The sequence below is a fragment of the Pinus tabuliformis genome, chromosome 8, assembly GCF_031772625.1.
Source record: "Pinus tabuliformis cultivar Carrire ecotype Pingquan chromosome 8, CPIR1, whole genome shotgun sequence".
In the NCBI taxonomy this organism is placed as follows: domain Eukaryota; kingdom Viridiplantae; phylum Streptophyta; class Pinopsida; order Pinales; family Pinaceae; genus Pinus; species Pinus tabuliformis.
In genome coordinates this window covers 1450488082-1450560170 of record NC_142294.1, presented here as the reverse complement: position 1 = coordinate 1450560170, position 72089 = coordinate 1450488082, and the positions used below count along the sequence as shown (strand labels likewise).

The 72089-nt window shown below is 37.4% G+C and overlaps 2 protein-coding genes across 2 annotated transcripts; both read left to right on the top strand.

Moving 5' to 3' along the window:
• Positions 1–3276: 3276 nt before the first annotated feature.
• On the top strand, positions 3277–4123 carry LOC149241200 (17.8 kDa class I heat shock protein-like). Its single transcript, XM_089373909.1, has one exon. It carries the CDS (start codon positions 3468–3470, stop codon positions 3942–3944), a length of 477 nt encoding a protein of 158 aa, XP_089230035.1. The 5' UTR covers positions 3277–3467; the 3' UTR covers positions 3945–4123.
• Positions 4124–26209: 22086 nt separating this feature from the next.
• On the top strand, positions 26210–57417 carry LOC149241199 (17.8 kDa class I heat shock protein-like). The gene is made up of 2 exons (XM_089367458.1): positions 26210–26398; positions 56988–57417. Exons 1-2 carry the CDS (start codon positions 26210–26212, stop codon positions 57273–57275), a joined length of 477 nt encoding a protein of 158 aa, XP_089223584.1. The 3' UTR covers positions 57276–57417.
• Positions 57418–72089: the final 14672 nt, after the last annotated feature.

The window sequence follows — 72089 nt, the reverse complement described above, 5'->3', positions numbered from 1 at the left end:
TCATTATTTCCTCGATGCTATCAGTAAATACCATGGCAAATCCATTAATGATCACATGAGAATCATCATGGGTACAATTATTGATAAGTGTGATGAAAGTGATGTGATTTTCCGACCCATCATATCTTTATAATTGGTTGTCCAGAAACAGAAGCAGGTTACTTCTACAATTGCTTCTAACTTGGTACAGAATGTTGTCAAACAACATGAAAGGAAGCTAAACCCTTACTTGATGAGGAGTTGGTAAGGTTCAAGCCAGAGGAGATGGATGAACCTTGTGCGGAAAGTCAATCTTATATGGCAGCCACAACCTATGAGGACAATTGTATCACTTCACTGATCTCTTCTACAGGACTTTCCAATGGCAGTCGCCAAGAACATACTCAAAAAGAGATTGAACATCTTAAATAAGGCCTTCTAGAAATGGAGAGAACAAGATGCTCAAGGGCATCATATCACAGTAGGGAAATGGGCTTAAGTCCCTTGGAGTTAGATGTGCTAGGCCAGCTGCAAATCTTACCCATGTTGGGAAATAGTGAAGAGTTTCTAATGAGGCAACAAAAGAAGCCTACTCAGAAGCTACAAAGCATCCCTCTTCAGTAGTACACAAACAAGGCTTGCAGTACCATGAATCCAGATTTGCATAGTCGGGAGGTGAGTTGGTACGAGGAAGGATCCAACTACGTCTGGTTTCTTTTACAGGAAAATCGGATCATGAGATAGAGCTTCAATCTATTAGCATTCCATTTGAAATCAAAGTAGCGCAGCATCAGTATGGTGGAAATTTTCCTTTTGTTGGAATTTATACACAAGGTTTTTGTCAGGGGTTGTTGATAACTAAAGATGATGGAAGGCACATTCCATGGGGGGTTATGGATAATTGCTATTTCAGAACTTAGAAGTCCATTTCAGTTGGGATGGAGGGAGATTATGAGTCGGTATCCCACTAAGTTGATGTTTCCTAGGAGACACTTCTAGCCAAAGGCATAGTGCAACAAGGACCATCACATATTTGGGATGGGAAACTCCCGAATAAGCAAATGGGAGCCAGGTGGATCACGTCGTCATACAACAGAGCTTGATAGTGAGTCAAGGGTCCATTTGATGTAGATGCAATTTCTCAGATTCAGTCGAAGGAGGATATCATGGGCAGCAGGATCAGATAGATCTTTTGACGGAGTGGTGGGGTGCACCATCCGATTTATGGGGAGCATGGATAACATTATTATCAGTATTTTATCTAGGAGATCAGCAACATGCAGAGAATGGGTATTCTAGTTGAGATGGAACATTCAGAAAACAAGTTTGCCTCTGAGTTGAGAGATGGACACCTACAGGATGAGAAGTATACAGTAGAGGACGACATCACACACTCGGTCCCTGAGTCCACACTCAAGGACAAGACTATGAGAGTGGTCCATGCTTCACTATTGGCACTTCATCCTGACGATTGCCACATTTACAATCAAGTTAGAGAGAGGTTTTATGGAGAGGGCCTCGAGGGTGTTATGCCAAGTAATGAGATGAAGTATATGACTATTCAGCAGAACAAATCGAGGCACGATTGTTCGGCAGGCTTACTATAGGACTTTCCTAATCTAGATCTGGAATTGAGTGTATCTATGGGCATTATAATAGGTCTAGCAGGGGTGCAGGACTATAGTTACATTGATAAAAAATTTGGCTAAGTGAATGAGTTTGCACATCCTTTCATGATCCCATCGGAGTACAGGTCAGCCCAACGGGCAGGATTGTCTGGCAAGGAAGTGTGCAGGCCCCATGAAATGTCTACGTATACTCTCAGCGACCAGGATAGCAGGATACAGTCTGTATGCAACAGATTTCATCAATGGATTTTACAAAAGGAATTAATATGGCATGGAAGGCGAATAAAATTAGAATTTATATTTATACCTCTGGTGGTTGATGGCATTCAAGGTAGGTATGAAGGGATGTGAAGCCTTTCTTATCTTATCTTTTGTTCAATACTCAATGTTGTTTTAGTATTTAACAAAATGGCTTTAAATATAAGCATACCTGGAGTTACTTTGTAAAGACGCAGCTGAAGAAGTTGAAATCCCAAAGTAGTGATTTCAAGATCTGCTATGGCAGCTAGTTTGCTCCACCCAATTCCACTTTCGTTTCCTTTCAATGCCCGTATGCAACAGATTTCATCAATGGATTTTATAAGGGAATTAATATGGGATGGAAGGCAAGTAAAATTATAATTTATATTTATACCTCTGGTGGGCGATGGCATTCAGGGTAGGTATGAAGGGGATGGGAAGCCTTTCTTATCTTATCTCTTGTTCAATACTCAATGATGTTTTAGTATTTAACAAAATGGCTTTAAATATAAACATACCTGGAGTTACTTTGTACAGATGTAGCCGAAGAAGTCGAAATCCCAAAGCAGTGATCTGAAGATTTGCTATGGCAGCTAGTTTTCCCCACCCAATTCCACTTTCGTTTCAATGCCTGCATGCAACAGGTTTCATCAATGGATTTTACAAAGGAATTAATATGGAATGGCAGGCGAGTAAAGTTAGAATTTATAACGAAGCAGGCGAGTAAAGGAAGCAGTTGATAACGTTTCGGTGGAATCAATCCGAACCCAATTCCACTTTCGTTTCAATGCCTGCATGCAACAGGTTTCATCAATGGATTTTACAAAGGAACTAATATGGAATGGCAGGCGAGTAAAGTTAGAATTTATAACGAAGCAGGGGAGTAAAGGAAGCAGTTGATAACGTTTCAGTGGAATCAATCCGACGGCTCAAACCATTTTAATCGTCTAACCATTAAATCAAGGGCTCACAAATGGACACCTAATCTTAGAGGAGAGTTGGTTTCAGAGGGGAACGCCTTACGGCGTAATAAAACATTGCATATATTTCATAGTAGAATTACAATTTAATTAATAATTTTTTTTTTTTTTTTTTTTTTTTTTTAACTTGGAAATAAATTTAGGAGGAGATTGTGATTTTTTATAATCTCGTCCCTGTGTGGCAGGAGCTACACCTCCGCATCATCGAACATCAATTCCGATATCCACATCGTTTCTTATCGAGTATGTAGCTTATACCATATGACCGCCATATGACCGTAGGCCATACTTCTTGAACAATGTGAAACGCTAGATGGTTCTCGAGAAATGATACACAATTACATTAGATGATTCTGGATGGATAAGCTCAAATAACAATAATACGGCAAAGTGAGAATTGACATCTTGCTTTCAGAATGCTCTGGAGCTTACACCTGTATCGTGCGAGCATTTGAGAATCCTCTGGAACCTGCCTTATGGAGTCCACTAGACTGTTCTTCCTTGGCTTATAAAAATAGAAACTAACATCTCTTCTGTATAATCCGAGATCGATCTTGAAATCCAAACACTGAGATCAGAGTGTTGTTTTTCTGTATTCATTCCAATCGCATATATTGCAGTAATTCATTACTAGTTGAAAATGTCGATAATTCCCAGCTTTTTCGGCAGGAGATCATTCGATCCCTTCTCTTTGGAAGTATGGGATCCTTTCCAAGCATTCACAGATCTGGCCACAGGGGGGCCATCCGGGCAATTTGTAAAGGAAACTTCTGCCGTAGCCAATACTCAGATCGATTGGAAGGAAACGCCAGAGGCGCACATTTTCAAAGCTGATCTTCCAGGTTTGAAGAAGGAAGAGGTGAAAATAGAGTTGGAAGAGGACCAAAGAGTTCTGCAGATAAGCGGTGAGCGCAGCAAAGAAGAGGAGCACAAGAATGACAAATGGCACCGCATTGAGCGATCGCGTGGAAAATTCCTTCGGCGTTTCCGGCTGCCGGAGAATGTGAAGGTGGAAGAAATAAAGGCCAGCATGGAAAACGGGGTGCTGACAGTGACAGTGCCGAAACAGCCTGAACCCCAACCTCCGCAACCCAAATCCATCGAGATCTCTGGCTGACCTCTCACGCGGTATGAAGATGTCATACTAGACCTGCTGTGGCCGTAGAGGAAGGTTACATAATGTGTAGATGTGTGTAGGAAACGGTTCTCTGTCATCCCAGTTGTTCCATCGATTACAATGTGCTTGTATGTGTTGTATGTCCTTTAATAAAAGGAGACGCAGGTTCAGGCTTTTAACTGTGATGTCTAAAAAGGTTTTCATTTTTGAAGTCGCATGTTCAGAGCTATCAAACAATATGAACGATAAAACACCCGCAGTTTGATTGCATATTAATAGAGTTTTGTAAATTTGAATGTTTCCACGGGCTTCTCTATTTGGAGCGATAGCTAATGAGAAGAACTCTGTTTCATATGTATTCCTACAAATTGATAGCTCTGATGAGAAGAACTCTATATAATGAATTTGGAAAGAAATTTTACAATACTCGAGTTTTATATTTAAATCATTCTAAAATGTGTTTTGTTTTTCCAGATGTATATGATCTGAAATTTGTGCTCTCTTTAATAAAAACATATTTGATCTGAAATTTGTGCTCTCTTTAATAAAAACATATTTCACTTGAGGTTTATAATCACTGTCTATCATTTATGCTCTCTTCAGCTGAGAATAAAAACATATTTCAATTGAGGTTTATGGTCACTTTTTATTTTTATGATCACTTTTTATCTGGGTAGGTTTAAGAAGCATACATAAACATTTCTAAATGAACTTTTTTTTTTAACATTCCTTAAATGTTTTTGTTTGTTTTTGTTTTAAACATATTTAATGTTTTTTTTTTTTTTTTTTTTCTTTTTTCTTCCCTTTTTCAAATATGAGGGTGAAAATGAGGCTGTGATTTCATTTTGTTTTTTTTTCTATTTTTTTTTTTTTTCATTTTTTTTTCCTTTTCTAGATTTTTCTCGGGATTTCCCGGAAGGCGGATTTTATATGACACTTTGTTGTACTTCTCGGGATTTCCCGGAAGGCGGATTTTATTTGACACTTTGTTGTATCGAGAGAGGTGCTATGACACTTTGTTGTATCGAGAGAGGTGCTAGAAAAGAGAGCAGGGTCAACAAGGTCTCAATCCATGTTTTCCGGATGAAGGTCGCATAAACCCTGGATCGTGTTTTCCGGATGAAGGTCGCATAAACCCTGGATCGTCCTGCCAAGTGTGGTTAAATTTGAAGGGAAATCCGGATCCTACCTGTTCCTCGCGCCACTGCAATATAATGGAGGCATGGTCCGAAATGACTGCCGGGGAAACTTTAACTGCAATATAATGGAGGCATGGTCCGAAATGAGTGCCGGGGAAACTTTAGATCTAATAAGGCGCAGGACCTTGATCAAGTTCTCGTGAATGAGAAATCTATCGAGTCTTTTGGCAATGTTGAAAGGAGATGCTCTTCCATGTTGGGATCAAAGGATCGGCTGTTTTCTGAGAACAGGTCTGCAAAATATGTGCTCGTTTGGGTGCAGCCTGCATCTGAGACTCCAAATTTCATCTGGGATCAGCAAAATATTGTACCGCTCTCCTGGAGCCAGACCCCCGCCAAAACAGGCAAAGAAGAAATGCACCAATCACCGCCAAAGCGTATGTAGAGTGGACCAAGATTTGGTATAGGAGACAAAGATATAAAAATGCACCAATCACCGCCAAAGCGTATGTAGAGTGGACCAAAGTGTAGAGTGGACCAAAAGCGTATGTAGAGTGGACCAAAGTGTAGAGTGGACCAAAATTTGGTATAGGAGACAAAGATATAAATAAACCATAGGATACACAAGTCAAAGATATAAATAAACCATTTGATACACAAGTCAAAGATATAAATAAACCATTTGATGCCACCTGTCAAAGAACCCCAATTCCCTGGAGTAGAATGTCAATATAAAAACAACCGAGTCAACCAAAACAAAGCATGGGCCTTAAGAAGGTCATTAGTTCATCTCTTTGTTATGTTTTTCTTTTGGGTTGTGTTTTTTTGTTCGTTCTGGTTTTGAATTTGTATTATTTTAGATGTATTTTTTAAATGTTTATTTAGTTTAAAAAAGGTTATGAGCCCCTGCGCTGGTCAGCTATTATAGTGTTTTTTTTTTCCTTCTTCTGTTGTAAAATATTATTGTCGAATTTGTTTTTTTATTTTTATTTTTTTACTATTTTAATAAAATTATATTATTTTGATTAATTTTATAATATTTTGTTTTAGTTAATTTAATCTATAAAAAGTTGAACTTTAAATTTTATTATGTGATTACATAATACTCCATTGAATTATTTTTAAAAGTTTTTTTTAATAAAAAATTATATTATATAAATTTATTTTATAAAAGAAATAACCATTAAAATTTTAATTTTCATTAACTAATGACTAAAATAATTTCTTTTAGGTATGATATTTGCTTTTCATAATTAATTATTTAAATTCTTTTTTTTAACAATTTGTTAATTAAAATAAATAATAAAAATTTAATTGCAATGCACTTTAAATAACAATTTAAAATGAATTTGATACGGTAATAACCGTGTGTCCTGCAAACATCTTTTACCTATCGCTCTAGCGTTACCCACCACCTCAAAATCAACATATTCCATGCCACTTCGTGCTCTCACATCCTTGCCTCATCATTTTTTCTGCGCACAAAACATTATAACCAAAAGACAAAAGTGAAAAATGACTTTGCTACGAATGTTTTTTGTGAAAGATATAAATTTACTTATTATTTAAAGAGACATTTGTGGTCAATAGCTCCTCTTCCTTTGCTATGCATGTGATTTTTGGTATTTTTCCATTATGATTTGTTATAGTTTTTAATTTATTGTATTTGTTCACACTTTCTATGCAGATATATAATTATAATTTAGTATTAAATTAAATGGTTTGAAATTTATTTTTGTGTAGTTTTGTTTGTCCGAGAAGAATAATAATTTAATGTTGAATTGAATTGTTTGAATAGAAATTTAATGTTAAATTGAGTGGTTTGAATTTGCAAATTGTTTAAATTTAATAAATATTTGAATTCGATTTTTTATTTTATTTTTTATTTTTTATTTATTTTTATTATTATGTGTCAAAGAGACACTAATTTATAACATATATTTGTTTTTCAAGAAGTTCTTTTTATCTAGTAAAATTATTACCTCTAACTTTTTTAATTTTTGGTAGTAAAACTATTATCCTTAATTTTTTTAATTTTTGGTAGTAAAATTATTACCCCAACTTTTTTAATTTTTGGTTTAGAGTATTTTTAGATTTTTTATGATTTCAATGATGAAAGAACATGGTATATAATATAAGAGTTTGTTATTTAAGATTATGGGTTCTTTCGATTTCACATAAAAACCTCTTTATCATTTCAATTCTCTAATTATCACGATAGGTATAAAAATTAACAAGCACTACTAAATTTTTTATTTTTATTTTTATTTGTAGGGTTGTGTAAATTTTTTTATTAACCATGAATATTGCTATGGAAAATGACTATTATGTGTATTTACTTTTTCTCTCTTCTAATGGTTGCATTGCATGTAATATGTCATCAAATATTACATTAACATCTCCATAATTAGAATGCTCCCTTTCAAGGTTAACCATTGACAATTTGTTGTTCATAGTAGTTTGTAAATTGAATAAATCAAAATAGCCTTTAAACCAACTATTCCTTTTGGTTTTGTTTATTTGATGCACATAAATACCTGACTACGAAAAAAACATATTTTAAAAGGGGTGGAAGAGGGGAGGTATGCTCTAGCATGTCGAGTCTCAAACATAGAAAATTTTAGGGGCGAATGTTCACCCTTTGGCGAAATTAAGGGGTTTTAAATTTTTAGTGGGCGAATATTTTGTATCATGGCACATTTTTACAAATCACCTCAAATAGCCCACCTTATTTTAAGGGAGAGGGTAAAAAAGGTAAATTTAGCCCTTCAAACTAGGAGTTACAACCTTCCATTCGCCCATTTTCAAGAATAGGTTTTATTTAAGTCAATCCATTCGCCCATTTTCAAGAATAGGTTTTATTTAAGTGAATCCTATGGGCCAAATACCATATTTCTAAAAGAGGTATGGTAAATTAATAAAAATATAAATAAATGAGAGGTATGGTAAATAAATAAAACATTTTTTATATTTACTCCATAAGTCACCTTATATACATGCAAGGGTGTAAACAAATAAAAATATAAGTAAAGTGGAGGTATGATAAATAAATAAAAGGTCTTTTTATACTTACTCAAAAGGTATGGTAAATAAATAAAAATATAAATAAACTAGACGTATGGTAAATAAATAAAACCTCTTTTTATATTTAGTCCATAACCCTCGTTCTATTTATGAAGGCTCAAGAAAGAGGTTTTATTTAAGTGAATCCTATGGGCCAAATACCATATTTGTAAAAGAGGTATGGTAAATTAATAAAAATATAAATAAACGAGAGGTATGGTAAACAAATAAAACATTTTTTTATATTTACTCCATAAGTCACGTTAAGGCTCAAGAAAGAGGTTTTATTTAAGTGAATCCTATGGGCCAAATACCATTTTTGTAAAAGAGGTATGGTAAATTAATAAAAATATAAATAAAAGAGAGGTATGGTAAACAAATAAAACATTTTTTTATATTTACTCCATAAGTCACCTTATATTTATGAACATTCAAAAAATGTGTTATATTTAGGTGAAACCTATGGGCAAAATACTATGGGACAAATACCATGGACTAGATTGTTATTAATACCATGCAAAAAAACATTATTAACCCTAATATTAGTATTAATAAAAATAAAAATGACACATGGTATTGACCCATGGTATTCACCAAAATGGCACATGGTACTGACCCTAGCCTATTTAAATGGGGGAATTAAACCAGCATAGATCCATCTTTACTCTGGATCTACTAACCCCCGAGAGGTATCAAATATCGTGATATGCAAACTAGCATAGAGTGAAAAAATATTTGATCCCTCTCACAGTTTCGTGGATCAAGAGTAAAAATAGATGTTGTAATTTAATATATGTTAAACATTTTAGCTTGGTTAAAATAAAAAATAAAATAAAATTCAATTATTAATTTTATTAATTTTTATAAATTAGTAATAGTAATTTTTAAGCTCCAGGTTTATGATAACCCATGGTATTGATGCATGGTAATACCATGGTATTCATGTGAGCATAGACTATTTAAACGGGAAATTCTATCATCTTACATCCATCTTAATTCTGGGTCTACCAAGTGCTCAGAGGGATAAATAGATTTCATCCCCCTAAGAGTGGTAGATGTGGAGTTAAGATGGATATAGGTTGGTTTTTATGATAATGAAGATATTAAATAGACTTAGGAAATTATATTGTAAAAACATCTTAAGGTGAATGGTTAAAGCATAGACATTGGACAAGTATATTTGTATACTTATGTTTTAAACTGAAACAAATCCAGGGCTAAAAGGAATGGATTGATTGCACTAGTCATCCTTCTATAACTTTCCAACATATGCTGGAGTAAACAGATTGTAATTTGGGTAATTTTTCTAATTGCAAACAGGGACATACTTGTGTATTGGCAGGGTGGTTACGAGGTCCCTAGAAGTGATGAATTGGAATTTTTCTTGGTTTTATCTATAGTAGTAGGTTTTTTCTCATGCTTTCTGTGAATGACACGAGTGAATGTTATCCTACACCCACTAGGTTATCGATATGTAATTTCAGTAATTTTGATTTAAAATATCTACACCCACTAGGTTATCGATATGTAATTTCAGTAACTTTGATTTAAAATATCTACACCCACTAGGTTATCGATATGTAATTTCAGTTATTTTGATTTCAAAAGATATTTTAAAGAAATGCAATGATTTCATTTGTGTATTCAATAAACACAATATTATAATGGAATTCTGCATTTGTGATTTACCTATGTAGATTCCATGGAGAAGTGTTAGTGGTGTGACATCAATCCTACACCCACTAGGTTATTGATATGTAATTTCAGTAATTTTGATTTCAAAAGATATTTTAAAGAAATGCAATGATTTTATTTGTGTATTCAATAAACACAATATTCTAATGGAATTTTGCATTTGTGGTTTACCTATATAGATTCCATGGAGAAGTGTTAGTGCTGTGACATCAATTGTCCTCAAACAGAGGCTTTAGTTTTACTCTTTTTGGACGCAAATAATTTCTTCCAACATTTTTGAGTTCCATGAAATTTTTTGAAAGTCCTAATAATATTCAATTATGGGTTCAAGAGAGACATAGTATTCAATTATGGGTTAAAGAGATCCAGACTGAATGATCTATCGGCCTTATCTTCACTTAGTTTAAGACTATTCACTTGGAGAGCTTGCATGTGCCCCCACTTCAAGAGCATATTAAAGTCATGTAGAACTTAGAGAAGCTATCTTTAAGCTTTTAGTGAAGAATGGAAAAATGTCTGGATTCAATAATAACCAGTCGAGCATTAAGCTTCCAATAATGCTATATTTTAACCTGGAGCACTTTTGTGATTTGGAGGAGATACCCCCTCGTATTTGTGACACATCTTCAATTGTGAATTGGGCTATTACTAACTATCATTTCCTTCGAAAGTTACTTGATGACTTGGGGAACCTCAACTCTTTAAGAATGTTAAGGAAGGAAAGAAAGTACATTATGCTAAGTTCTCTTATGCTTTTCAAGTTTTTCTTGGATATCTACAATGCTTCAGGTAGGAAAGTACCTTCTGTTAATGAAAATTTATCTTGATAGAAAGGCCCAATTTCAGATTCTAATGCTTTCAAAAAACATTGTATACCTGTAATGTTTCTAAAAGGAAAGCATATTTTTTCAATTTAAGTATCATGATCCCATATTCCAACTTATTTTTTAGTAACCCATTAGGCTTTGTAGCTTTGAATAAATCCATATCTTTTGATAACATCCTCTTCCAAATTAGAACGCAGTTTCCTTTTGGCAATAACCACATACAATGTCTTGATTTTGTTATTGATAAAATAGAGGTTGTGAAACAAGCTTGTGCCATACAAGGACTTGATTCATTGATTATGTATCAATTATGGCTCTTGATGTAACAATGTCTTGATTTTGTTGCTTAAAAATAGAGGTTACGCTTTACTATTTCACATAATTTCTTACAATCTTTCCATAAGTATTGATTTGTAATCTCAGTCACTGAGGGATAACAGTAATGACAAAGGTAATATTCCATGGTTTGAAGTTACCCTCTTACTAAATATTTAAATATATCACCACAATTTAATTGTTAGTTAAAGGAATTGTATTTGATTTGTAAACAATTCATTGCTTTATTTATAGATTTTGATTTTTTCCCTTATTTATTTTTTTCTCAGATTTGGTATGAGATATCTTCCAATATTTGGGTTCTCTAGTTTCCCCACCATAGCTATGAGGTTTTCTAGTAAGTGTACTTTGAAACATTGTTGTTGCTTTTCCATGGTGTTAATGCAAATAAGCACTACAACTAGTGCCATTATTTAGATTAAGTGCCGAAATCTAGGTGGTCTTGTAATGATGGAGTGATTGTTTTCTAGATACTAAGGCCATATGCATTTTTATCTCTTATGTTGTCCTGAGATATTGAAATTCAGAATACAAATTGAGGTCTCGTTTCCACTGTAGATTGGAGTCAGTGTCTTGAACATAATATATAGTAGATTATATTTTACTAATCAACTGTGGATGTGATCCCTCACAGGAAAGGAAATTCAAAGTGACTTTGATTTCACATTGATTTGTCAAAACATCCACACAAGGTAGGAGATTCAAAGTGACACTGATTTCACACTAATTTGTCAAAATGGAGGCAAGAGAAAAGGAAACTTTGTATTCAACAATGCTCTTAATTTCATATGTACATGCACAGACATATTAGTAGAAAATATTGAAGGGTTGCCTAAGTAATATTTTCCATTCCACTACAATTTTTACAGGTTGTAAATAAATAACTCGGAACAATTCATTACACTACTTGTTATTCTTTAATAATCAGTGGTTAAGATTTTGATACTGAACTGGCTAAGATTTTTCTTCCTTTTGTGAAATTGTGTGTTCTATAATGCTTCTTTTCCATTCACTATGTATAGCATATAAAGTGTGTCTAATGGAGTAGGAAGATTGGAAAGTCTTGTGATCCTTGAACTATGTTACAAGGCAGAAACCCAACGGGACAGGGTAGGTGCATCACCACAAAGGGGTCACAAATACCAAAGTTGGTATTGGCTAGTGCCTTGAGCTAGAAAATTTCCTTTACCCTTGTATTAACAGTGAATCCGGAGAGGATTCTAATATTATTTTTATAAGATTTATATTAGTTAAGATTGATGAATAAAATTCATGAGACATGAGCTAGCATGTCCTTGCAAGGTGGTTGTTGATTATTGGAAGCTATGATGGCCATTATGTTAGGCTAGGTGGTCACACTCCCTTGATCGTGAGCACGATTGTGATCAAGATGGAAGACTTCATAGTCTGGATTGCTTGTTTAGCAGTGATAATTAGTGGGCTCATTCACAAAAGCTTATATTTCACTAATCCTTTTTATAGAGTTGTCAGATTCAATTTCCAAAGGTTTTAATTACACTATAGAGTTGAGTTCTAAGAGAGTTGTGATTCACAGTGTTAAGTATATCAGCTATGACACTTGAATGAAGACAAGCATAGTAGATGTATGAGACTCTGTTATAAGCTTACCTACATATTATAAGGGACTTGGTTGGCTTTTTTATAATTTTATAAACAAGTTCCATTTCATGGAAATGTGAAAAAAACAGTGATATTGCCACCATGTGGCTCTTTTCATATATGGTTTTATACTTTTTCAAAAAATTCTCTAAGAGTTCACAATGCTAAGATTCACTAGGACCTTACAAAGTTTTATTATTTAGTGAAAGACTCACCAAGATCTTACAAGATTTTATAATTGAGTAAAATATTCGCCATGCCTGGTGAGAGATTCGCCAAAAAATTATATATACATATTATATTATTGATAAAATCGCCTTCCATTTTTCCTATATACCATGGAGGTTTTCCCATTTATTATAAATATAAATTTGGGGGGGTTCTTAAAATTTTCCCTGGTCTCAAAAGAAGCAAAAGTAGTATTCGCCTCTAGCTAATATCTCAACTCATAATTTTTCTCATATAAACTTTTCATTAGATGGAGTGATGGTTTTCCCTCTAGTACCCTATCTGGTTCTTCTGGCCCATTGTGGGTCATATTTCTCCCTACCATCTTATTTCACCATCCCTTGCTAAACCTCTACCAAATTGCTCTACAAACATAAGAATTTAACATAACAATATTCAATATTATAAAGTCTTTAAGTTCATTATTTCCATTAAATTACTTCTTGTGTATCTCAATGTCCCATCATTCTAGATATTCAACCAAAATTAACCATGTTTATCATGACTCCATTGTCCCTTAAAATTAAGAAAGAAACTTTATTCTTTAGTCACTTGTCAATGAGATTTTAAAGAAAATTTATAATATCAAAACTCCTCAAGACCAATTCCATGTCTAATAACATCATCTTCAAATTAAAAAAAAAAATAGCTGCAAAGAAAAACAAAACCTTATTTGAACAAAACATAACATACTGAAACTACTAAATAGAAATAATTTCAACAAAACAATTACACAATGCTAAAAGAGTGAAAGACATACATACTTGTAATGCTTTTAATATAGAACTTTTTTCCAAAAATAATCATATGATTGGTAAAATTGAAATTTATCATAAGTCAAATTCCACTTGGAATATAAAGAAAAATATCCCAATCTATGCTCCTTGCCTCCTCAAGTGTCATGCATCTTCAAAAGCCTTTTTAGAGGATGGTTTCATCATCTTTCCCCAGTGTTATGCATCCCCAATAACTTGTTGACGAGATGGGTTGACTACTTGTAGGCCACCAAATTTTGGGTCCTAACTCTATCTTTGTCGATAGGGCAATAATATTTAACAATAATGTTGCAAAACACATGTGAATATGATAGAATACACGTTCTTCTCCTAAACATCCAAAAGAGATCTATATTTTCATGCCAAATGTAGTAACCTCGGGCATCTCCAACATCACTACTACATGGAGGGGTATTTTAAGACAATTAAATTAAATTTTAATTGTCTCAATAAAAAATTTAGGTGAAAGATATTTGCACAAAATTTAAGACAAATTGAAAGGAAAATTTTAATTGTCTTAATCAAAAATTTAAGACAAAAAGAGGTTTGGGAAATATTAAAGACAAATGGAAAGGAATTTTGTCAAAATTTAAGAAACAAGTAACTCTCTGTCGCAGACAGCCAGCTGGGCCACTTGTTATTTATAGAACGTTAATGGAAATAGGTATCGCTCCACTTAGGCCTCATACTTTGTTGTTGGTTTAGTCATTTCCTACAGAAGCAAGGTGAATTGAAACCATGGCGCATGGAGTTAATTTGGGCAAGGTTTTTGCATCCTAGTGACTCATACAAAGTGTTGATTTACCCTATTGTTGGCTCAACCATATCCTGGAGAAGTGGGGTGAATTCATTTCCTAGAGAAGCGGGTTAAATCGAAACCATAGAGCATGGAGTTTTGCAGGGGCAGGGGTTTTGCATCCCAATGACTCATACCAAGTACTGATTTCCCCTGTCGCTAGTTAATCCATTTCCTGGAGAAGCAGGGTGGATTGAAACCAGGCATATGGAGTTAATTTTTCTTATGTAGGGGAGAGGGTTTTGCATCCCAGTGACTCAGACTAGGTACTGATTTCCCCTATTGCTGGTTCACCCATTTCCTAGAGAAGTGAGGTGAATTAAAACCATGGCGCAATGAGTTAATTTTTCTTTTGCATGTGTGAGGGTTTTGCATCCCAATGACTCAAACCAGGTATTGATTGCCCCTATAGTCAACTATATAATATAGTTATATTTCTTGTAAATTTTCATTGAAATAATGGTGATTTGTCTAACATAATTTGTTTATCTTAATTCATTCAAATATAGGGGTGAAGCATATTTTTGAAGCAACATATTACACAAGCTACATAGATGATTGAGCATATATCATTGATCCTAGGGTGAGAAACAACAAAACAAATAATTTCGAAGTCCATTATTTATATCCCCATAGGAAGCATCGATTACATTAACTTCTACCTGTGCAACGTTTGTGGTTTCCACCATTCCTTACACTATGGGAATGGTCGTCGATGCCATCAACCCAGAAGTTGAGGTCATTTACCCTACAAATGTTCATGTTTATGGTTTAGGATGTATCGAAGTAAGTTATTATCCTAATCTACGGTTTCTTGATAATACTAGCAATAATCATTTTAGTCTTGTTGAGTTGAATAACAATTTGTGTGTATTTATAATTTCTATTGAATTGAATTGCAATTTGGGTATATTTATGATTGTGAAACATATGTATAATGCAAACACAAAAAAAAATTATGTACGTGGGATTAGTGCCTCTGGGATGTGCACTGCATTTCTTGTGGGAGCATAATAACACTAAAGGGTAATGCGTTGAGGAAATAAATAATGTTGATGGCATATAATTACGCTCTTAGGTACGAGTTAGATCACCTCAAAAATAGACTTTGTAATTGGTTATTCATAAACCAAGAATGTAGATATGACTATTTTGCCTCACTTTGGACTGCCAAAAGTAGCTAATGCAAATTGTTTTCATGTAGTGTCACTCTATGCTAGTCTAGTGTGCAAATTGGAAACTTTATTCCCATCTCTACTTCATGTTAGCATAAATAGAAGGCCTCCAACAACAAACCACTTACAATAAGAATGTTACTCCACACTGACTACCTTGTCACTAGATTAAACTAGAATACTTCTTATGCCTTTCCATTTGCGACCATGTATGAAATCAACAATTTTGTTTCTAAAGCATGTTGTTTTCATCCACATGAAACCTCGCATAGGTAGTGGGTGCAAACAACATCCCATAAAACCTATAGGTTAATGCTATAATGATTGAAAAGTCTATGAAACTAGCTAACTGGGAAGTAAATGCAATGTCAATTTTTCGAGCAATGTCCTGCGATCCACTATCTTGCCTTTAGATAGTTCCTTCCTTATTTACTATATTCTATAGGTTTTAGGTATTTTGGGTCGAGGTCTATTAGATATGAACAAATTCCTAATAAAATTTGTTCGGCAGACTATAAAAATTAATAGAAATTTACTACTACTAATGAATTCAAACTGAAATCAAGAGATTACAAATTTCCTCTACTATTCCGTGGAATGGAAATCACAATTTAAAAACACATTCAATGACATGAAACCATCAAAACCACAAGAACATAATGATTTACAAGGGAACCCAACTGGGAGAAACCCCTCTTCTACGTTTCATTAATCATATGTGAATGAGAAACTATTACAATGTCTTGCTTTGAATTTGAAGCACACCTTGCACTGTAAACCTATTCTCTTGCTAGTTGTCTTGCTTTGGCCAAAACTTAGCCAATTGAAGGCCCCAAATTTCTCCTATTATGTTGGGCACTGTTGGAGGAAATTAGCTCCTAAGGGATAGGAATTTTCTCCTATTTTCTTGCGCAATTCCCAAGGAATTATTCACCTACTCAATGCCAAGCTCTGTACACTCAACTAGTATACAATTGACAATTACAATGTGCCTTTTCCTTCACTCCATCTAAGATATTTGAATTCCATGCATGTTTGGGCTATTTTTAGGTTGTTGAATAGTTTAACCGAGAGATCGCTAAGTTAACAACAATTCTACTACTCAACTGACCCAATTGACTCAACTAGGGACTCGAGCTCAGTTAACTGAGTCAAATTGAAAATATATGAACTAGATTGCTAAATTTTAGCAATCATCACATGCACAACTCTAATTCTAGCCTATAACTCGAATTTACTGAGCTAACTAGTAGACAATTTCCATGTCACATAAGTTAACTATCAGCCAAATCATCTTGTTGATGTGGAAAACACTCCCTCTTAGCAAGAAAGGTATTTTTCACCATCCCTATCTTGCACCTATGGAATTCGAATTTGTCACTTGGCAATGCCTTTGTCAAGACACTGCATCTTTCTCCTCAGTTGGAATGTACTGTAGCATCATAATTCTCCTCTACACACAATCCTGCAAGTGATGGTACCTGATATCTATGTGATTAGACATGCCATGAAATACTATATTCTCAAAGAATTTGATACAACTTTTATTATCACAATAAATCACTATCAAATCCATCTCCTGGCTTAAAATCCTCACAAGTATTTTCCTCATCCATATGGCCTCACATGTTGTTGACTTGTAGCCATGTATTCAACCTCTGCTGAGCTGAGTGCTACAAACCTCTGTTTCCTTCTATACCAGGAAATAACTGTAGACCCAACACTGAAGATAACACGTGAAGTACTTTTCCTGTCTCCTTTACTCCCTGCCCAATATGCATCGGTGAAGCCTTGGACATTCACTCCCTCTGTCCTCCTATACCATAACCCATACTTGGTTGCACCTTTGAGGTACCTCAATACATGATTTTCTTCCTTCCAATACAACTTGGTAGATTTCACCATTGCTTGACTCAACTAATTAACTGCATAGCATATGTAGGGTCTTGTATTCACTAGATACATCAAGGATCCCAAAAGCTTTTTGTAGATGGTGGCATCTACTCCCTGTCCTAAAAAAGAAATCTCGTTCCTCCAGTTGTTAGCTAGAGGTGTGTCCATAGGCTTGTAGTTCTCCATGTGAAATATTTGAAGTATTTCAGAGGAATATTTCCCTTGAAACACAAACAACTCACCATCACCTTGCCATACATCCAACCCAAGGACGTAATGCATGAAGCCCATGTTCTTCATCTTGAATTCTCTTGCAAGATCCTCCTTGTAAGAGCAGATCAACTACTCACCCCATGTAAATATGAAGTTATCAACATACGAAACCAAGATAAACAACTTTCCATCTACCATAATGTGATAGAGATTGGCATCTATTGCAATTTTGGTTAAGCTCAATCCTCTAAGATATGTATCAATCTAAGTGTACCATGCTCGGGGTGCCTATTAGAGACCATATAGGGATCTATTGAGTTTACACACATGTGTCTCCCTGTCATGTGCCTCAAATCCTTTTATTTGCTCTATGTAAATTTCTTCCTCAATGACACCATTGAGAAAGGTAGCATTCACATCCATCTGGTGGATATTCCACCCCATTTTCACAACCAATGTTAGAATGGTCCCGATTGAGGAATATCTTGCCACTAGTGCAAATTTTTCCTCATAGCCCACTCCCTCTACCTGAGAGAAGCCTTTGGCCACAAATCTGGCCTTGTACTTCTCGATGATCCCATCAGCTGCATGCTTCACTTTGTAGATCCATTTAGAACCAACCATCGACTCATTCTCTAGCCTCAACACCACCTCCCATACATCGTTCTTCATGATGGAGTCATACTCCTCTCCCATGGCATCAACCCACCCTGGTTGAGATGTTGCTTCCTCAAATGAAGAAGGCTATGTCAAGAGACCCATATATCCAATGTACCTGTTTGGTGACCTCCTCCATTTGCGTTGTGATATAGGAGCTCCCATATGCTCCCATGCATCTGTATCAATCTGTCAGCTTCTTTGGTTCTCTTCCTTACCTCTCTAGAAGATTCTAGTTGAGTGGGTGCCTAAACTCGGCACCTTGTCTACTCCTCCACTTGTGGCTTCTCCACAACATCCTAAAGCTCTGCATGAGGCCCCTCCTTAGGAACTAGAAGCCCCTCCTCCTATTGGATACTCAACTCTCCCTCTAGAGAGTATATCATAGCCTTCTCCTCACCAAATTTGACATTTCTTCTCACTATTGTCACCTTGAGTGAGGGAAAATGCACCCTATAGTTATGAGGAATATTTGTGTATCCTACAAAGATCCCCATCTCAGTTGTAGTCTCAAGTTTTTTACTACTATCCTTAGTGATCTGATTTTGAATATTAGTTTGCAGTGCTAAGATCTTCCTTAGATTATTAGCAAAATGCTTTCATTGTGCTTAAGGATTCATCAATTTTTGCAAGTAAAATGAAGAGTTTTTATGTTAATTTTATGAGAAATTTAACATAAAACAGAAACTGAATAGTAGCATAAACATGTACATAACATTATCAAATACAAATTACAACAAGCACATGATAAAGGAGTTCACCCCTCCTGGGTTATGTCTCCTTGGTCCAACTTCCAATGGTTTGGGCCTCTCTATTATGCTCTAAAATGTAAAAAAAACTATGTTACAATGCTCAAATGCTTCCGAAACCTGCTCCAATGAGTCAAGAATGTTCAAAAATGGATATCTAGCCCCTTTTTTCATCAAATTTGATGGAAAACTGAAGAAGTTATAACTTCCCTTTGTTTTCCCATTATTCGTTCCACAAATTTCTCCATATCCAACAGGAACCCACGATTTTGCTCCAAAAATCCACTAACCAAGTGATAATTTTTCCATGCAGCGGGCCATGATCTATTGACACTGCCTATCCATCACAAATCACAATCGGCAAGGATCGATAGGCTTAATTTTTGTGTACACAACGAGCGATTATGCGATTGCGATGTGGCGGACCCAACGACACTATAAACTGGAGTTGATAAACCTATTGTATCCAGGAACTTAAAGAAAATCGCAGTTTAGTTGTGAATCGATGGGTGATCATAATGTGGGACTTTGCACCGTTGCGATTTGTGATTGCAATATTGCATCTTAACCTAAACCTGCCGGGGCCAATTTTCCATAATGCATTCCCTTTGCCGATGTGCGATTGCAATCTATCGCATCGCACCTCCGACCAATTCTTGAAAGCCTTCCCGCTTGCCTTATTGCATCACAACCCTTCCCTACTTAGGGGATGATTTTTAATGCTGATCTGTTTGCGATTGCGATTTACGACATGAGGGAGATAATGGCGCTTTCCACTTGGCGCCTCCTCATTCGCTAAACGACCTTGCCACATCATTGAATCATGCCATGCGAGTAATTCAAACCTGAACTTTGATTTGTTATAACTTTTGCATAAGAGCTTGGATTTGAGTGTCGTTCAAACCGTTGGAATCAGAATGACAAGCTCTTCAATATGAAGCTAAGTTTAACAAGATTCTGACACTTTGATTTTTGAGCCTAGTTTTGAGCACTTGATCACTCCTCCCCACTAGAAGCCTTTTGGACCCCAAAATGATCACTTTCAATTGTTCAGTAGGTGAGGGTACAGTTCCCTCATCTTTCCAACCTCTATCCATTTGTCTTTTGAAGGAATTCTACCTTTGAGCCCCACTCGAAGATAATTAATACTTCACCTTTTTGATGTCCTTGTTCTTTTATCAAGTATAGTGTCTTGTTGAAGTACATCAAGGAATTGTCTTCAATAGATGGAATTTGAGCATTTTCTCCTTAATATTCAATCAAAGGAGACTCATACAACCTTAAATTCTCAACGTTAACAACAACATAAATTTTCATATATGAAGGCAAATCTAACCTGAAGGCATTGCTGCCAATCTTTTCCAAAATTATGAATGGATTGTATCTAATTGGTTTTAGCTTTTTACCTTCTCCTTGGAGCCTCTCTTTATTATTGTGAAGCCAAAATTCATCACCAACTTGGAACTTGTGATCTTGACGATGCTTGTCGTGCCTTGCTTTGTACTTGCCTTGGCTTTTCTCAAGTTGTTCTTGAACCTTTTGGTGTACTAATTGTATTTGTTCAATGAATTTTCTTGCTTTATCTATGCCGCTATGGCTTTCACTAGAAACATATTTGCCAAAAATAAAATCCAAAGGAGATTTGGGGAAGTATCCCATGCATACCTCAAATGGCAAAGTTTGAGCGGAAGAGTGCTTAGCTCCGTTGTAGGCATGTTGAATATAGTGCAACTGTTCATCCCACACCTTAGGATGCTTGTTGCAATACCCATGTATAAGATGTATCAATGTTCTGTTCACTACCTCTGTTTGACCATCTGTTTGTGGATGAAACACTGTACTTTTTTTCAATTTGGTGTTCGTGAATCCCCACAAGTTTGACCAAAAACTCTCCATAAATCGAGAATCTCGATCACTAACAATGGATGTGGGAAATCCAAAATGCACCCAAACATTCTGAAAGAATAACTGAGCAGTTTGTTCAGTTGTAACTTGCTTTTTACATGGCATCAAAATACACATTTTTCTTAGCCTATCCACAACTACATTCAAATAATCATGACCTCTCTTTGACAATGGACGACCTCCTACAAAATCCATAGAAGCACTCTCCCACAGTCGTGAATGAATCAAAAGTGGTGTGTACAATCCTAACTTCCTATTGCTAGGATTATTGATTGCACATAATGAACATCCTTTAATAAAACGAGACACACTTTCAAGAGTATGAGGCTAATAACAATACCTTTGTAGATGTGTCACTGTCTTACTTACATCGAAATGACCGGAAATAGGAGAAGTATGTGCCTCTCTTATGATTTTAACTCTTTCTCCCGACAAAATACAAAGCTTGCCAATATTGTACAAAAAGTTATCATGCAAATGATAAACCAATTCCTCTACTTGGTTACCTTGACTCAAGCTTGCATAAACATCTTGAAATTCATTATCTAATGCATATTGCTCAATATAACTTTCATGTAAAACAAAATTATGCTTGAGTAAAGTAGTTGCACTAACAATTAGCTTAGAAAGCATATCAACATATTTATTTTAGATACCTTTCTTATACTTGATTACCAAGTGGAATTGTTGAAGGAAACCCATTCATTGGAATTGCCTTGATTGTTGCAACTTTGATTGAGATTGCAAGTATTGCAATGGTTGATGATCAGTGTGAATGACCGTTTCCTTACCCATCACATAGTGTTTCCATTTTTCCACACTTTGCACCAATGCATACAATTCATTGTCATATGTAGGATAGTTAATCATTGCACCATTAAAAGTTTCTGAATGAAAACAGATAGGCTTACCATGTTGCATGAGGACTGCACCCATAGCACAGTCACTAGCATCTGTCTGAATATCAAATGACTGACTCAAGTCTGGAAGTGCGAGTACAGTAGCTGTACTAATATTTTCCTTCAACGCATCAAAGGCCTTTTTCTATTTGCCTCCCCACTGAAAATACTTTTTCACATTGGTCAATGCATGCAAAGAAGCTGCTATAAGAGAAAAATTAGCAATGAATTTCCTTCAATATTGGGTTGCTCCCAAAAAACTTCTTACCTTTGTAGTTCTGTCTTGGGCCTTGGCCAATTTACAATGACATCAACCTTATATGGATCTATTTTCAACTCACCTCCTCCAACAATATGACTCAAGTAAACTAAAGCAGTCTTTCCAAACTCGCACTTTGACATCTTCAAATACAAATGTTCTTTTTTCTAGACTTCAAGTACTTTTCTTACATGCATGAAATGTTCAACACGTGATTTACTGAAAATTAATATGTCCTCTAAGTAGACTATGAAAAATTCATCAATAAATGGTCTCAACACATCATTCATCACACGCATGAATGTAGAAGGAGCATTACATAAACTAAACAACATAATTAGCCATTCAAACAAACCCTGTTTTGTTTTGAATGATGTCTTCCAAATGTATCCTTCAACTATTCTAACTTGATGTTAGCCACTTCTTAAGTCTAGCTTATTAAAATACTTTGCATCTTTCCTTGGGAAATTGAACAAGGAAATAGGAATTCCCTATGAAATAGGAGTTCAATTCCTTCAGATTTGCGCAAGGAAATAGGAGCTTGTGGAGTTAAGAATTTGGCTATTAGTGTTGGCCAGTGTCAGATAAGAAACAGGAGAACAAGTTTGCAAGTGCTAGCGCTGTTTCATACTTGAAGCAAGCAATTGTAATAAGTTCTTAGTCTCATCTAATTAATTGAAAGTGAGATATGGGTTTTTCGCACTTAAGTTCCCTAGGGAAACAATGTTGTTCTTATGGTTTTGATGTATGCATGTGTCAATGTATGTGCTTCTAGACCGTTGATTTCTTTACGCAATAGTGTAAAGGAAGTTTGTAATCTCTTGTTTTCACTTTGAGTACATTAGTAGTAGAAATTTCCATTAAAAATCTACATTCGCTTTATGTAATCAATGCTATATGTAATGTCTAAAATATTTTACATTTTAATTTCTTTATTGTGAAATGAGTTATGGTTTTTTGACATGTGGTATTGATAAGCCATGGTATTGTAACAAAACTATTTACAGGTTAATAATATACATGGTAAAATGAGGGTGGATACCTATGGTTAATAAGCTTGTCATATTGTAAGTTTACTGTAAGCATTAAATTTTTATGTGCTTATTAATTAAATTTAAACATGGTTATGGAATCATTTTTTTTTCCTAAGCAAGTTATATCTAATACAAAAAAGGATTATAGTGAGGCTCGACCACAGAGGATCCTAGCATAATTCATCACACAGTCAGAATAATTGTTTTTGATTGCCCCAATAGAGGGGAAACCAGTCCAAAAAAGTATGAGTCAAAAAATATCCTACACAGGGGTAACCAGTTTTATCACAGCATAATAGAGACATTTGAACCAAATCATAATCCTAACCAGAAGACACATAAGACTGAACAGTAACTGAACCACCAACATGAAAAAATGTCCACCTGGCTAACTCGAAACTTGGCACTCAGTCGTCCGGGGCTGGTTCCTCCACAATCGGACATGCGTACTTGTCTGGATCGTCATCCTCGTTCGACGTGCCACATCCATTTGCTAGTTGGCCTCCCTCAATGCTGCATGCTCCAACACGTGGTCTTGATGTGTCTCCTCGACGACTACCAGAAGCCTACTTGTAACTGAGCTTGCCCTTCTCAACATGCTGACTGCCAGCAACTGCTTGGCCATACAAGGTGCCCCGAACTTCATCAAATTCCCAATCACTAGTGTTGTCCCAGCTCTTGCTACTCGGTCCTGCTCTGGTCGCCTCCTCAGTGTGATCAACTAGAGGAGCTGGCGGCACAATTTCTTGCATGAAGGTAATTGAGACAGTGGCAATGATTACTGGGCGATTCAATGAATTGCGAAAACGAAACTGCGTGATGTGAGGAGCAAGGTGCAGAGGAAGGGGAAAGGTAGCAGTGCAGACTGCTGCATCTCCACGACCTGTGCCATGGAGCTAGGCTTTGCCTCTGCCACTTCGGGTCTCTGGGTATCGCCCTGCGAAACTAATCAGGTTGGGGTTATCGACTGAGGAGGCAGGGGAAACCGAATCAGGGCTAGGCATTGCAAGTGAGCGAGAGCTTCTGCCTCTTGTGCCCCCTCTTCTACTGTGCATATGATGGCGGACCATGATGGGGATGGAAATAGGGGAAGAAGCAGCAAGGATTGTGGATGAATTGACAGAGGAGCGGTGCGGGGAAATTACAGAGGAGTTGTGGTCATGAGCAAGATTGCAGAGGTTGGTGTGGGAATGGTGGAATCCATTACCCAGATCGATACAGATTAACAACCAACATCTACTACCAGTGACAGTGCGCACATTAGGCTCTCCCGCCTACAGAGGACAGGCACAGTGAATCAGGGGGGGAGGAATAACAGAGAAATTCACAGGCTCCATGGTTATGTGGGAATTGGCTCTGCCTCAGCCTGTGCAGTCATTTAATGGCTCCTACAAGGTGCCATGAATGCCATTCAGAGTGGCATGGGGGAAGTTGCAAGGGGCCATGTGGCTAGCCCGTCCGCCGCCTTGCCGTCTTGTCATGTTAATGCCTGGGATGAACACCCACATCCAGGTAACATGGTTATGGAATCATTATTAGTCCTTGTCAAGATCAATTTGTTTGTTGATCAGTATTAGTTTAGCATTGACCAACGCAAATTATAATTCTTGTTTGCAAATTATAATGTTTGACTTTGAAAAATAAATATTTATTTTCAATATAATTAAAGAAATTAATTTACAAACATTTGATTGGACCATAGCTTGAAGGTCTTATTGCACCCTTTGCACAATATAAGGTGGTGTGGATATATGCCTTACATATTTTATGCCATAATTTATGGATATAGTTGCAATATTCATGTATGATATTTAGATATGTATAGTGATTTTTTATTCTTAACCTGGAAAACATCGAAAAATAAAATCCATGGAAATAACTTATACTCAATTAAATAACATATCTACTGTTAATTACTTCCCACCACAATTTAAGCAAGTCCTTATATAAAAAATGAATATGAATAAGATGTAAAAAAATATACTTACATGAGTTACTTCCCACCATTATTTTTGTTTTCTTCAACCCATATGTAGGAGTAAAATTGTAAATTTGTAGACTTACTAGTGATTGCTACCCACCAAAATTTATGCAAGTTTTTCTCTTTGAGTAAGCAATTTACTTATCCACTTCATATCACATCGCATTAGTCACTCCAAAGCAAGACTCTAGGATGATAGGTCACATCTCATTAGTTATTTCCAAAGCAAGACTATAAGATGATTTGTCTATCAACCATATGATTTTTTCTAGAGTTTAATTTTTAACTTGAGATAGAGAGATAAGCGCCCTCGAAAACAAAATTACAATATAAAAAATTGAATTTATGCTATAATCTTCTATTATTTTTAATTAAAAATACTTATAAATGTTAAATATTAAAAATTTAAGCCTACACATTTACCCTTACAATAAGTGGTAAACCCTCACAATTTCTTTTAATAAATTAAATTAAAAAACCCATTTTTATTATTTTTAACATGATCTTTATTTTTACAATAAAAACACTCCATGAAAAATAATTAGGCGTCATATCCCATCACTGTGCGGCAGGAGCTACACCTCCCCATTATCGAACATCAATTCTCACATCCACATCTTTGTAGCATATACCATATGGCAGCCATGTGACTGTAGGCCATACTTCTTCAACAATGTGAAAAGCTAGATGATTCTCGAAAAATGATACACAATTACATTGGATGATTCTGGATGGATAGCCTCAAATACCAATCATACGGCAAAATGAGAATTGACATATTGCTTTCAGAATGGTCTGAAGTTTACAACTGTATCTTGCCAGCATTTCAGAATCATCTCGAACCTGCGTTATAGAGTCGACTAGAAGGTTCCACCGGCTTGTCTTATAAAAATAGAAAGCAACATCTCATCTGATACAATCCAAGATCGATCTTGAAATCGAAACACTGAGAAATCAGAGTGTCGATTTTTTGTATTCATTCCTATTGCATATATTGCAGTGATTCATTACTATTTGAAAATGTCGATAATTCCCAGCTTTTTCGGTAGGAGATCATTTGATCCATTCTCCTTGGAAGTATGGGATCCTTTCCAAGTATTCACAGATCTAGCCAGCAGGGGACCATCGGGGCAATTTGTAAAGGAAACTTCAGCCGTAGCCAATACTCAGATCGACTGGAAGGATATGGTAGAGGCGCACATTTTCAAGGCTGAAACTACTACACCAAGGGCACTTTTGAGACATTTTTTTGAGACAAAAAAAAATCTTTTGTCTCAAAAAATCGTTTTTTTTTTTTTTTATATTTTAGTTATTTTATATTAAAAATTAATATCAATTGATTTATCTTAAATATAAACTTTAAGACAAAAATAGGTTGAGACAAAAATATTTTAAGACAAAATGTTATATTTAAGACAAAAATAGATTAAGACAAATATTTTAAGACAAAAGTAGTTTGAGACAAAAATATTTTAAGAAAAAACTTTATATTTAAGACAAAAATAATTTAAGACGAAAACATTTTGAGACAAAACTTTATATTTAAGACAAAAGTAGTTTGAGACAAAAATTTAAAGACAAAACTTTATATTTAAGACAAAAATAGTTTAAGACAAAAACAGTTTAAGACAAAATTATTTTAAGACAAAAACAATTTAAGACAAAATTATTTTAAGACAAAACTTTATATTTAAAACAAAGCATTTTGAGACAAAAATATTTTAAGACAAAACTTTATAGTTAATACAATGACCACTTTAGATCAAACCTTTGTTTAATATGATATTTCACTTCGAATGAAAATGGAGAGCGGAGCGCTTAGGGTTTGACGTTGCTCTGCAACTGGCAGACCTTCACAGACTGCGTCGTTCTGCCATTAACCTTCAGCCATAAGGCAGCTACAGCACAATAAGGAACAGCTATCAGACAATGGAACCCCCTCAGGGGGAGGACATGATGCCTCCCCCCGCTGATACGAAAAACAGCCCGCGACAGACTGAAAGTGTCAGGATGGACCATCCAGAAGATACAGCAGCAGAGAATGAAAATACGCCAACAAATAACAACACAAATGAAGAACCACGAGTGACGTTAAACACCTGCAAGTTGGTAGCAGTTGACAGACCCAAAATCGAGCTCCCAAGTCAGTGCATCAACACTCAGATCCAGTTTATGAGGGATCATGCTTTGATAGGAAAGTTCATAGGCCTTTGGCCAACAAAGAAAGCTTTGCACTACTGGATCACAGCCAAATGGAAGCTAAAAGGGCACATAACACTGCAGTTAGGGCCTAAGGGATTCTTTACTGCCATTTTCAATTATCTGGAGGACCAAAACATGGTATTTGATGGAGGACCATATTTCTTCAATGCAGCAGGGCTATACCTAAGAGGATGGATCGAGTGCTTTAACCCGGACAAAGAAGATCTGAGCTGGGCCCTGGTGTGGTTCCACCTTTATTCTCTCCCTCTGGAGTATTGGGACGAAGACTCTTTGCGAGAAATTGGGAATGGTTTAGGCAAATTTATAAAAGTGGCAGAGGAGACAAAGCTGAAGTGATATACCTCCTATGCGCGGATCTATGTATACATGCACCTCAACAAAGCTCTCCCGGACGTGGTAAGCCTCTACCATGATGATTATGAATGGTTACAAACAATAGATTACGAGCATGTACCATTCCACTGTTGAAAATGCCATGCCCTGGGCCATTTATTCCGAGACTGTCCCTCCAATATGAAATCCACAACCACCCCTTCAATGGAAAAATCTGACTCGGATGGGTTCAAAACAGTTCCAAATCGCAAAAAGACCCATAAAAAGCCCTTTACCTCAGTAAAAAAACTTGTCACCAGCACCTCCTTGCCTTCAACAAGCAACAACTTTGAAATCCTGTTCTAGCCGAAGGTTCATATTTTAGATAATCAGAAACAACCTGAAGCCATTCCTAAGACTTCCGCCCATTTTGTTCCATCAAGCTCAAAGAAAGCCTTCACTTCTAAGCAACCCGCGGACACCAAAATGCCCTCTCCCAGTAACATGCAAAAAAGGACTGCTCAAGGTATGGAGGTAGATAGCACTCAGATGCAACTCACGATTGTAGATGATACAGAGGCAGAGTAGGAAACAGTACAACACATGGAAGAGGAACCGGAGAGCTTCAACATCGAAGATCTAGATATACTGGGACTTGAACAAGCTTGTAAGAAAAAGGAATATGACAAAATTCCTGAGCGACATCTAGAGAACTTAGAAGTAATTCTCTCAAGAGCACAAAAGCAAAGATCATTAGGTGTCCAAACTGGTAGTCAGTGGGATGGAAGAAATATCTTCAAAGACAACAAGAAACGAGGACGGAAAACTGATCTTCAGAGAACCATCTGCATAGGGGAGATGCTGGTGGAATCTGGAAGATACTCCAAGCTCACCAAATACTATAATCCCCTTCCCAATCGTGAATCATGAAGCTCATCTCATGGAACATTAGAGGGCTCAATAGCCCAGGGAAGGGACGATTAATAAGGAACATGCTACAACAGGAAAAGCCTCAAATTCTCTTCTTGCAAGAGACCAAGTGTAATTCCACAACGTTGGTTCATATCCTTGCCAAAGCATGGACAAGAAGCAAAGAAGTGGCGGTGGAAGCCATGGGAGCCTCAGGAGGGCTAGCCATCGTTTGGGATGATAGAGCTATAACACTTACCAACATACATGCCAGTAAGCACTTTATTCAGGCCAAGTTTCATTTAACAGGGACAAATGTTCATGGACACTTAACTAATGTCTACTTCCCCCAGGAGGCAACAAACAAAGTAGACACATTGAACACCCTAACTCAGATCAACTCAGAAAGATCCCACCCACTTTAGATCACAGGAGGGGACTTCAACATGATTACAAGATTGGAGGAAAAAAGAGGAGGACGGATCAAGCTGGACTGTGAAAGCACGCACTTCAAAAACTACATTCATAACAATAGGTTTATAGATATGGAATTCAACAATGGCGTTTATACTTGGAACAACAAGCGTGCAGATGCCCACCAAATTGCATCTCGGTTAGATAGATTCCTGATCTCTGATAACGCAATACATCTTGGCGGGGATCTCTTCGCCTCTATATTGCCACTCTCTAGCTCAGACCATTGGCCTATTAGGCTTCACTAGCAAATACCGGGAGACAATGTTCGCAGGCCCTTTCACTTTGAAGCCTTTTGGCTGAATCACCCCGATTTTCATAACCTGATAACAAAGACATGGAGAAATTTCACACCACCAAAAGGCGCAAAAATGTACAAGCTCCAACAAAAGCTAAAACATATCAAGGAAAAAATAAAACAATGGAATCGCTTTACCTTCAGCAATATCTTTCAGGCGCAAAACAATCTTGAACAAGAAATGCTTACATCAGAGAATCATAGCTAAAGGCAGATCTGAAACCATAGCAGAACAAGAACATCAACTACAAACGCAGATCTCAGAAAGAGCAAGATAGGCAGAGATTCTTTAGAGACAAAAATCGAGGATCCGATGGCTTAAAGAGGGCGAACGCAATACAAAGTTCTTCCACCATACCACTATCCAATGGAGAATGCACAACAGCATTACTCTCCTCCAAAATCGACAAGGGGAACATCTAGAGAAGCATGAAGATATAGAACAAGAACTCCTCACCCACTTTCGGAGGGTGCATCAGGAAACAGACACTGATCGGTTGCCAGCTATAGAGAAGATCATCAAGATTATTCCTAAGATCGTAACTGGGGAACACAATCAAATACTCCTCATGCCTATTTCTTTACAGGAAGTGGAGACAGCTATGCGACAGCTCAAAGTTGGGAAAGTACCCGGACCAGACAGCTTCACTTCGGACTTCTTTCACAACTTCTGGGATCTAATCAAGGAAGAAGTCTGGCAAGTAGTCGAGGAGTCTAGAGTTAACAGATGGATACTTCCATCCTTGAATGCCAACTTCATCGCCCTCATCCCTAAGGAGGAGAATAGCTAGACTCCAGACAAATTCTGACCTATTGCACTATGCAAGGTATTGTATAAAATTGTCTCTAAAGTGATCGCCACACGCCTCAAGCCCCTGCTTCCTCTTCTTATATCACCGGAGAAATCAAGTTACGTGGAAGGAAGGCATATCACCGATGGCATAATTCTCACTCATGAAATCATTCACTCCCTAAAGCAAACCAAAAAGGCAGGTATGCTCCTAAAATTGACCTCTCAAAAGCTTTCGATACTTTAAGCTGGAAATATATTCAAAAAATACTGCTAGCCTTTGGCTTTACCCCCCCTTGGGTAAGATGGATTATGAGTGTCATCACTTCTACCTTTTTATCAATTCTTTTCAACGGGACCCCCTCCACCCCCTTCCACCCATCCAAAGGTATCCGACAAGGGGACCCTCTCTCACCCTTTCTATTTGTTATTATGGCAGAAGGTCTTGGACATTACATCAAAGATGCCCTTCAAAACCAGCAATTACGTGGCCTTTCTTTCCAGAATACCCCTGCTTTCACCCACCAGCAATTTGTGGATGACAATATGTTATTTGGTCATCCTTCAGTCCAGGAAGCCCGTAAGCTGAAATCAATTTTATCTGACTTTTCAGATGCCTCTGGCGCCTGCATTAACAAATCAAAATCTCAAGTCTTCTTCTTTCACACACCTCCCATCACTCAAGCCTCCATAGCCAGAATTTTGGGCTTCTCGATTGCATCTCTGCCCTCCAAATACCTGGGAGCTCTAATGACAGCCTCTGCCTTAAAGCACTCATCCTAGAAAATTCTCCTAGAAAAACTGGAAGCCCGTATCTCTTCATGGACCTTCAGAGCTCTCAATATGGCGAGTTGCCTAGTTCTAATCAAGGCAGTGCTACAAGCTTTGCCGCTCTACCTCTTCACGGTCTTGGCAGCACCCAAATGGGTTCTTAAAGCAATCAAAAATCTTCAACGGGATTTTTTATGGGGGAATACGAAACAAAAAAGAAAATGGGCTCTGGTAAAGTGGGAAATAGTTTGTCACCTAAAATCCTCTGGAGGCACTGGATTACGGGATCCTCAGCACAACAACGAGTTCATGAGAGCACGCATTTGGTGGAGATGGCTCTCGAACCCACTACTCCTTGGGCAATCCTCTGGATAGCTAAGTATGCTCATAATAGACCAATGGATGCTTTAATTCGGCTCAAAGAAGTTAGCACAGACTCTCTAATTTGGAATGTTGCCAAACAACATAAAGATATAAACTAACATCAGAGTTTTTTGGAAATCAGGAATGGAGATAATGCGAGCTTTTGGGAGGACTCCTGGCAGCAAAGACCGAAATTGAAGGACCTACTCATGCCCCACCAGCTTCAGGATTGGGTAGAGCAACCAACGATCAAAGTAAATCAAATTTGGGAGGAAGTTCACAACCAAGGTTATAGGCAATGGTTATGCTCGAACCTCATTCTTGGGCAAGCCACGCAATCCATCAAAGATAGCCTGGATACGGAACTCTCAAACAGGAAAATTCACCAATCAGATAAGAAAGACATCATCAGATGGGGTTATGAAACGAGAGGTACCTTCACTTCCCGGGAAGCATATCATATAATACTAAGGGACCATACTGTCAAGGATAGCCTCTGGCACAAATTTTGGGAACCACCAATTTGGCCAAAAATCTCCACCTTTCTCTGGTTGCTGTGCCAAAATAGAATCCTTACTTGGGATAATCTAAGGAAACGGAGTTTTCACAGACCTTCCATCTGCCCAAATTGTAAACAGGCAAAAGAAACTAAGGAACATCTCCTAAACTCATGTTTGTTAGCAACCTGACTTTGGGAGAAGGTTAGCTTCAAATGTCAAAGAGATGGACGAAATAAGGAGAATTCAACTAGCACTATTCGTTCTTGGGCACCTCACCATTACAAATGCAAAATCTTAAACACCTTATGGAAGCTAATACCAGGTTTCCTCATGTGCACAATTTGGAAAGAGAGAAATAGTCGCATCTTCAAAGACCATTCCTCTCCCATAGAAGTTCTATGGATAATTATATGTCAAAACATACGAGAAACCTTGATGCTCCAAATGTGGCTTGATGATGATTTCCCATCCACACCATAGGAACAAAATATATGGCTGAACTGGAACCTTCAGTGGAACCATGAGCAGGTACACCTAAGGAAAATCCCTCCCTCTGAAGATACACCTGACAAATGGACTCCACCCCCACCACACATGGTACTGCTCAACTTTGATGGAGCATCAAAGGGAAATCTAGGTAAAGAAGGATTTGGGGGAATATTTAGAAATCACAAGGGCAATGTTCTCCAAACATTCATGGGGTCAATAGGTTGGGATACAAACAACTCAGCCGAATTAGAAGGAATTTGGCAAGGACTTCTCCTGGCTCAAAACAATAGATTCTTCCCACTCATAATTGAAGGGGACTCCTAGATATTAATTAACATGATCAACCAGATCTTACAGGAACTCCAACACATAAAGTGGGTAGCAGTTGGAGATTGGCGTAAAGGCTGGAACAAATTGAACAGTGGCTTCTCATTCATAGAGCAGTTACCATCAGGCATACTCGTCGGAATGGTAACAAAGTGGCAAAACTCCTAGCAAACATTGGCGTTGAAAGTGGTAAGACTCTTCATGTAGGAGCTCTTAGCACTATAGCCAATACTCATCAATTGCAGGATTTCAATGATCTAGTGCAAAAGGGAAGGGAAAATACAGAGGAAACGCACCTGGATGCAGGTGTCAACAACGACATTTAAATGACAAGACGGATCGCTGGTGGGTTGGGAAGCCATCTGGCTAAGTGCTTCGTCCTGAGAGCTCACTGCATATGGATTAAAAACACCTTGCAGGTGACATTTATTGACTCTGAAATCTGTGACGAGCTCACTTCCTTCAACACCATGGCCCCTGCAAACCATTTTGTTACTCCTCCCCTTCTCCATGGCGTTTGTCCTCCGCAAGCGGCTGAACCGTGTTTCAGAATTGCTACAGGCAGTTGCTGCCTAATTCTCCCTTGTCAGGATTTTGGTAATGGTTTTCATTTTTCACATTCCTGTCATTGTCTTCTTGATTGTGGTTCACCCACCCCTGCTCCCGCTCATCGTCGCCTTCATTCCAATTCTTCCGCTGTCAATTCAACCATGGCTCGCCTCAGGCACCACATGCGCAGTAGGCATGGAGGTTCACATGGAGGTTTTAACCACTGGCGAGCTTCTACCAGTTCCACCTCTGACTCCCCAAACTCAACTACTGAATTTCCCAAATCACTCATTAACCCCACTCATAGCTACCCGAATACCAGAAGTGGGAGAGGTTGGAGGGACAATGCTGTCCACACTGTGGATCTCCCACTCCCTCCTCTTTCTGGCCCTCACAACACACAATTTCATTTCTGCAGTTCACTAAACAGGCCTACAATCACTGCTACCATCACAATTTATTTCAAGGAAGAGTCTACGACGCAAGCTACTCTGTCCAGTCGTGGGAACAAGCAGAACAGGGAAGAGACAGGTAGTCATGGGATCAACAACAAGCAGCAAGGTGAAAGCAGTAAGGCTCTGCATGACAAAGATAAAGCTGGGGATGCTGGTAAGCGACAGATGGATGCTGAAGGCACTGTAGATTCTCCAACTGTTCAAGGTTGCGGCGCATCTGAAGAGGATGACGATTGGTATCAGTTTGCCTTCCGGATTGAGGAAGAGCCAGCTCCGGTGGAACCACCAGCCTAACACGTGGCCTCATGCAAAGGTCTCCGGCTCCTAGGTGGATTCGTCTCACTTTTTGTGGTTTTTGGTCTCTCGCAAAGGTGTCCGGCTTCCAAGCAGATATGTTTCTATGATTCATGGTTTTGTGGTCTGGATGTGTTCTGTATTCACGCCAAGTGTCTTGAATTCTCTGGTTGACTCTCTGCTAGGTGGAAATGGCATACTGTTACTTGGTTATGTCCCTATCTTTTTGGTTCAGGATTGCATTCCTCTTTGTTCATTTTGGAAAACCAAGGTCTACTTTGAAATAGTTATTCTGGTTCAATGGCTGGTTTCCCCCATAACAGGGGCAGTCTTCAAAGCTTCTTGGATTGGTTTCCCCTCTGTTGGGGCAGTCCAATACCAACAGTTGCATTTTGTGATGATGACTGATGCTTAACATCTCTGAGATCAGGTTTCTCTGTAACTTTTTTTGTATTACACAAGTGTCCCCTTTATCCTCCCAAAGTCTATAATCGAAGCCGCACTTGCCGTAAGCTGCCACAAAGGTTGTTGCATTAAGTGAAGTATGTGTTATATGTTCTGGATGGTCTATGTTGTATCGATAAGTTTTCAAGTGTGTGATCATAGTGAAGTTTTATCACTATTCACATAAGTTCCACTAATCCCACACTTAGCTAAATTTCAGAGTTTCCTTAGCAACCTAGCCTCATCCAACTTTCTTGAACTACATACTTCACATATGTAACCCTCAAGCTTTTTTGTTGCTTGTTCGAACCGTGCAATACGCAGAAATCCCAACCTCCCTTACCATTCAAAAATGCACAGTGGTTTCCTCCAGTGTCCTTCCCTCAGCCGAAACCCACTATCTCCAAAAACTGTGCAGTTTTGTCCCTTGACTACCCAGTCTGCCTTGCATCCTGAAATTGCATATATGTGTCCTCCCAGGGCCTCGTCCCAAGTAGTGCCTTACATCCTAAAACTGTGTAAATGTGTCCTCCCAAGGCCTCATCCTGCAACAGTCACTGCCCATTGAAACTACACAATTATGTCTCTCACGGGCCACGAAGAAAGATGACATGATAGATGACTCTCAAGGAGTTGAGGAGAAAAATAAACAGACCAAGAAACCTAAGGTATGATAGAATATTAGGACCGCATGAAGACTCCATCTGATGCATAACCCTTTGGAGGCTAGGTATGGAAAACAAAGCACGTCTTTTGAAATACACCTCTTAATGTAGCTTAAAAGTTTGCTTATCTTTGTCGTATCATTCCATCTTCAATGACATTCATGGTTGCAAGAACTAAAAGTCATTCCATGTATTTGATCTACGTGTCTTGCTCCCTTTCACTTGTTTATTACATAGCTTAGAAGATGAAGAGTATTACCACTTCTTTATTTAAGCTATTGAGGTTGTGACCAACATGATCTTATGACTAACCAGGCACGATGCAAGACATTCTAAGTGGGATGAAAGATGTTTTATGATATGTGTGTAGTCAGTACACTCCTCTGCATTAATCCTTGCTTTTTATCTTGCATGTACCCTCACCGCTTGTCAGATTTGGCTACCTACTAATGGATTTTGCGCTTAAAACACAGTTCTGCCACTGACTTTGTCTACACACGACACACCATATATAACAATATTTTTGTTAATCAATGGATCGCCATCGATCGTTATAGTGATCGATGGTCAATCAACAATCTCGTAACACAGGAATTAAGCCATCATCGCATATATATACGGATAACACGAAAATGCATTATTACATATACACACACAAAAATCCACACAATATCAACACTGAACACACTTTATATTATACACGATACGATTACAGATCTAAGGCATTTCAGCCTTGTGAGCAAATTCCCCTTCAACTGCATTTTGATCACTCTATTCTCACAAATTTACTTTGTTCTCACTCTTTCCTATTGAACATGCAGGTTCATCATCTATAAACACATTGGATCGGATCACTGAAAGGATCCGATCAAATCCTCTCCATGAATCACTCAACTGTCCCTAATTCTCTCTACATGCATACATACATATGGCAGATTACATTAAATAAGTCTTCTAGAGACTTTATCCATTCCATCAAACTAGCTCTATTTTAATAGAAATGTCCCATGTTTACTCCGATGGTCCACGTCATCCTCCTTGCTCCACTTTGGATTCCTTGTTTGATTAAGAGTGTCGAATGCTCTTGCATTAGGCTCAAGGATGTCATGTTTGTTCTAGGCCTAAAGAAAAATCTCATCTTTGTTGCAATTTTGGAAGACCATGGTTGTGAAGTGATATTAATCAAAGGAAAAGCATTCCTAAGACACATAGCCACGGGACAGGTGAAGCAGATCGGGGTTCATGTGAAGAACCTGTATAATCTAGATGTGGAAGACTATGTTGCATTAAGCACTAAGGCGGAGAAAGTGCGAGTCGCGATGTTGATGAACTTTGGCACAAAATACTTGGCCATTTGCATCATGACACCTCGAATATTATACAACAAATAACCACTAGCCTCCCTAAAGACGCACTTAAGTAGTAGGATGTATGTGTAGGTTTTAATCCTGTATAAAAATTACCTGCATATGAATTGTAAAACATAGAAAATAAACAATGTGAGAGCATAACACATAAAACACATATACACAGAGATTTTCCCCTGGATCCCGAAACTCGGACTACCAGCTTGATTTTTGCATTATGTTCCTTTCAATGTTATAATACATATTTATACATGCCGAAGCATCCAATACCATGGACCGAAAACCATAACATCTAATACCATGGACCAAAAACCATCACGTCCAAAAACATGTGCGAAAATCATGCACAAAACAATAGGTGGGTCTGCCCATCCTAACATAGGGTCCAAAACCAAAATTTTTCGGGGCATAAAGTGGGGTTACAGGTACGCCTCAAACCCCCTGTGACCCCCCCGCTATACAATCAGTGCAACGAAGGCGGGCTCCTCCCTCCCTCTAACCCCTCGGTTAACTACGTGGGCTAGTCGTGGAAAGAATATAACACAACCCAACAGTATGCAAAGGATGTACGTTGCGGAAGTACATAAAATCAACATTCCATGATCGGGACAAAAAAGCACATGCAGTCCTAGAAGGGATCCACTATCATCTTTATGGACCTTTCTCGACAACCTCCACTGCCATATACAAATATTTTGTCATTTTTATTGATGACTTCTCACGGAAGTGTTGGATCTTCTTCATGTGGAAGAAAGATGACACATTATCCAAGTTCATATAATTCAAGGCACTACCCAGTCTACCTTGCATCCTGAAACTGTGTAGATGTGTCCTCCTAGGGCCTCATCCCATAGCAGTGGCTTGCATCCTAAAACTATGTAAATGTGTCCCCCCAGGGCCTCATCCTGCAACAGTCATTGCCCGCTGAAACTACACAATTATGTCTCTCAGGGGCCATGAAGAATGATGACATGATAGATGACTCTCAAGGAGCTAAGGAGAAAAATAAGAAGACTGAGAAACCGAAGGTATGAGAGAATATCAGTACCGCATGAAGAATCCATCTGATGCATAACCCTTTGGAGGCTAGGTATGGAAAACAAAGCACATCTTTTGAAATACACCTCTTAGTGTAGCTTAAAATATTTCTTATCATTGTTGAATCATTCTGTCTTCAATGACATGCATGGTTGCAAGAACTGAAAGTCATTCCATGTGTTTCCTCTTCATGTCTTGCTCCCTTTCACTTGTTTATTACATAACTTAGAAGATGAAGAGTATTACCATTTGTTTATTTAAGCTATGGAGGTTGTGACCAACATGATCTTATGACTAACCAGGATGGAGGACCATATTTCTTCAACACAGCAAGGCTATACCTAAGAGGATGGATCGAGCGCTTTAACCCAGACAAAGAAGATCTGAGCAGGGCCTCGGTGTGGTTGTGCCTTTATTCTCTCCCTCTAGAGTATTGGAACGAAGACACTTTGCGAGACATTGGGAATGGTTTAGGCGAATTCATCAAAGTGGCCTCAACGGAAAATGAGCTGCTTTAAGTTCCCGGCTAGGTGGTCTCCCTTATAATGTCTAGGCAGAGAATTTTGAGCCTTCAACAGGTACACAAACACAACTCACAACTATTGTGTGTACTCTCCATCTCTCAAGATGACAATGGTCACAAGAGATGTGAAGTTTGATGAGGAGAAGGCAATGAGGTGTTCTCCTGAGAGGGAGCTTCAATTGCAGCCTGATAAGGAGCTTTTGGCTCCAAAGGAAGAACCTTAGGAAGTTGTGGAGTAGCCACAAGCAAAGGAGCAGAGAGTGGAGACATCCAGAGAAGGAAGGAAGCAGACCAGGGAAGCTAACAAATTATTGTAGGATTCTTGAGAGAATGTGGGAGCACCCACATCACAGTGCAAGAAAAGGAGGTCATAGGATCAGTACACTGGGTACATGGCTTTGATGAGTGAGCTAGTTGAGACATAAACATCTTCATTCGAGGAAGCAGTGCAATAACCAATATGGGTTGATGCTATGGTAGAGGAATATGATTCCATTGTCAGAAACAGTGTTTTGGAATTGGTCCAAAGACCAACAAACACATCAGTGGTTGGTTCGAGATGGCTTTATAAGATAAAGCATGCAGAAGACGGGAGCATAGAGAAACACAAGGCCTGATTTGTGGCCAAGGGGTTCTCTCAGGTGGAGGGAATTGACTATGAGGAGGCCTTTGCTCCAGTAGCAAGGTACTCATCCATCAAGTCAATTCTAGCACTGTTAGCATAGATGAGGTGGAAGATCCACCAAATTGATGTGAAGATAACATTCCTCAATGGAGTTATTGAGGAGGAGGTGTATATTGAGCAATCGAAGGGGTTTGAGACCTTCAACAGAGAGTCGCATGTGTGCAGACTCAAGCGAGCATTGTATGGACTCAAACAAGCACCCCGTGCTTGGTATACTAGGATCGATAACTATCTCACTAGTTTGGGCTTCACCAAAATAGAGAGCCATAGAATCCCATGGATTTGAAGAACCTGCAAGGATTCTAATTCCATTATCTCTAATAAGGAAATGAGCTTATTATTTCTCTTTGCTAAATTTCCAACCCATGAGTATACCTTGTTTGTTATTGTCTCAACATACAAATACTCAGGTATCTTTTTCAAAGCATATGATGCTACAAGTGCTTCAATATGTGAAATGCAATGAGTGCCAATCAAATTTGCTAAATCATTCTTTAGCAGTGTGACAAATCCATTTTCACATCCAACCATAGATGAAGCACCATCAATCGAAACCGCTATTAGTTTCTCATTTTCCAACTACCTTGTTTCCTTTAAATTAACGATGGTATCATATATAGTCTTTCCTTTTCCACTAGGAACAATAATCATTTTCATAAATTGTGTGACTGGAGGGCCCAAACCTTTTAAATCTAGATATGTAGAATACACAACAAGGTGTTGTTCCAAACCATTGTCTATACTTTCATCTAACATTATAGAGAAAAAGGGATTTTCTAACACTTTTCTAGTTTTCACCTCTTCAAGATAATTTGATATAGAGTGAATGAATTTAGTAGCTTCTTTTCTATTTATGTAGGAAGAATACTCCACTCGAGAAGGCATATTAGGCGTCTGTAGATGCATTTGAATATGACAAAGATCTTCATAAGTAAAAATTGAAATATCTTTTTTTGCAATAAAATATGCTAACTAAATGGTAGTTCTGACCATTTCCTTATTAGCCTCACTTATAGCCACTATGTGTTCTTTAATGGGATTTTCAAACCTTTCAGTGTCATACAAATTTCTCTGAGTTGATGTTTGATGAATAATGGATTTTGCATGAGTTCTCACAACATCATATTGAATCGTATTAAATCCATCTCCAATACCCCATGGACCTTGAGCCTTGTATTTCTCACAAATTTTACACTTCATATGAGTCTTGTGATATTCAACATTGATACTATACACCCAAGGATGTTTTATCATCCACTCTTCTCGGAATTCACGTTTTGAGAAGGCCTTCCTCCTCGAACTACTAGATCCACCATCGTGTCCTTCCTTTTTATTGCCAAGAATTTCTATATCAACAAAATACTCTTCATTCATATCTTCATTAGCATCATCATTCAAATGAGGTATATATGGAATATCTTTAACATTATAAGTCTTTGATGTTTTAAAATATACATAAAAAAAATTTAGTTGATTGACCCTTCCTTTTTGGAGGCATTTCTATTTAAATAATTTACCTACAAGCAAAACAATTACAATAAATCACAATAATCAAATAAAGAGTGAAGGATTGATAGTCATTACATAAATAAAGATGTCAAGATAATAAGGTGTAATTACTAAAGAATAACACATTCCACCTTGAAGTGTTTATGAATGTGGAATGATTTTTTTTATCTATTTGTAATAGTAGAATTTTATTAGTCACTCAAATTACATTTTGGTAATTTATGATGATAAAATCCCTTCAATAAATATGATATTTATTATGGTTCATTAGATTTCTTTGTTTTGATGAATGCTCCTTAAAAAATTACTAGACACTACCTATAGTACAATGATTACTTACTATAAAATAGATACACTACCTATAGTACAACAAGTAGATCAATAATAAGTCAATTCAAAAAAGCAACTTCAAACGAAACCTTAACCTATGTAAAATAACATAACATTTTAAAATTCTTATGGAATTTAACATTCTTAAACCTATAAAAATCAAATTAAGTTAAATATATGTTTGTTATTAATAAATTTAACATAAAAGCTTTAAATTAAAATATATTAAGTATTAAGAGCCCCAGGTTATGCATGGTTCGACTGCCAAGGAGCCTCCAGTTGGTACCCTGGTTGTCGTATGCCTAGGGTTATGCATGGTTCGACTGCCAAGGAGCCTCTAGTTGGAATCATTCCGCGGGAATATGGATTGGTTCTATGGTGCAGATGCCTCTTCCAAATGCAACGGTCGTGGTGTTAGATCTTGGTACATTGTGTGCCTTGAGGTGATCTCCCAGGGTTGTCGAGTTGGGAGTGTTAGTCTGTCGAGTCCTCAAATGGTTCAATTCTATCTTTCTCTGTTATGGTTCTCTACCCGCTGCTTTACCTCACCACAGTTTGCCTTTGATCAAGTTGCCCACTTCTGGTTGCCTTCGAAATTGGTTCTTTTCAGTGGTATAACACAATGTGCGCTGAGACACAGTCTCTGTTTTCAGAAAGGGTTTCTAGATTGGATAGTCTTTTCAGGTAAGCGCATATTCGTTTTAGGTGTTAAACTTAAATAGTTTCTGAGTTTTATAGATTTTCTCTTGTTTTGTCATCACATACTCATCTTGTTTTCTACTTGAATGTGCAGCCCTGGTTGGCTATGGTGTGGGTATTCAGAGTCATGCCGAATTGTGGTTGGGTCTACCAGTTTCTTGGCGCCCACTACCAGGTATGTGTTTGCTTGTCGAACTAGGCTGGGGATATTAGTTAACATCCTTCATCTGTGAACTGGACGGAATACTATCCCTGTAATGTATTTTTAAAAGGTTTCTCTGGCCTAAGGCTGAGGGTTTTGTTATAATAACTCAAAGGGACTGGGCCGAACTCAGAGGAATAATTCCTCATTTTCAAACTTTTGGTTTTGGTTATGAAATTGCAGTCTTGTTGCCAAGAATGCGCTTGTGTTAAGTTATTGATCTATTAAAGCCACGAGACTAAGGTTTTTGTGATGGGCATTAAGGGCACGAGGCCCAACGGCTGCAGAGTACATACTCATTTATTCGTGGGTGGCGGGAGATAGATATTAAGACCCTCATTCTTATGAAAAGTGGGAGACATATGCGGGAAATAGCAGGAAACAGCGGGCTAGACCATCTTAAAATGGAAACAAGACCGCTGAAACCACAGAAACTTTTTTGGTGTAAAGGCCGAAAATATTTTTGGCGCTAAATTGTTTTAGTTTTTATATGCTGGGGCTTTCACTGTTATTTTGCAAAGGAACTCGAAGATGAGCTAGAAGTTTCAAGGAAGACAGCAAAGGGTTTATTTTCCACAGGTATTTTCCGTTCAATTTGATGTATTTCCCTTGCAAAGATGTTGGCCTTAAGAAGTATTCTCTGCCACGAATTTAAAGAGTTTTTAGCTGCATTATCTCTAACTTCAAATAAAAAGCAGGATCTGTGATAATCTGATTTCTTCATATTGAAGAAATGTTTTGCAAAAGTTGTCTTTCCTACGCCACCTAACCCCACTATCCCCAATATCTGATATTTCCCCCTTTGCTGTTGCTGCAACAGGACTATCTCTTCAAAATCTTGAAGCTTAAAATTCAAGCCTGTTAGATAGTCAGTCACGGGAAACTCTGGCTTTTTCACTATTTCTGACAGACATTTAACCCTTTCGTCTTGAATTTGAGTGTAAATTTAGGGCAATAATGTTTATTAGGGCATAATGTTGTTTCTCTTTGTAAATTTATTAAATAACCTGGTGTTATATGGAATCTCGTTACATATAACATAGTTTTGAGCACTCATTGTTAGGTTGGACATGGAAGCCTGGTTCGATATGCTGAAAACCATCTACGAGGTTGAGATGACACTGAGTACATTGAATTTTAATCATTTAATGATGGCCCATTTTACGCTCAATAGGTATAAAGAGATCATGAGTATTTTCAGGTAAATGTTAGAGAAATTCCACGGCTTTGATCCACCTAATAAGTATGAGGAGGTCATGAAACGTTTCAGGGAAATGTTAGAAAAATGTCACGAGGCTGATCCTCCTACATATGCTACTACAGACCTCCAAAGTAGCACCCCCCAGAATCGTGTGTGTCCTCTCGAAAGGTTTTGATGGAGTTGGTTGTTTTTGGATGTGTTTTGTTCATCTTATCTTATTGTTGAGTCAACAAGTTCTTTCTCATGTTTCCAGCAGTACTCGATTTATTTCCATGGAAGTAACTTATAATTTGCTACAGTTGAATCGTGGATTACGAGACAAATTTGTGATAATCCAATTTACTATCTCAATCTAAATTTTCGGTGGCTTTTCTGCATTATTATTAGCCCCTCGAAGGGTATTGAGGTTTCGTTTTGTTTATCAATGGGAACCTTGTATTCTGGGGACCTTTATACTTACATAACTACTCATTCTCAATCTGTTGTGGGTTTTTCTGTAGTTTGCTCATAAACCGATTTTAAAAATTTAGTTTGCACCAATTTTGTGGCCTCTCGGTCTTCCATGAGTTCAACACAAAATGGGCAGAATTGAAGTTGGTAGTACATGGAAGGTCTATTCCCATCTTTATTGTCATCTCTCAGGATGGTTATGTATAGATGGAAAAAATGGTTTATGAAGTTTTCTGGACAATGGAAAAGAGGAGAGCTTCAAAGATGCAACAATCTGCACGCAGTGGTTTCTGAGAAAAGAATTGTTTTAAATGATGCCATATTTCTCTCTTTCAAACCTCTTCCCACACTTCTCATGCAATATATGCTTGTAAGTTCCTTTATATGTTCAAACTAAACAACATAGCATTTTATATTTAAGTATTATAACCATGATTTGGGTTTTAAATTTTATGTCATCAGCCCCTCTCTAGGCACTTGGGTTTTCTTTGAAGTACATTTCTATAAATTAACATATACATTAGCCAAATCTATTTAAATTTAGGTTGGATATTTAGAGTTACAATAATGCATACATTGACCATTTGTGTGAACTCAAGATAGATATTCATCCTCGAGTTTCCTATGTCTAGGTGCATTCTAGATCTTGATTTACATGAGATTGTGTTAGTTTCCTTATTTAATGTGCCATGAAAGAGATGATGGCTCATCTCATTTCCATGAATGTTGTAGAAGGAACCTAGGCTCTTTTGGTGCAAACATCATACTAGTTAGATGTATCTGAGTTTACAAATTTTTTAACATGGATCTGAAATTTCACTTGGGAATTGGAAAAATGTAAATTTATTTCAACCTGAAGATAGTGTTAATCCCCAAATACAAGGAAGGAATTGGACTGTCTTTTTTATTCTTAGGACTATTGGATTTTGTCTCTTGAAATTGATTTTTGAAACTAGTTCTGATCTCAAAACTTTTTATTAAATTCCTTGGAATATTATGGAGGATATTTATAAAAACATTTGAGTACAATCGGAGCTAAATTTATTAGTGACATTCATACTGGAAGATTACCAACACTAATTCTACTACAAGTTTCCCTATCTCATTTTTCTATCATATGGGTTCACAATATTATCCATACTTTTACCCATGTTATCATCTAGTTTTTTCTTAAAACATTTGGCCTCAAAGTACCTATTTCTCTATCTATCACTGGGTAGTGAATTTAGGTCATCTAGTCTAGATTTGGGGGACATATATTTCAATAGTATGGAAATATTGATTGAGTTAGGTGCTTGTCTTTTCATTGTATCTATTTTCAATGTTTAGAACTTAGTGACATCAACATTATCATTTTGGTACTAGTTGTTTTGTATGCAATAGTCTTGATATATACTCTTTTCCATTCCTAGTAGAGTAGTGCAAAGGTTTCAGCATGTTTACACTAAATATATTTGTCAATTTTAAAAGGTATGGGGCCACATGAAAAACAGGGTTAAAATCTCATCTTTTTTCATTTTTTTGCAAAAGTTGTCTTTCCTATGCCACCTAACCCCACTATCCCCAATATCTGAGATTTCCCCCTTTGTTGTTGCTGCAACAGGACTGTCTCTTCAAAATCTTGAAGCTTAAAATTCAGGCCTGTTGGATAGTCGGCCATGGGCAACTCTGGCTTTTTCACTATTTCCGACAAACATTTAACCACCTTATCTAGCAGCTCTATCTCCAGCTCCTTGCTAGTTATTCAGAAGAAAATAAATATAACAGTGAGAAACAAACGTCTATGTCTATTTATCAAACATAAAATACTATCATTGATAGTGAAGGTTGAGTTTTCACCCAGTATTGCACAGCTCTAGCTCAAAACCACTAATGTCTGTAACACGAAAAAGTGAATTTCTCCAATCTTCAATATTCTTGGAGTCAAATCGTGGCTTCTCTTCATTAGTTTGAGTCACTTTATATCCACCATTCTAGGAGATGCACTGGGATGATCTTTTGCTTGGATATATGATCATGTGTTTGGCACTAGACTCTAATTCGTTAGCATGAAATAGGTTCGAGAGGGGTGTTATGGAAATATGATTGATTCTCCCCTGAACATCTCAAATCTGCATAAATCTGCGCTTAGGTATAATACCAAGCCATGATATTTGTAGCTTTGGTCTTTGAGAAGTATGAGGCATGAAATTGGCATTATTTGGTTTAATCCCACACCAACATTTACTCATGAATTGATGAAACTAGAGCTCATGGGCATTCACTACATTGTCATTCATTTGAATTCACTTATTCCATGTGTGGTTAACTATATTGGAGGGTTAAACATAATTATGGGTTTTTATACCCTCTCTGCCACCAGTGCTCTACATTATTTTATGTCTTTTCATTTTCCAAGCATATTTCAGGGTTCTTTATTGCATATTGGTGCTCTTCTAAGGCAACACACCATATCGCTTCATCTACCATAATAATTCTTTGGACTCTGATTAGTAGTTTCCATGCATGCTTAATATGCTTCATATGCATTGCTTTTCAAATGTTGATTTCACAGTTTAATATAAACTAGTGATAATTTATTTAAATATTTTATATACAAAATGATGCTTGTTTGTTAGGAACAATGTTTATTTTTTTAGCACCATATATGGAACCTCGTTGGTTTCAATCCATAATTGCAGAGAGTCAACCAACCAGACTTTCATTTAATTTTCTAAAATCTCTCACTTTAATCCAACTTCCGAATGTTGTTATATAAATGATCGAACAGACACTAACTGTGGCAACAAACTATCTTAAGGTATTATCTGGGCAGCGAATCATCCCTGAGACATTATCTGAGGCATTGGCCTATCTCTAAGGCATTATCTATAGCAGCACATTAAATCTGAGGCTTCACTGTGGCATCAATATGTCTATGAAGCAATTCTGGGATAGAAAGATACCTTTGAGGCATTGTTGATGACAACAGATCATCCCTAAGGTAGGAATTGTGGCAGCGAACCACCTATAAGGGATTGTTTGTGGCAACGAATCACCCCTAAGGTTTTTATGTGGCAACAAATCATCTTGAGGTATGGTCTGGGGTTTTGAGGCAAGCAAGGTCTGGTTTGGAGTTTATTGTGGCTGCAATGAGATAGTGAAGTAATGTTTATAGGCAGCAAGGAGATATTCTACAGAGATTACTTTGCATTATGCGACAATAATTTAAGACAGTGCATTACCCTTTGTAATATAATCTAGAGAACTCCTCAATGAAATTAGTATTACATGCATAGAAGTTTAAACCAACATATTTTAGATAATTTTATGGTTTTACACGTTGTCATATATTTCAACATTTATTTATGTAATGATCCTAACGAGTGTCCACAAACTTTTCTTCGTAGATTTCTATTACATTATTCTATACAAAATGGCAGACCAGGTATTTATGTTGCTTTTGGTATTTGTATTATTTATGTTGTTGATTTAGTTAGAGGTTGGATTTGTTTTTAGAAATAAATTTAAAATGATACTTCAAAAGTTTGTTTGTGACTAGTTAAATGCTTGTCAAAACACTCTAATAAGCTTGCCTCAAAGTGTTGGACAGATCTTCAATGCTCACTCAACACATATTTGGTGTTACCGATTCTATTTTCTGATCGGTTTTTTGATCAAGGTTTTCTTATTTTTATGTTATTATGTGTTTTTTTAAGAATGTACCCATGGGTGTTACTGATGCTACTATGGGGGGTTCAATAATATTCACTACTTTCATGGAAATGTTAACAAATGCACGAGGGCAAGACACTGCTATGATGATGCATGAGGTAAGCTTGAATATTGTCTTTTATATGTTCAATTATCTTATATTCCTTATTATATTATGCTAATTTATGTTTGTGGAATGCAGGCAATTGCTAAAGTCATTCCAACCCCTATAACACCTTATAAAACATCTAAGGTAATGATAATGGTAAAACTTGTTCAACATTTTTGTGCATTTAGTTAACTTATTTCACTATTTATATTTATTAATATTTGTGTTTTTACTAAGCGTGCATTTTGTTGGCATGCAAGATTCATTTATGCCCCTCAATACAACCAATGTTGGCATGCAGGGATCATTAATGCCCCCATATACATCTAATGTTATGCAAGATGTAAGATTCAACCATTTATTTATGTGAGTTTGATTATGTTATTTGTTGATAAATCTAGGGCATATATTTAATAAAGTTTTTGCACAACGACTCCATGATTTATGAGGTGTTACGAAGAGATACATCATGCCTTCAAATGGATCACCCCATCTGTTTTTTTCTTCTTGTACATAGAATACTATTTTCACAAGTAACCCAAGCAATATGTTATTCCAAAACATGATGTCAAGTTACTTTTTTAGGGTTTTTATGTAATCAAGAGGCCTTTTTAGGGTTTCTTAAATTCAAACATTAGATCATACTCTTTTCCCTTTATGTCATTCTAGAGTTTATCCCATGCCCTAGAAATCAAATCATAGGGAACAAATACCTTAAGATTAAGGTTTCTAAATACTAGGGTATTTCTTAAAATATAAACCCGTAAATTCAACCCTACTACATCTTATGATGGACCCTTTAAAAGAAAATTATTATACATACCTCATGGACACCTATCTGTATTGATTAGTATTTTGGTTGCCATGATTATTTGCAACTTTACACTACATTTCATTGATCATTTGCCACCTTCATGACCTTCTTTTAATGAGTCTTCCGAGATATTGTCATTCTATAATGGGACTTGCTTCTTCATGTGTTCATGAAGCCCATGCCTCATTCATAACAAAAATAATCTTCTTTTTCCTTTTTTTACATAAATTACATAGAATTGTGATTAGATATGTCATTATGAAGACCGAACCTAGTTACATATTTCAACATTATTCATCTGTTATTCCATCTTATTATTTATATTTGTGCCTTGCAGGATGTTTCTAGGGTGACTCCAACAAGTATGCAATTTGCTGGTATAGAGGGTCATGTTATGCCATCTACACCTAGACTAGAACCCCATAACATGCCCTTTACACAATCTATTGGTATAGAGGGTCATGTTATGCCATCTACACCTAGACCAGAACCCCATAACATGCCCTTTACACAATATATTGGTATAGAGGGTCATGTTATGCCATCTACACCTAGACCAAAACCCCATAACATGCCCTCTACATCAAATGTGGGTCTAGTCACCATTCTCCCGCCAGGACCAGAACAAGTTTCTTTGAGGAGTCTTATAGACTCACAAACAAGAATGTTAAGGCTCCTACCAGATATTCCTGCAAATGTTCAAATCAGACAAGAAATAATTGAACAAATTCAGTTATGGGAAATGTCATTGTTGGAGAGTGTAGCTCCTGCAAGAGATCAACATGTAATTTTTTTTTTTTTTTAATAATTTCATTTGTTATGTTTAGGATCATTATTTTAGATATGAAAAATAGTTTCATATTTTGGTTGGGTTCTTAATAGTTCCACAATTTCATTGTAAATGCAGGAAGTAAGTGACACAGTGCCTAATGTATCTATAAGGGAACCTTCCTCAATCCCCAAGACTACAACAATATCATCGGTGACCACAAAAGGAATGCAAGAAGTTACAATCTTGCTCACTTCAGAAGGAAATGTCTTAAAGGATGAAACAGGGCTGAAATTTTATCACTTTATTTTTCGTCGTGCAGAAGAATTATTTGGAAATACCATCCAAATGGATTGGAGGAAACAAGCCAATGCCCAAAAAGAGGAACTATTTAAAGATGTAGTAATAGCATTTGGTAATCCTGGATTTGATAAGGAACTTATTTTACAGATTGCAAGTAAATACATGCACTCAAAGAGGTCCAATTTAAGGAAAAAGTTGACAAAAAACTTGATGTATCCACGTCCAGCTTGGATCACAGACCAAGTGACGTGGGATGAACTTATGAAAGATGCCAAGTTTAAGAGGAAAGTCCTCAGAAATCCAAACTATACGCCATCTGCACAAGGAGGAGCTAAGAGATGCCTACAAGATACAAGAAAAGCAACCCAAGCTAGGGTGTCAAAAAATGGATCTCACAAATTAGGCTCTGGTGGATATAATAGTATTCGTGGTGGTATGGTAAGTGATATTTCCATCTATTATATTTTCTATTTTAGGCAAAGTAACCATGGTCACGTTGAGTTAATTGTATTTTATTAGTTATTTTACCTTATAGATATGATTATCTTTGTTAATGTAGGTTCACCAGTTTCAAAAGGAAGCTTCAGAGGAAGACCTAAAATATGTTGTATTACATGGTTCCCAAGGTCTTCGCCAACACATGATAAATTGAGGGGAAAAATAATTACTGGTTATGGATCCAAGGTTAGTTGTTTATAATATTATATGAATAATGCAATAAATCAATTGGAGGTTTTAATGTTATTATAACAAGTTAAAGTGTGTTGTGTATAGGAATCAGGTGAAACATCTGGGAGTGAGAATGGGGAGGAGATACAAGCACATGATGATTTTCTTGTTGCACAAAATCATCCAATAGTCATTCCTGAACCTTGGCAGGAAACCATTGTTGAATTTCAGCGAATGGGAGATAGAAATAATGAGGAGGGTGTTCAATGTGATGAGCATTCCACACCCACAATTAATGTAGCGCCTCCCAAACAGAGGACAAAAAGGATTGATATGTGTTAAATTTTAATAACTTGAACATGCATCGCTCTAGCTTCTAAGGAGTGCACTAGGTTGTGAGGGTCCAAACATAAACTAATTATGCATGCAACAAAACAAATTTTGAAGATAATTTGTTTTTTTGATGAGTACTTACATATTCAGGGCATCACTAAGACTGTTGCAGGTCCTAACTTGTATTATTTGTTTGATTATGATCAATTTGATATGCTTATATTTGTGTTGTATGTAGATGACCTGGCCCTAAAAGTTAGTTAAAAAAATTCTATCCCATGGTGCAAGAAGAAACTGGCAAGTGAAGTTGACATGAAGGATATACACCTCATGTGTTATTTCTTGGTCTTGGAGGTTTCACTGAGTTGAGGTGAGGTGGTCCTCGAATAGGGGTAAGTAAGCAATTGAGATTCTAAAGAAGTTTCGGATAATGGACAATAAACCATAGGCTACTTTTATGATACATATTTTGAAGTTATCAGTAGATTAAGATTCAAATTTGGTTGATTTGTCAGTATACAAAAAGTATATAGGTTCCCTAACATATTTGGTAGAATTTAGCAGTCAAATTTCCGTGTGCATGAGATCCCTTGTCTCACAAACAAGGGGGGCTCAGACACCAATTTATTGTCCAGCTTGGCTGCTAATATATGGTTGAGCTGAGGTTGCTGCAAATATGCTCCATGGTCTGAGGTATGAGAGGTACTTAAAGGGCACACTGGCACAGTGCTTTGAGCTGCTGCATGCTTTAGTGGATTCTGACAGGGCCAGAGATGCAGGTGGCAGGAAGAGTGATTCATGGTTTTGTTTCAACTTAGGTTCAAATATAATATCTTTGTTAGGATGGGATACCCATGTGTGCAAGTTGAAGAAGTTCCTTTCTGGGCTAAAGTAGCCTCTTGTGCTTGGTACTCATGGATTTATGAGTACTTACAGATTATGGGCATCACTAAGACCATTGAAGGTCCTAAATTTTATTATTTGTTTGATTATGATAAATTTGATATGCTTATATTTGTGTTGTATGTAGATTACCTGGTCCTAACAGTTAGTTTAAAACACTCTATCCCATGGTGCAATAAGAAACTGGAAAGTGAATTTGACATGTATTATTTCTTGGCCTTGGAGGTTTGGCTGAGTTGAGGTGAGCTGGTCCTCGAACACAGGTAAGTAAGCAATTGAGATTCTTAAGAAGTTTTGGATAATGGACAATAAACCCTAGGCTAATTTTATGATACATATTTTGAAGTTTTCAGTAGATTCAGATTCAGATTTGGTTGATTCGTGAATGTACAAAAAGTCGATAGGTTCCCTAACATGTATGGTAGACTTTAGCAGTCAAATTGCTATGTGGATGAGATCCCAATACATTGTCCTAGTCATCCCAGCTGTATAATGCACAGTTGTACCGTTGTAACACTAACATAGGCACCAAAAGCTATGCTACTAGAAAGGATTAAAAGTAAAGTAGGAATCTAAGACCTTAATGTCTTTGCATGTCAAACACTATGCTGATAATTATTTCATTATTTACTTTTTAACCATCATATGCTGACCATTTTCGATGATGCTAAATTGAATGATCTTTTTCCTGTTTCCTAGGGCATATTACCAGAGATCCTAGAAGAGTTACTGGCTGCCAGGAAAAGAGCCAAGGCAGACCTAAAGGTGGTGAAGTAAGTGCTTCCTATGTTCATGTTACATGCTTGTATTTTTTCCACTTAGCATCTCAGTTTTTAACTTCCTATAATCTTGTTTAGGAGGCTAAAGATCCTTTTGAAAAGGCTGTCTTGGATGGCCGACAATTGGATTTGAAGGTAATTATAGCTTTGTCAAGTCTATATTAATTATGGCTTGGACATGGAATAAAAGTAAAACTAGGTATGCTGGTGAAACGCATAAAATAGTTTTGATTGTGTGCACTTGCAGATAAGTGCGAATTCAGTTTATGGGTTTACTGGTGCCACTGTTGGGAAATTTCCCTGTTTGGAGATTTCGTCGAGTGTGACGAGCTATGGTAATTTCACAGTTCTTCCATGGAAAAAAAACATTAAATCGATGGACACCTTGATTCTCCCCTTGCTTTTCCTAGTTGTAATGTTATTGGTGCTTCTTTTACTTACAAGATAGAGATGCTTGCAGTCCTCTCTTATTCTATATATGCATGTATCAGCCATTCACATTGATTATTTTTGGGCATCAATTATATCCATGAAATTCTTTTCTTCCTCCTGGCATAATGTCTTGGGTATGAACTGTAATTGACAATCTTGTACAAATAAGATCGAGTTCTTGAATTGCATTAATTAGTCATGTGTACTTGTACAACTAAGATGATATGCTTAGGCCCTCTTATTATATTTTGATTACAAGTCTAGTTTGATCTTTTGACACATTCTCTGTTCCATCAGACAATATCGATTTTACGTATTGTTTTAAAATTTCATATCATTAATCATCTCATTTTTTTTCCACCTGTCAGGCCATCAAATGATAGAGCATACAAAGAGGCTAGTTGAACAAAGGTTCACAATAGTTGGTGATTACCAGTACAATGCTGAGGTAGGCTATTATTTAGCAACTAAAGGCATTTGTAACCTTTGAACTGGATCAGTAATGACAGGAAGTACACTTGTTGTATTGGTGATAGTCCAAGTTCTTGAAATCATAATGGGTGATCTGATCCTGACCAAGATTTCTACTATAAATCTTGATATTATATTTTTATATTTGAATCTAGGTTGTATATGGAGATATAGATTCAGTTATGATACAGTTTGGTGTACCAAATACAGAAGAGGCCATGACGCTAGGGAGGGAAGCCTCAGATTATATTAGTGGTACATTTACAAAGGTACAGTGTCAAGAATTTTAAATATCCGTGAAGCCTCTAGAGTTGTTAATGATGTTTTCTAGGGATAAATGTTTTAATATCACCTTTCTTTTTAAAACTAATCTTCTTTTGACATTCCACTTCCATGAGATCTTTGTAAATATGCACAAGACAAGATGATGAGTTATGCTTTTCTGTGGCTTATTTGCATTTGTTTGGTGCATCTTTGGAATCTAATCAGTGCGTTATTTAACATATGCTTTTATGCAGCCTATTAAACTAGAATTTGAAAAAATATACTACCCATTCTTGTTGATCAGCAAGAAAAGATATGCTGGGTTGTTGTGGACAAAGCCAGATGCTTATGACAAAATGGATACTAAAGGTGACAAACCTGATCTTTTTGTTTCAAAGACCGGCCTTAGTGTTTGTGAAGGCTCAAAATGCTCTTAGAAAAATAATTTATTTGATACCTTCTTAATTATTAAAAATTTTTGATCTTTTAAATATTCCATATCGACATGCATTGAAACAGTGTGAAGGAACAATTGCCTGCTGGTGAAGAACTTGGTTACAAAGTGCCTTCACAAAATACTCATTGATCGTGACATACCTGGTGCAGTGCAGTATGTCAAGAACACTATTTCTGACTTGTTAATGAACAGAATGGATTTGTCACTTTTGGTGATAACTAAGGTGAGAACAATGAATCCTTCTTCATGTTATTGACCAAATTTGTTTGACCATTTGTTACTTTTGAAATGTATAAAATATGATAGGGGGAAGAGGAGATTCACATTGTGAGCAAGTCACTTATTACATATTCCTGGTTTCAAGTGTTAGAAGTATATACTATATACCTAGTTGGGGCAGGCCATGGAAGTTTCATTTTTAAGTCTGTCATGTTTCTTCTCCCTACATTCTATACTTGGAAGGGATTCAGTCAATATTTACTGCTAGAAATGGGAGGAAGAAATGTCAAGGGAGGCTCTTATACAATTGAAGAGAATCAAAACATGACAATATATAATATATCTACATTTTTAATCTCATGCTGATAAAAATTGATTACTGTTTAGCTGCGGCAGAAACAGATGTTTGCAGGTCATATCCTTTATCAAGGTTATCAACATATTCTTAAGGGCATTGTTGTTTGCCTGTGCTAACAATCTCTTTGTTGAGTCCGGATCTGACAAAGACTGGAGATGACTATGCAATCAAGGCAGCACACGTGGAACTAGCTGAGCGCATGCGGAAGGTAAATACTGGAAATAACTTCTCAGAACAAGTATAATGAATGGTGCAATGCCTTCTGGTTCCATTTCAATCCTATCTCTCTATTTTTATTACTGCAGTGCATCTAAAGACTCTTGTAATATTTTGCTTTTTATTGACAATGAGTCCATTGTTCGATTTTTTAAATTGATGTCGTGTTTTAAAGCCAAGTTGCCCCTGGTTTATAGAGGGATGTTGCAACTGCTCCAACTATGGTTGATCGTGTTCCATATGTCATCATAAAGGTTGCAAAAGGTGCCAAGGTAATAATTAACCCCTTTTGTGCTCAGCATAACTCTCGATATTGCACTAAAAAATGGTTATTTTAATTATTTTGTTGCGTTTTAAAGCCAAGTTGTCCCTGGTTTACAGAGGGATGCTGCAACTGCTCCAACTGTGGGTGATCGTGTTCCATATGTCATCATAAAGGCTGCAAAAGGTGCCAAGGTAATAATTAACCCCTTCTGTGCTCAGCATAAGTCTCGATTCGCACTAAAAAATGATTATTTTAATTATTTTGTTATGTTTTATTTGGAGGCATAATTTACAGAGGGATTATGGATATAATGACTAATGTGTTTACTTGGGCTCAGGCATATGAGAAATCTGAGGATCCAATTTACGTACTGGAGAATAACATACCTATTAATCCACAATATTATCTGGAGAATCAACTGAGCAAGGTGAAAGACCAAAACATCATCACTTGTTGTTTACGCTCCTTTTGAAAATTTCACCTATGTTTCAAATATATCTTGATAGATAGTAATTCTTTCCAGCTAAGTGTTTTTGCTCTGTAATCGTTGTTGAGAATATTTGAGCCCATTTTGAAGAATGCAAGCAAGGAGCTTCTTCATGGTAGTCACACACGAGCAGTTTCCATATCAACTCCTTCAAATAGTGGAATTTATGAAATTTTTCAAGAAACAACTCAGTTGTATTGGTTGTAAAACACCTATCAGGTATTTAGTTAATACAAGTAGAGGGTGTCCTACATGTGGTTTCCTTGCTTATAGTAGTGCACAATTGAGAGTAACTATTATTTCAATTTGGCACTTTAGAAAGCTACTAGGGTTCATCTTTTTGATGTGGAAAAATCTATGAGGTTGCATGATTCCATGCCCGCTCTCCTTGTAAGAAACTGCCTAGCTTTCTTATAATAAGAATGTCTGGTTAGGTTGCTTCATACTGAAATTCATGATGTTACCTGATTTCATGTTGCCATTGCAACAAAGAACATCAGACACTTTGTTCACATTGCAAAGGAAGAGAAGCAGAATTGTATCAGAAAACAGTTGCAAATGGTAAGCTGGTATTCTAATACCATTACTCTTTATTTGGAGAATTTAAAGTAGGCCTTGTGTCTATTGTTCTCACATAGATTTTCTATCATATGATACTAATATTTGATCAATTTCAGTGAGGGAATTAGAAACGCTATTTGGTAAACTATGGACACAATGTCAGCGGTGCCAAGGCTCTCTGCACCAAAATGTTCTTTGCACAAAGTTTTTGAATGCTATATTTCAAGTATTACATTTTGATAACATGATTTAAATTTACGTTATGGATGTATTTTGTAACATTTGTGTGATCATGTCTTTGTTTTTAATTAATAGGATGTTTTTTTTTTTTTTTTTTACAGTTACTATCTCTTTTATACTTACATTGATGTCCTATCCTTATTGCAGTCGTGACTGCCCAATATTTTATCGTAGGAAGAAAGCTCAGAAAGACCTAACTGAAGCAGAGGTGCAACTAGAGCGCTGGCAGTTTTGAGGATGCTGCCTGTGTAGCTTGTAATTTTTTGTATTATCGAATATTGTGCGCTAGCAGTTTTGAGGATGCTGCCTGTGTAGCTTGTAATTTTTTGTATTATCGAATATTTTTGTTTTCCTGAATTTTTTCTGGTGTATGTTTCTCTAATTTAATGGACTAGGGAATTTATTTGGTCCTTGAATCAAGATGAAATTTTTTGTATTATTGAATATTTTGCGCTGGCAGTTTTGAGGATGTTCCCTGTGTAGCTTGTAATTTTTTGTATTATCGAATATTTTTGTTTTCCTGAATTTTCTCTGGTGTATGTTTCTCTGATTTAATGGACCAGGGAATTTATTTGGTCCCTGAATCAGGATGAGCATGGTTTATTTATTGTACAGTAATTGTCAAGTCCTTGTTATTTGATGTTAAACAGTTCGATATATCTTTTCTCCTTGCAAATGAGATGGAGAAAAAGTCAAAATGGATACATACTTCCCAAGGCACACCCTATAAATGCAATGTGCACGCATATCCCAAATTTTAGGAGAGCACACACTATAAACATAGATATGCACGCTTACATATGTATATCCAAACATGCATATAGTTGAATGGATGGATGGATGGATAGGTAGATAGAGATGGATACACAGATAGATTGGCAGGAGCAAATCCGAGACAATAGTTTGAGCAGATTTATTTATTTTTAAATAATTTTTGGCAGGAGCAAATCCGAGACAATAGTTTGAGCAGATTTATTTTTTTTTAAATAATTTTTGGCAGGAGCAAATCCTAGACAATAGTTTGAGCAGATTTATTTTTTTTAAATAATTTTTTTTATTGTCTCTTGAACATTTATTTTTTTTAAAATAATTTTTTATATTGTCTCTAGAGAGACAATAGTTTGAATTATGGACATTTATTTTTTTTTAAATAATTTTTTTTATTGTCTCTAGAGAGACAATAATTTGAATTATGGACATTTATTTTTTTTTAAATAATTTTTTTTATTGTCTCTAGAGAGACAATAGTTTGAATTATGGACATTTATTTATTTTTAAATAATTTTTTATATTGTCTCTAGAGAGACAATAGTTAGTTTGAATTATGGAATTGTCTCTAAAAAGACAAAAATGTAATTGTCTCTAAAGAAACACAAATGAAATTGTCTCTAGAGAGACAAATCAAATTGTCTTTATAGAGACAATAATAATATGTGTTCTATATTGTCTTTATAAAGACAAATTTTTGAGACATTATATTTTGAGACACCAGCTTAGAGACAATATTTAAGACAATATTTGAGTTTCTTTTTGTGTCAAGTTAAAACAGTTCACTGAAATATTGTCTTAAAACCCCCTCCATGTAGTAGTGTGATCTTCCAGGTTTGAAGAAAGAGGAGGTGAAAATAGAGTTGGAAGAGAGACAAAGAGTCCTGAGGATAAGCGGGGAGCGCAGCAAAGAAGAAGAGGAGAAGAACGACAAATGGCATCGCATTGAGCGATCCCGTGGAAAATTCCTTCGGCGTTTCCGGCTGCCGGAGAATGTGAAGATGGAAGAGATAAAGGCGAGCATGGAAAACGGGGTGCTGACAGTGACAGTGCCGAAGCAGCCCGAACCCCAACCTCCTCAACCCAAATCCATTGAGATCTCTGGTTGACCTTCAAGCGGTATGAAGATGTCATAGTGGAGCTGCTGTGGGTGTAGAGGAAGGTTACATAATGTGTAGATAAGCGGTTCTCCATCATCCAATTCATACAATAAACATATCCATTCCCATCCCAGGTATTCCATGGATTACAATGTGCTTGCATGTATGTGTTATGTTTCTCAATATTATAATCAGAGACGCAGGTTCAGGCTTCTGCTGTGCTGTGTAAAAGGTTTTCAATTTTGTTTTTAAACTCGCATCTTCCACTGCTATCAAACAATATGGACCATAAGAGCAGCCCCAGTTTGATTATGTTGTTTTTAACCGGCATGTTCCGGTGCTATGAAACAATGTGGACGATAAAACACTCCCAATCTGATTACATGTTCCGGTACTATGAAACAATATGGACAATAAAACACTCCCAATTTGATTACATGTTAATAGAGTTTGTAAATTTTCATTTTTCCACGGCCTTCCCGAGTTAGAGTGGCTAATGAGAAGAACTCATGTTTCATAATGTATTTCTACATGAATATAAGGAATGTGGTAACATTTTTATAAATACTCGATTTTTATGTTTAAATTGTTTTACCCTATGTATAAATACATATTTCACTTAAGGTTTATGCTCAATTTTTAGCTTGATATGTTTAAGAAGCGTACATGAACATTCTTATATGTGCGTTATCACTTTTTAGCTTGATATGTTTAAGAAGCATACATGAACATTCTCATATGCGTTTTTTTTTCAATACTATATGTTTTTGTTTTTCAGAGTCTTTTTGTTTTGTTTTTCAACTATGAGCATGTGTGTTTTTATTTTGATTTCGCTTCCAATGGGATTATATATGACATTCTTAGAGTTGCTCTCTCACCTAAGCTAGAAGAGATGTTGTACGCTGGAAGAGATATATGACATTTTTAGAGTTGCTCTTTCGCCCGAGCTAGAAGAGATGTCATAAGCTGGAAGAAATATGGTAAGATTATATAATGTTTTTTTCCCATAAAGAAAAATCGTAATTTCATTAAAAAGAGGAAATTACATTTTGTAGATGCTAGTGCATATGCAGTGCATGATCATAACTGTGTATAAACAGTATTGTTTCCTTTGATCCACCCATGGGGCAACAATAATAAACACAAAACTACGAGCCATATGATAAAGACATTGTTATCATGTTTAGTGACAATATATACAAACAAAAAAAGCTTGTGCTTGATCAAAACATAACTAGAATAATATCATGAATTATACATGTAGTTCCATAAAAGGCCGATGATAATATTGGTAAAAAGCTTTCCCATTATGTTCTCTAATCAACCAGATGCCTGGCTCCCCGATCGCAGCCTCTTTGGATAGGCTATTGGTAACTTTGTTTTGCTCCCTGTAAATATGTGAGCAAGTAAATGTGTCAAAAGATGAAATCAATCTCAATGTCTATTCCAAGATGTGCATTAATGCATATGAAGAACATCTAGTTTTCCTGTTTAGCTAGTCACAAATAATTTTAGAGTTCTCAAATAGTTGTATATCTATGCAGTTTTTCTCCTAGGCGAAATGTATGAGATGTTTAGCAACAAGGAGCTCAGTTGAATTGTTTGTGCATCTGCGGAATCCTATGAGCATGCTGTAAGAAAGATGATGGGATAAGTGAAGTATAGCCCCCCTCCATAGCCTTGCTCTTGCACTGCACCGTCAAAAAATGCCCAAGGTTTGTTGTAGTTTATTTGCATAGGAGAGGGAGTGCGTGGATTACGGGGGGGAGGATCAACCAGAATGAGGGAGAAATCAGCCATGACTTTAGTCACCAACACAGCCCAGTTTGGCTCTGTGTACTGAAAAATGATGTGGTTCTTGGTAATCCATATTGTCCAGCAGATTAGAAGGGGCAGGTTACGAAGCTTTTGAGATGAGGAAGTGTAAAACCAAGATTTCCAAGCTGTAAGAATAGAGTTTCCAGCCCAGATTGCAGAGGGTGCTATGGGCTGTAGGATAAGTTTCCACAGGTTACAAATTGTTGTACTTTCTAAAAAAAGGTGAGAAGTGGACTCATTTGCTTGCTTGTAGAAGCTGCACCAATGGGGTCCATAATGTGCTCGTTTGAGGAGTTTTTCCCCCGTAGGGATTTTGTTTCGGAGGATGGTCACATTAAGAGTCTAGTTTTGGGGGGAGCCTTGAGTTTCCAAAGATGTTTCCACTAGTGAACAAGCAACAGAGGCTTCCTTGGCACCGACAATGTCAGATATCCATCTTTTGGTGTGTACCTGCCATTTTTTGAAAGCGCCCATATAATCTCATCATCACCATCAAGTATATGGATGTGGGCTTCAGTGAGGGCTTGTGTGTATTCCTAAGAGTGTTGTGTCTAGTTAGGAGGAATGTTTAACTGATGTGAAAATTTCCAGGCTTGTTGAAGGAAGGAGGAATTCTCCAGGTCTGCAATTTGTGATATATAAGCGTTGTTTTGTTGTTGGAGGTACTGTGTGAGATCCCTGGGTAGGTGGTGCATGTCCCCACATCCCACCCATGGATCAAGGCCAATGCGAACAGTGTGCCCAGATCGAATTCTCCAAGTGAGACCCTCCCTGATCGGGTTCAAAACCTTAGAACAACCTTCCAGATAATTGAGATGCCTGAGGTACTTGGATGGGTTCTTCTAATCCAGCCCATGATGTGCATTGGAGCGATATATTTGGCATATGTGACCCTCGTCCAAAGGTTGTCTGCTGATACTAATTTCCAGCCAAGTTTTGGGGCAAGTGCTAATGAAAAATCTCCCAACTTTTTTAGGCCCCAACCTACCCATTTTTTTTGGTAGGCTCAGGACCTCCCACTTGACCCAAGCAAATATCTTGCCCTGTTTGTTCTCTTGCTAAAGAAACCTGCAGCAGGGGGCTTGAATTCTATTGAGAATGCCTCTAGGTCTCCAAGCCAGGGACATCCAATATACAGGGGTGGCCTCCAAGACACTTTTGATTAGAGTGAGCCGTCTTGCCCGCGAAAGATATTTGAGGTATCAGGTGTTAAGTCTTTTTTTCCATCTTTGAGATGAGCCAAGTCCAGTTAGCAATTTTGTGTCGAAGTGGCTTCAACTTGTACCCCAGATATATTAAACCATCAACGAATTGCAGCTAAGTGAAGTGGAAACGCTGAAGTGAAAAATAGATCTCATGCGGAGTACATTTAGCTGCTGTTAATGTGGACTTGTTGTCATTTATGATCATACCTGTTGCGTCTTGGAAGAGGGTGAAATTTGCTTTGATGATACTAATGTCCCCAACATTTCCATTGATGAAAACCAAGATATCATCTACAAAGAGAAGATGGGTCAGGATACAACCTTTTGTTATCTTTATACCCTTCACTCTGCCCCTTTGATGCTCTTCTTTGATGAGATTGCTAAGACCTTCCATAACAAGCAATAAGAGCAATGGCGAGATGGGACATCCCTGTCTCAGCGCCCTTTCAAAGGTGAAAAAAGGAGATGCACTTCCATTCACTAGAACACTGAAAGGGATATTAGTAATGCAGCTCATGATCCATTTGATGAATAAGTAAGGGAAATTTGAATCCGTTAACAACATTCTAATATAAAACCAATTTACTTTGTCGAATGCTTTTGATAAATCGACCTTCATAATCATACCTTTGCCTTGCCTTGAGTGTAGAGTATGAATTACTTCCTGAGCGGTGCCTACAACTTTATGGATCTGTCTGTCTTGTAGGAAAGCAAATTGCTGCGGGGAGATATGATTAGAGAGTATAGGTTTCATCCTGTTTGCAATGATTTTAGCTATGATCTTATATATGCAGTGGTAAAGAGATATGGGATGAAAGTCCTCAAATGAGTCTGGGTTGTCTTTCTTCCGTATGAGTGCAATGAAGGTTGAGGTGATTGAGGTTTCAAGAAATCATCTGATCCTCGAGTCCTCGACAATTTTGAGTAGGTCTTCCCCAATGATGTTGAAGAAGGCCAAGTAGAATTCAAGTGACCAGCCATCGGGCCCTGGACTCTTATCCTTTTTGAACCACTTTAAGGTGTGTTCCAATTCCTCCAAAGAGACTGCCTTTATTAATTCATCTCCTTCCATAGGGTCCACAAATCTGGGAAAGAGTTGTGCTACCCTGATAATTTCTGCTAAGTTTGTCTCCCTGGGGGCTCGGTATGTACTTTTGAAGTGAGAGGAGGCAAGTTCAGCAAGTTGCGGGAATGAATTAACCATATGCCCCTATTCATTCTGTAGCTGCCATATGGTGTTGATTGCCTTTCTTCCATTGGCAAATTTATGATAGAGTTTAGTGTTTTCATCCCCTTCAAGCATCTAGATGGCTCTGCTTTTTAGGTGCTAGGTTTTTTCCTTATCCTTGAGTATTTTTTCCCTTTCAGCATAATGAGAAACCATCTTTTCCTTATGATCTTCTGAGGTGTATAATCCTCCAAGATCATTTTCAATGCAGCGATTTTAGATTCAATCCTACATAGAGTTTGTTTCTCCTGTATTATTTTGTTATGTGCCCAAAGTTTGGACATACTCTTAAGGTTTGTAATATTTTGCATAAATCTTCTAGTACTGTCTTCTCTTCTCCTAGGGGGATTTGCTTTCCAGAAATCAGTGACCAATCTTTTGTATGAATCATCCTTGAGCCAGACAGAAGAGAACTTGAAAGGTCCTTTAGGTTTTGCTTGCCCCCCTTCGATTTCCAGGTAAATGGGTAGGTGATCAGAGATCCCACCAGAACCTACCCAGTGTCTGATTTGTAGACCCAAGTCCAACACCTTTTCTTTGACAAGGAAGCGGTCAAGTCTGCAAGCTAGACTGTCTTCCCCAGTCTTGTTGTTCCTCCAAGTCGCTTGGGGTTTTGCAGAGGGGATATCAATCAGACAGTGAGCGTCCAATTCATATAAAAAATAATCCAAAAGGGAGTCTCGTTGTGCCCTGTGTCCCCAAGATTCAGAACGTTCGATGGAAAAATTAAGGTCCCCACCCAGGATTAGGTGGTCAGTAAAAAATGAATCAAAACGCAGGAGGTTTTGCCAAAATTTTGGCCTGTTTTGGCATGGGCCGTAGACATTTAATATTCAAAAATTCATCCCCAGGTCTGTAGATTTGATGTCTGCTCCAAGATGTCCCAGACCACCCCAACAATTGAGCATTTTTATGGTATGGGAGTTATTGCCCAAAGCTAAAGCTCCCGATCTCCCATGCGCATCAAGTCCAATAAAGATCCAACCAGGAAGCATGTTTTGGAGGGACTGTGAAATGTCTAAAATAGGTCCCAGGGTTTCTTGAAGAAAGATAATATCAAGCAGAACAATTTTTAACAGACGACGAAGAGCTAGTTTTTTGTCCGACCTAGCCAGCCCTCTACAATTGTAAGAGAAAATCTTCATGGAGGGGGGGCAGGCTGGGATTCTCTGGCTCTAAGCGTCCCTGGGATGGTAGATTGAACCCCCAAAGCAATCTCATCTTCAACTGTGCCTTGGGATTTAGAAAGGTTGGAAGGTCGACCCCTATGGAGTTTTGGGGGGTGGGGGGGGGGAATGAAGTATCTCAAGCCCAATATGATCTTGGGCTTGTCTCTTAGTTTTCGAGCGAGTCAAGTATCTCCCAAGTGGGGGGACCAGGAGGGAAGGAGTAGTGGTCGGGAGGTGAGAGGGAGAAGTCGAGGAGGGTGCAGGTGAGAAAATGGGGGCGGATGAAATTGGGCAGGTGAGTGTAGTAGTGAATGGGGGGGCTGAATCCAAACCTTGACCCAAATGATCAGATGAAGGGTTCATGACATGAAGTTCAGAGAAAGAACAAGATAAAAAACTATCAAAATGAGATGAGCAGCAAGAGGAAACAGGGATGGAGGGAGTAATCATACCCGATGAGGGCAAGCCCTCGGATGGCGACTAAGGTCGAGACGGTGGAGGCGGTTGAGAGAACAGTTGGGAGGCCGCCCTCGTTTCTTCGGCTGTGGAGGAGCCGCTATCTCTTCTGCTGGGTTCTTCTGCTGGCTGGCCGGGATCTCAGAAGTAGCTAGGACCTGTGTGGCCATAGGAGCCTGTCTCCTAGGCTAAGCGTCCTATTGAGAATGCGGATGGGAGGCGATATCCAGAGCCGAGGCCGGATTTTTCTTTTTTCCCGACAGGGGGCAGTCTTTATAGAGATGCCCAACCTTATGGCACCTTCGGCATCGAAATGGGATGCCCTCGTAGTCCAGAATTGTCTTCTGGTGTGGTTCCTCCAACGGATGTCTATGAACTCGAGCAAGCCCTCTGAAAGGTCCAGATGAACCAATATCTTGGCATATGCTAATTTCCCCAAAGTCTGGTATGAATCGTCAAATGTGAGGTAGACACCGAGGGCATTTTCAATGTGCTTGAAGACATTTTCTGTCCAGAAATGCAAGGGTAAGCCAAACAAACGTACCCATATAGGACCTGCATCGACCCTCTCCCGCTCCGGGTCAAAAAGGGGAGTCCATCTTCTAAGAAGAATGGGAGCCAGGTCAAGGTTCTAGACTGTGGACAACACCCAGTTGGTGTGCTCCGAACAGTTGAAATGCAAAGAAAACCATCCTTTGACTAGGGTTTGGACCTTCGGGATATCCTTCAGGTTTTTGCCCCAAACCTCTGAGACCCATTGCTGTAATTTTGCCACACTGTAGTGTCTGCCGCGCACCCGACCGACTAAGACCTTCTCTGCTATGTCCATGGCGTCCAATATTTTAATATCTTCTGCAAAGTTGAGGGGCGTCGCACAGGCTCGAAGCTTTGGACCCCTTTTCTTTCTCGAAAACCCAGAACCCCTAGCAATCGACGCTTCCTGAGTCGAGGAGGGATGTGAAGGTCCCGGTGATGGAGAAACCCTAGGGTTTTTAGTCACCTCTTGCGGAATGGTTGCAAAAATGCCAGAAATTGGTCCAATGCCTGTGAAATGCCCCCGAGAGGGGGCCGAGGAGGTTTGCAGAGCAGAAGGGATTGGACCAAAGACCGCTGAGCCCTGGGGGAAATCAGAGGGAATAGGGCTAGTTACCGCCGGAGGAGGGTTTTGAGTAGAAACAACACTGAGGGTTTGGTAGTCAGGCTTAGGCGGAGGGGCGATAAGAGCCAGGGAGCGCGGCGAGAGAGGTTGTGAGATGAACTCAGGGGGGGAGGTGGCGTCTTCAGGGAGAGAAACCGACAAAATGCAAGGGCGAGATAACGGTTGGAGAGCTTCTAGCTCGTCAGTGAGGTCAGACATGAATGGGAAAACATTGGCAGCATTGGTCCTAGTGGGTGTCCATATGGGCACATCCTCCGAAGGATCCGGAAAGTCACCCAGGTCATCCATGACTGTTGCGAAATGTTATGACAGTTGCCAGAAGAGGACAACAACACTACAGAAAATTGTGGAGGTTAGTTACTGGGAAAAATTGTAAACCTAAGAGGTAGAGGGATACTGCAATCAGTTAGAGACGGTCAAACAGTTAATCGGGGCAAGGTAACGCTAAGGGGAGCTTGGGTTGTTCGCAGGTTACTAGGGCAAGTGCAGGCGGGCAGTAATGGATGAGTGTCACCATTGGTCACGACATCGAACCCCAGGGCCTCCCATCGAGGGTTTCCTTGTTTCGAGAAGGTTTCTCTCTCCCTAGAGGTTACTCATGTTTGTTCCATCTGAACTTCATGTTCTATGGTGTGCTCTCGGTAAGATTATATAATGTTATTTAAACATTTAAACTAAATTAAAAATAATAATAATAATAATAATAAAATTATTAATTAAAATAAAATTATATATATATATATATATATATATATATATATAATTAATAATTATAATTATTAATTAAATAAAAACAATAAAATAAAATAAAATAATTTATTTATTTTAAATTCATTTTAATTTTGGATCTCTAAGAGATCAAATCTTTTATCAATTTTTTTTAAAATACATAATATTTTAGTCTTTCGTAAATCTAGAATTAATATAGATTTGATAAAAAATTTAATATACATAACATCTTTAGCCTTTGGTAAATTTGGAAGTAATATAAATGTGATAAAAATTTTAAAGTACATAACATCTTTATCCTTAGAATTAACATCAATACACTGGCATCTCTTATCAAATTTTTTGTAAGTACATAACATTTTAGCCTTTGGTAAATCTGGAATTAACATAAATCTAAGCCAGTGTATTGATATTAAGGAAATAATCTAAAGATGTGTGTAATGGCTTCTTTCAAAATTATGGGATTAACAAAATTTTTATATTATACTTAGAAAGATCTATCCTATTTATGCATCTGGTTGGCTTTATAAAACGACCCAAGTGCTATATGGTTTGCTCAGTCAAATGCAGGAGAAAGGCAGCTGGGGTTGGACGAGAGATATGAGGGAAACCAAGTTGCCAACAGACAAGAAAGAAGTTACCCATCAATGGATGATAAGGGGGGATTTGATCGGCTTGAAGGATGAGTTATCGGTGGATGGCCTGTCTTCCTGGAAGTCAATATATCATCTTTTGGAAATGTTTTCCGAACATTGATTTATATGAAAATCAAGTTTACATATGAAAAATCTGCGAAGTTCATCAAAATTTAACAATAACCATCACCCATGGCTAGATTGGCAATAAATCATCCCCAGGGATGAATAGAGGATATATCTAGAGACCAGTGCTAGTCTTAAAAGAGATATAACAACAAATATTAAAAGAGATTTTCAATAACAGATTCAAAAAAAGTGCTGAAAGTCCGGCATGCCAAAATGTTCCATCGGACATCAAAGAAAATATATAGCATGCAGACATAAACAGGGATCTGTCCACCATACCATACCATGTACCGCGAAGCAGCCTCACCCCCCTGGAATCTGTCCCGAGGACTGAAGACAACTTGCTCGGAAATATTGGAACCTTATGTGCGCCGAACCCTTGTGTAGGCTTTCTTTTGACAGGCCATCAGCCGAAAGGTCATGTTCTCGAGGAATATGTGAGAAGGAAATCGCTCGAAAGAGGCCTTTTAACTTGTGTATTGGATGCTCCAAAGAGGCCTTTAAACTTGTGTATCCGCTGCATCCAGTGGCCCACGAGCCGAGGAGTGCATTCTGTTCCTTTGTTGATCCAGTCTATAGTGACATGTGAGTCGCCACGTATGTTTGTATATATATATTTCTCGAGGTTTAGCTATCTGGCACGGTTACAGCCCCCAAAAGTTTAAGATCTCTGCCCTGCTGTTCGTACCTGCACCAGCGTACCAGCAAAATTTCCAGTAGTCTCTGTTGATGGTAATCATAAAGCTACACCCCCATAAAGCTACCAGCCCCATCAAAATGACCAGGGAGATAAGATAGTGTGTTATCCATGTTAGCAATAAGTCTATTTGGCTTTGGTTTTGGAATTTTGCTGTAATCCAAGGAGGCATGAACCAACCCGAACATGGTTGAATGGATTGTCCTAAAAAAAGTTGCATTATGACCCTTCAATAAACCCCAACAAAAATGAAAACAGATAGTTTTGTTTTCTATATGCCCATTAAACAAAAATCTGAAACATGTTTCAATTGAATTATATGCTTGATTCTCATGTAACACCGCATATGTAGGACATATATCCAGGTTCCAGGACAATCAATGAAAAGGTCTATAGCACTCTCTTCCATTTCATGGCATAAAGAGCATCTATCGGGACCCTAGAATCCCCATTTGCAGAGATCGTCCCAGGTCAAAATTCTATTTCTCTAGACAAACCATTCGAATAGCAAAATCTTTTGTGGTAAATGTCATTTCCATGCTTTCGAAAACCAGCATTTGTCCTCAGAGCCCCTACAAGATGTGGAAATATGATTGTAAATTCCCTTAATAGAAATATGACCATTTGTAGGGGCGTCATACCAGAAAACCATGTATGCTTCTTTATTAAATGTGATGCCAACCAACGATAAGTGGAACATGTATCTGTCCCAGATTTCAGCCTGACCACCACGGATATCCAGATCGTTTGCTGTAATCCAAAAGGGGAAAAGTTCGAGGGGTCCCAAGCCTTCATGATCGGCAAGAAACATGAGATATATTTCTAGACTTGAAGTGTTCAGTAATACCTCTGGGGAGGTTTTAATCTCCAGCGATTCCATAAACCCTTTTTTCTTTCAATCAGGGTCCTCCTGCCTGATCCAATGAACCAAAAAAGGTTCTCAATTGACCATTTCCTAGTCATTAATAGACTTCACCAAATGTATGATGCTATTTTGCACCCTGTTTGATCCAGTCCATAGGGTCTTTGTTTTTAAGGTATTTTCCCCAATGATATCATTCCAAATGCCACATCCAGAGATAGCCCACCATAAGCTCATGGACAGTAGAGCCCAATCGAAGAATTCAGTGTTTTTGATACTGCATCCTCCAAATATCCTCCTGGATAAAGTATCCATGTTAACTAAAAGTATCTTCCTACCTTCCGTAGCGCCTAACCATATCCATTTTCAGATCGCCATTTTCAACGACTTCAGCCTGCTCACCCAAAAATCGCTAGCAAACAGAACAGGGTCAACACATGTCTCAGTCCATGTTTTCTGGATCAAGGTGGCATAAACCTGGATCATCCTACCAGGTGTGGTTAAATTTGAAGGGAAATCTGGATCCCACCTGTTCCTCGCGCCACTGCAATATAATGGGGGTTGTCAAGCATTAATCACGATCAGCGCCGATCACTGTTCAGTCGGCGCCGATCACTGTTTAGACGGCGCCGATCACTATTCATTCGGCGCAGTTAATGTTTACCCGTAGCTGAAAACTGTGTATAAATTGCCAAGCTCAGTGATGAATCAAACAAGTTGTGTAGCTGAAATTTTGTGTTGTGTTTATTTGTTTGCGTCCATGATATCTCTGTTATGGTATCAGAGCAGAGGGTGTGAGGTCAGTAAGTATTGGTGAGCAGTGAGCAAGGTTGAGGGCTAAGTGTGAGAGCCCACTGTGTGTGTGAGTCAAGCGATCAGAGTGAGTGAAATATCGCTGTGTGAGGTTCGAGAGACCTTGTGTTGCAGAGAAAGATTGATTGTGTAACAGCATTGTGAGCGCTTTTGCATTTCATTGACAGTGTTTGTGTTTGTGAGTGCTGCTGCTATTCATACAGGTGACAGCTGTGGATCGAAGGTTGCGGGATCATACTCAGCTGTGCGGTGAGCATGGAGAAGTTTGCTGCAGCGGAGACCGGATCTTGAGAAACAAGTTCTGCCAGAATCAGAGAGATTCAAAGATATTGCCAATTCACATGCTTCATCGTCCAATATTTCAGGTAGATTTTTCTATCTCCAAGATCGCTGTTGGCAAATTGGTCCAGAAGCATAAACTCTTCAGGCGACTTTGTTTAGAAATTCCAAGCTCCCAGGCTGATATTAAGGCGGAAATTTAGCTATTCAATTCTCAAATTTGATTGTTTATACATCTATCGCAGAGTTTTCACATTGTAAACTATCTTTTTTTTTGGTGCATGTGTGAGTCTTCTGAGATTTATGATTTAGTGGTAGACCAACAAACAAAGAAAAAGGAGAGGAAAAGTGTTATTATTGGTAATATTGAAAAAGAAGAGGGTTGTTATTAAGTAAGGAAATACTGAAGTTGTGAAAACTTTTGCAATTTGGTGATTGGAGAAAGTTTTTATATCATGGAAAATTTGTTGCCTGATACTTATATGAATGAATCCACCAAGCTTGATGGTGAAAATTATGTGAACTGGAAATTTAAGTTAATGACTATTTTAGAAGGAAATAGTTTGTGGTCCATTGTGTGTGGGGATGAGCCCAAACCCACTGTTGCAGGTTCTATTCCAGATTGGGAGAGAAGGGAGACAAAAGCAAAGGTGTTGTTGCGTATGTCCGTAAAGGACAACATTATTCCTCATATCAGAGATTGTAAGACATCAAAAGAAACATGGGATACGTTGAAGGGTTTGTATGAAACAACAAATACAAATCGGATCTTGTTTTTGAAGACTAAGCTTTTATCTCTAAAAATGGAAGCAAATGAAAGTATAAGCAATTTCATATCTCGTGTCAAAGATTTAAGTGATAAGTTAGGAGATATTGGTGAAAAGGTGTCTAATACTGACTTAGTCACCATCATATTAAATGGCTTAGTGCAAGATTATCAAATTTTTGTTTCAAGTCTTGCAGCTAGAGAGAAACCCCCTTCATTTGATGAATTGACAGGAATTCTTCTACAAGAGGAGGAGAGGATGAAGAACTTTAATTTGGGCTCTAGCAGTTCAGATTTGGCATTGGTGGCCAAGGGAAAATATCCATACAGAGGCAAGCCATGGGACAAGAACAAAGGAGGCAAGTTTCAAGCAAAACAAAAAGGTATGATACAGTCTAAATTTCCAAAGAGAAATGATGAGTGTTATTATTGTGGCAAACCTGGGCATCATTCTAAAGATTGTTATAAAAGAAAATATAATGAGTCTAAGCAAAGAAACAGAAGGCATAATGGAAATTTTGTGGACAAAGATATCAATGATGAATTTAAAAATCTTAAATTGTTTGTTTCTTATGCTGCATTGTCTGTGGAAAATGACGATAAGAATGCTTGGTTCATTGATTCTAGGGCATCACTCCATATGTCTTGTAATAAGGAGTGGTTTGATGAATATCATGAAAACATTAATGGAACATATGTTTGCCTAGGAGATAACAGATCACTTAAAGTTCAAGGTTATGGAGTAATAGGTGTGAATTTGCCTAATGGACAAGAGAAACAGATTCATAATGTGATGTATGTCCCTGATATCAAAAAGAATTTAATTTCTGTTTCTACCATTACTGACCAAGATTTGAAGGTGGAATTTGTTAAATCACAGTGTGTAGTGAAAGACATTCAAGATAAGTACAAGGTTATTGCCACAGGAACCAGAGTTGGAGGCTTGTATAAGCTGGATGTGACCAGGAAAAGTCATCAAGCATTGGCATCTACAGCAATATCAACAGTAGATTTATGGCATCAAAGGTATGGACATCTAAATCACAAAGATTTAATGCTACTTCAAAAGAACACTATGGTTGAAGGTCTTCCTGTCTTGAAGAATGATCATATTGAATGTGAAGCATGTGTACTTGGCAAGCAACATAGGGAGGAATTTCCTATACATAAAGAAAAAAGGCAAAGGGAAATACTTGAATTAATTCATACTTATGTATGTGGACCTATGCAAACTAGATCTATTGGTGGAGCATGGTATTTTCTTATTTTTGTGGATGATAGATCTAGATATACATGGGTTTATTTCATAAGAAAGAAGAGTGATGTTTTTGAGTACTTTAAAGAATTTAAGAATATGGTGGAAAAACAAACTGGTAATTATATCAAAATCTTGAGATCTGATCAAGGGGGAGAATTCAAATCAAGAGAATTTAATCAATATTGTAAAAGCAATGGGATTCAGCAACAATTTACAGTACCACATACACCTCAGCAAAATGGAGTTGCTGAGAGGAAAAACAGAACACTAGTTGAATGTGCACGTAGTATGCTTCAAGGTAAAAATATCTCTAATGTTTTTTGGGCTGAAGCCATTAATACTGCTGTTTATTTGAAAAATAGGAGTCCAACCAAAAGTTTAGAGCTTAAAACACCTTTTGAAGCATTTTATGGGTACAAACCAAAAGTAAGTCATTTAAGAGTTTTTGGTTGCAAGGCATTTGCTCACATTCCAAAAGATGAAAGAAGAAAGCTTGATGCAAAGTCAATTAAGCACATATTTATTGGTTATTGTGATAATCAGAAAGCATACAATTTGTTTGATCCCAGTACTCATAGACTGCTTGCAAGTAGGGATGTGGTGTTTCATGAGAATGCAAATGAAGGTAATAAAATAAATAAAACTAGTATATGGCATGATATTGATGACTATGTCAAATTTGACACAAGTGTTGAACAAGCACGGGAACAGGTACAAGCTCAAGAGCAAGGAGCATCAAGTAGTCATGATACTCCAAGAAGAGGAGAGGGGACTCTACAAATCCAAAAGAAAGTTGAAAGCAGTAAAACTCCAAGAAGGTCATCCCATCAAAGTCAGGTACTTGTAAAGTATAAAGATTATGCATTAATGTCTCAGGTTATGAATGTTGTAGAACCTTCAAGCTATGATGAAGCTAAAGAATATGAAGAATGGAGAAATGCAATGAATGAAGAATATAAGTCTATAATGAAGAATGACACATGGGAATTAACATAATTGCCTAAAAACAAAGTTCACATAGGATGCAAATGGCTTTATAAATCTAAATTTAATGTTGATGGAAGTATTGATAAACATAAAGCTAGATTGGTTGCCAAAGGATATTCACAAAAGGAGGGAATTGATTATGAAGATACTTTTGCACCTGTAGCTAAGATGAACACAATTAAAATTATGGTTACATTAGCTACAAAATATAATTGGAAAATGCATCAGTTAGATGTCAAATCTACGTTTTTGAATGGTGAGTTAAAAGAAGAAGTTTATTTAGTTCAACCTGAAGGGTTTGTAAAACAGGGACAGGAGCATTTGGTTTGCAGGTTAAAGAAAGCTTTGTATGGCTTAAAGCAAGCACCAAGATCATGGTATGTGAAAATTGATTCTTTCTTTGATGAGAAAGGTTTTATGAGAAGTAAGAATGATCCTAACTTATACATCAAGGAAGATGAAGACAAGAATGTTGCTTTAATATCTGTATATGTTGATGATCTTATCATAACAGGAAATGCATGCAAGTTGATTGAAGAAATTAAAACTCAGTTGTCACATGTATTTGAAATGAATGATCTTGGTGAATTGCATTATTGTTTAGGTCTTGAAGTTTGGAGGGAGCCTGGTAAG

Bases quoted from the DNA above. Each gene is read 5' to 3' on its own strand.
- LOC149241200 (XM_089373909.1), top strand. From the start codon at position 3,468: ATGTCGATAATTCCCAGCTTTTTCGGCAGGAGATCATTCGATCCCTTC.
- LOC149241199 (XM_089367458.1), top strand. From the start codon at position 26,210: ATGTCGATAATTCCCAGCTTTTTCGGTAGGAGATCATTTGATCCATTC. The intron at 26,399-56,987 runs GCTGAAACTACT...TCCATGTAGTAG, and splicing joins TAGAGGCGCACATTTTCAAG to TGTGATCTTCCAGGTTTGAA.